General features: G+C 34.4%; 2 protein-coding genes and 1 long non-coding RNA gene across 3 annotated transcripts; 2 read left to right on the forward strand and 1 right to left on the reverse strand.

Annotated features, from left to right (window-relative positions):
• Window positions 1–6,901: 6,901 nt before the first annotated feature.
• Window positions 6,902–7,477, reverse strand: LOC131612633 (uncharacterized). The gene is made up of 3 exons (XR_009287444.1): window positions 7,429–7,477; window positions 7,250–7,351; window positions 6,902–7,010 (listed from the first exon to the last, which is right to left on the reverse strand). It is a non-coding gene; the product is annotated as an uncharacterized LOC131612633 (long non-coding RNA).
• Window positions 7,478–27,390: 19,913 nt separating this feature from the next.
• LOC131614894 (protein MAIN-LIKE 2-like) lies at window positions 27,391–28,447 on the forward strand. The gene is made up of 3 exons (XM_058886430.1): window positions 27,391–27,435; window positions 27,514–28,229; window positions 28,324–28,447. The coding sequence occupies exons 1-3, from the start codon at window positions 27,391–27,393 to the stop codon at window positions 28,445–28,447; spliced, it is 885 nt and encodes a 294-aa protein (XP_058742413.1).
• A 15,420-nt stretch (window positions 28,448–43,867) lies between these two features.
• LOC131612634 (ABC transporter G family member 12-like) lies at window positions 43,868–47,516 on the forward strand. The gene is made up of 9 exons (XM_058884395.1): window positions 43,868–44,131; window positions 44,348–44,427; window positions 44,616–45,077; window positions 45,164–45,277; window positions 45,751–45,876; window positions 45,966–46,259; window positions 46,335–46,607; window positions 46,800–46,907; window positions 47,036–47,516. The coding sequence occupies exons 1-9, from the start codon at window positions 43,975–43,977 to the stop codon at window positions 47,393–47,395; spliced, it is 1,974 nt and encodes a 657-aa protein (XP_058740378.1). The 5' UTR covers window positions 43,868–43,974; the 3' UTR covers window positions 47,396–47,516.
• The last annotated feature ends 24,573 nt before the right edge of the window (window positions 47,517–72,089 follow it).

Genomic DNA, 72,089 nt, shown 5'->3' on the forward strand with positions numbered 1-72,089 from the left:
TACCATAAAAACAAAAACTCAGGTTGGTATGTCCTTGATTAGTCTTTTTTTCTTTTATAATGGAAAATGTCTGTTTAATATAGCAAATCGATGAATATGGTGGACATCAGACGCAATGGTAAAAGTACAACCAGGACATTCTTTAATCAGATTTGGATTAGGTGCATTGTGACTGTATGAAGTCACAAGCATTTTGGTCGGATGATCTTGATCAAATGTTCCAAATTTTCAAGTAGATTTTGATTTTTTATCGGCTGGACCATATGACTTGCGTGTGACTCCATACAATTTAAATATCTTCAATCACTATGATTTATAGCATGTGTAAGAACATTTTGTATTAGCCTCTCCCTTAACCTCATTTACACTCAAAATAATGGAAATCTAAACTATTTGCAATCTTCACTAGGGGTGGACATATGTTGGATCCGGGCCGTAAACATCCATCCGATTGGAACCATGACCTCTGATTCTAAACCCATTCCCGACTGTTTAAGCTGTCGGTTTTTTCCGATGTTGGTTTCTTGCGGGTGTTGGTTTGCGTTGAGTTGTTTGTTTCAGGTCACTTGTAGATATCAACTAAATCCCCCAAAAAAAGAAAGAAAAGGGAGAAGTGAGGAGAAGAATATGGTCGTGAGCCGGTAACAAGTTTAAAGTCCCAATGAGAAGTTATTTACACAATGATGGTATTCTCATAATTTCACCCTTTTGTAATGTCTCGGAGTTTTTGTTAACTCTTGAAAATAAAACTTGTGAAAGAGAAATGAGTTAACTATGAGGATTTTTCTTGATTGACAATGGAAATGAGAAAAGGTTGTAAAAGAAAAGAGAAGAGGAAGATACAAAATAAAACATATGCTAAAGAGAAGAAATAAATTCTAACTATTTACTCGCGTGTCTTAAAAATATTTCTTGTTTTAGTTTTAATTAGGTAAATTACTTCTGCGTCGCACGAATTTTGTTAAAATATTTATAAAACAAAATTTGTATTTTAAAATACTAATTTTGATAAGTATAATTCAATAAGTAAATATATTTTCAATAGTTCCAGTTATGTAATTTTATTTAATATTAATTTATGTTAAAAATAAAATATTTTTTTAAATGACAGTATTTGATAAATTAAAACCATAAATTTTAAAAAAACAATTAATATAATTTTTTTTTATCGATTCCATAAAGTTCAATATAATTGAATAATATATATTTGTTTATAAAATATATTTAATTTACTTTACTTATTATTGTAATCTATTATATGTATTTATTAAAACCTTTAATAATTTTTAACTTTGTATAATACAATAGGTGTTACAATAATAAGTAAATTAAATAATAATTTTCTAATTTTGTAACCTATTTTTTTAGATCAAATAATACAATAGGTTAATTATTTTATATATATATATATATATATATATATATATATATATATATATATATATATATATATATATATATATATATATTAGAACTTTTTTTTGAAGTAAAATACTTTGATATATTTATTTCAAAATAATTATAAGCACAAACGATTCAAATTGGGATCCTGCAACCAGTTAGAGAAACCAAAAGACAAACAAAGACAAAAAAATTCTAAGTCCTGCTGTGCAAAAAAATCTAAACTTCCATCATAAGGATGGCTATGTATCTTCGAATCCCTTTATTGTTCCAGCCTCTATATGTAATAGTATCTATAATCCTGCGCCCCACTCCCGTGTTAGTAGTATCATTACCAAAGCTTTTATCATATCGTAGTCTCCAGATTTCGTAAATGGTTTCTGCCACTGCCATTTTTAAAACTCGAGCTCGACAACTTTTACCTTTAGTATGACGGATCAGCCATTGGATTTCTGTCTTCCAATCTTGTGGAGTATGTTGGATCTGCAACCATTGAAGAACCTCCATCCAGATTTTCTTGTAAGTATTACATTCGAAAAAGATATGGTTTAGTGTTTCTTGTTCCGGACAAAAGCAACTAGGGGTGCTCAAAACCAAACCAACCCAATAGAAAACCGCAAACCAAACCAAACCAAACCGAAACCGCAAAAAACCGCATTTGGTTCGGATTAGTTTGGGTCATTTTTTAACAAAACCGCACGGTTCGGTTCGGTTTGCGGTTTGTATTTTGTAAACCGAACCAAACCGAATCAAACCGCATTATGTTACAACCTAAATTTTACTTAACTCACATCCAACCCAAAATTAAACCTATTATACATTAGCCTTATGAATACGAACAATTTTCTCATCCTTACACATATAATTACAGTCCTGATCTTCTCAAATCTCTAATGACATTATTTCACCTTCTTTGCCACATACATCTTCCCTCTTCTTCTATAATCTTTACTCTCCTATATTATTTCTTTTTCACCTTCTCATTTTTATGTAAATGTTCCGTATTTCAGTTTCATTTTTATCGCACATCTTCTTCTCTAATCTCTCAACACTTTTTTCTTTTTCACCTTCACTAATCTTTCGTCTCTTCTATTTTTTTGTTTCATTATAATAATTTTATATTGTTATATGCTATTATTTTATGTTTAATATTCCACTTTTGTCTAATTTAATTTTTACATATTATATGGAAAATTGTTGTCAAAATATGACAAGTTTTGTTGCTATTTGTTAGTGTATGAATGTCTAAATATAAAATTATGTTGTCATATATATGTGTATGTATGGCTCCATAAAATATTTGTAAAAAACCGAACCAACCGAACCAAACCAATCCGCATTAGTTTGGTTTGGTTTGGTTCGGATTTTTTTTAAAAGTCAACCGAACCAAACCAAACCGCACTATTTTTTCTCTTGCGGTTCGGATGATTTTTTTCGTCAAAACCGCCCAAACCGCACCGCGAGCACCCCTAAAAGCAACAAGTCATATTATCCATCATCCCGAATTTCACCAGTCTGTCTTTTGTGGCCAATCTACCATGACAAGCGAGCCAAAGAATGAAACACGCCCTTGGCCTGGCGGTGTTTCCGTAAAGCAGCCCCCTCCAAACCATCTTTTGGCCATAATTTTGTAATTTGTGATACATACTGCTCATGTCGAATTTATCCTTGTTCATAATTTCTTGCCAATCATCAACCTTTCTCAAAACTTCCCGCTGATTTAGGATAGATTTTATGATCCAAGAATTGGTTGGTCTTGTGTCAATTTCCATCACTGTTCTGTTTTTGATGTAGTAAGCCTGTACCCATCTAATCCATAAAGAGTCCGCTTTGCCGCATAAATTCCATAACAGCCTGATTAGGCTAATTTTATTCCACAATTCAAGATCCACAATATTCAGCCCCCCATGACAAACTGGTCTACAAACCTGTTTCCAAGCCACAGGTGCTTTTCTGCTTCCTTCATAGCCCCCGGTCCATAGAAAATTACGACAAATCGATTCTATTTTCTGGAGAACACTCTTCGGGATTGGGAAAACCTGCAACCAGTAATTTGTTACAGCAAACGAGACACTATTGATGAGTTGTAATCTACTTGCATATGTTAAAAGGCGTGCGGTCCAATGCTTGATCTTGCCTACGATACGGTCTATCAAGGGCATATAGTAAATAGCTGCTAGCTTTTTGCCAGTTACAGGGACTCCTAGGTACTTAAACGGGAGCTGCCCCTCTTTGAAACCAGTAAGGTGGAAAAGATGATTCCTAGTCTCTTCACAAACCCCTGCGCAGTATAACCGACACTTTTGTGGATTTACAACCAGCCCGGTCACTTTAGAGAATTGGTTAAAAGCGTCCATCATCATCTTCACGGACCCTCTATCTCCTCGAGCAAACATCAACAAATCATCCGCAAAGCATAAATTAGTAATCTTCAATCTCTCGCATTTCGGGTGATAATTGAAATTATTGTTCTTTTGCATTTTGTAGAGGTACCTGTTAAGACACTCCATAACAATAACAAACAACATGGATGAGATGGGGTCGCCCTGTCTGAGCCCTCGCTTCGCTTCCATAATATCCGTGTACACACCGTTCACATTGAAACGATAAGAAACAGTAGTCACTGTAAGCATGATCCATTTAGTGAATTGCCGCGGGCAGCCAACCTCATTAAGAATAGCCTCCAACGCGTTCCAATCAACAGTATCGTAGGCCTTTTGAATATCCATCTGCATAAGGCATCTCGGAGAAATATGCTTCCTTTCATAGCCCTTAATTAATTCATAAGTGAGTAGAATATGATTTCGAATGTTCTGCCCCTTAACAAATGCAGCTTGATCATTGCCAAGTATCGAACCCAACACCTTACTCAATCTATTAGCCAGGATTTTAGAGATGATTTTATATAAAGTGCTACAACACGCAATCGGTCTATAATCTTTGATTCCCTTGATTCCATTATGCTTAGGAATTAAGGTGACTATAGAGCAATTCACAGCCTTATATATCCTATTATTAGTAAAGAAATCCTGTATTGCTTTCACTACATCACCTTTAATAATATGCCAAGCTTTCTTGAAGAAATATGCTCCAAACCCATCACTGCCAGGCGACTTGTCATTACCAATGCCTTTAAGGGCTTCAAAAATTTCAGTATCCGTAACCGGCATGATTAGCATGTCTCGTTGAGCAGAATTTAGTTGAGCACCTTCCCTCATAGCATGTGTATCAACCCCTTCAAGATCAGTGGCTGCAGTCCCCATGAGTTTTTTATAGAACCCCTTCAAGATCAGTGGCTGCAGTCCCCATTAGTTGAACACTTTTAATAGCCTTGAGCTGGTGTCGAGCTTTCATAGATGCGTGGAAATATTTGTTATTACCATCAGAATATCTCAACCAATCAATCTTCGCTTTTTGACTCACCATACTACCTTCAATTTCCTGCCAATGAATCAGGGCTGCAGTACAAGTTTGGACCTTCACGATTTTATCCCCATTCATTCTATCAGCTAGAAGTTCATCCCGAGCTGTAGCAAGATCATTTCTGGCTTGGGAAATCTCACGGGTTATATCAGATCGGGGTTTAGTCATTTTCTTAAGATCAGGTTGTAATCTTTGCAGCTTCTTCCACACTACGTACATTGGTCTACCATTTAACGGCAAGTTCCAGTTCAGCTTAACAGTCTCTGCAAAATCAATCAAGTCAGCAGTGTAATTTAAAAATTTAAACTTGCTGTGATTCTGTGGTATCGGATCAGGGGTGCTTAAGGCAAGCATAGAATGATCAGACACACTAGGGCTCATAACTGTTAATTCAGCATCCTCATTCTGTTGCATCCATTCTATGTTACCAAGCAACCGATCAATTCTAGAATAGATGGCATTTGCCTCTTGTTTATTTGTCCAAGTGAAATAATCACCTTGGCTTTCCTTCTCATACAGTCCCGTATGATTCATCATATCAATCAAATCCACATACTCTTTCCCAGTCACCATAGTACCCCCGATTCTATCATCCACTTTAGCCACATTATTAAAATCCCCAATCACCATCCACGGCCCCTGTTGGTTAGTGTGAATTTTCAGAATATCCAGCCAGAGTTTCTTTCTAAGTTGCAGTTGGTTGTGAGCATATACAACGATCATCCAGTGCTTGAACTCACCTTTGTCATCTCTGATTTTGCAATGGATAAGTTGATCAGTACTATCAATTAACTCAATATGCCTTCGATATATTAGAACCTTTAATAATAACACATTTGAATTATAACATTTTTTTAATAGACAATGAGATACAAGATAAGACGAGTCAACACTTAAAATATTTGTTTATTATGATATCTATAATTTAAAAAATTAAATTTATTCTACATGAATATCATTTACAATGTTAATAGAAAAAAATTTTATTCATTGTCTTTTTTATTTTTTATTTATTGTACTGTTTTTTTTATGATCTATGGTGGTTAAATACTTATTTGTATCACTACAAAAAATGTTCCCCGACGTCGCAACGTGCAAAATCACGTGGCAACCAAAAAGTAGCGACGTGAGCATGTATGTCGCAGGAGCAAGCGTGGCAACATTGTAGCGACGTGGAGACCACGTCAGAAAGTAGCGACGTGACTCCCACGTCGCAACAGGATGACATAGGAAACAACTCCCTGCACACACAGCAGGTGTGGCAGGTGTGGGAAAATGTGTTTGTTGACCAATGTAGCGACGTGTTTACCACATCGCTACATTAAATGCTTTTTTTAAAAAAAATTTATTCACGCTAGATTTGTTTTGTTTTATATATTTTATATAATTAATAAATATATAATAAAATATATATAATAAAATTTATATATAATAAAATTTATATAATAAAATATATAAAATAAAATTTATATAATAAAATATATATAATAAAATCTATAAAAACTAATTTATATAATAAATTTGTATAAAATAAATTCATATAATAAACATTATATAATAAATTCAATTAAATAAAACTAAAAATTTAAAACTAATATTTTAATGAATTAAAATGTATAATAAGTTACATAAAAATAAATTAAAAACAAATAAAATACAAAATATTTTTAAGAAGCACCATCATCCGGAAAATAATTATCCGGATTAAAATCATCAGTCACTCCGTCATCCTCCGGCTGATCTTGAGGAGAAACATTACTGTAATTCCCACCTCCTTGCATAAACCGTCTCATCTGCTCCTCCATCTCAGCTTGTTTCTTCATAATGCCCTCTATCTGCCGCGCATGCTGCTCCTCCATATCAGCCTGCCTCTTCCGCATCATCTCCAACTGGGCCTCACTATCGCGTCTCGCCATTTGCCTTATTAATTCAGTTTGTTCCTGTGTCAGATTTGGTTGACGCGATCCACCCTCTCCATCCTGAACTCTTTGGAACAGATTACGGTCACCAGATCTATAGCTGGACGCCAAATTTCCAGCCCCAAAAAAGCAACCATTAGGCCTTTTATCTTTAATAACCTCACACCAAATGTAGTGATCAACATCCGCGTTAAGCGGCTCCCCCTCTGCTGGCATGAATTGAGGATTATTTTCCAGAAAAATGGCAAGTCGTCTATCATATTCTTCCTGCACACATATTCAATAAAAAAATTAAGTTAAATATTTAAATGCATATTTAATGATACTAAATAAATATATACATATTATAAATTAAAATATATTAAAACGTTGCCACGTGATTTTCACGCCACAACTTATGATTTGCCACATGATTTTCACGTGGCAATTTATCAATTGCCACATGAAATTCACATCACAAACTTTGTATCAATATAAACAAAATAAACAACGTAAATTTCACTTACAAGATACATCCTCGTGCGCTCGTCGACAACACCTCCCGATCTCCTTGTCCGGGTCCTCGAAATCAGCTCAGGCATCAATGGTCTTCTCCCCAACTGCTTAGCCTAAATAATATAATTAAAAATAATTAGTAAATTATATTATGAATAAAGATGTAACTTAAAATTTTTAAAACTTTTACCAATCGTCGGGCATGCTCGGCGGTGCTAATACTTCCAACTGTGTTGACACAACCGCCCTTTTTAGATGCCCCCATCTTCTTAAAAGTTTCTGATTTAGCCCGGAATTCTGGAGTCCTCCAATATATTAGAAGCTCCTGAAAAACCTCCTCGCCTATCCAGCTAGGACGGATGCCGTGAAGCTCATAATTCTCTCTTACTCGCCGCAGCATATAAGACATTCTTTTAGAGCATCTGGTATTGAAAACTTTCTGAACGGCTTTTTCACTCAATGGATCCCACACGCATTTCTCCTGCAATAATGTTTTGTATGACATCAAAATAAAATGTTAAGTAATTATAATGAGAATTTCATTTAAATAACCATAACTAAAAAAATAAATTAAATGCACAACTTAAATAAATAACAATACCTTAAACATTCTAAACCATTCATCTTTATTATCGACGTCCCCATAGCTCTTAAAAGCTGATTTATACATCTGCTGAACTATATAGTTAACAATCCTTGCAGCAGTTGTTGGAGCGGTAAAGCGGCAAGCAACAAAAGTTTTGGAAATATTTATCCGGGAATTTATCGTGTCCACAGAGATCGGTGAGAAGAACTGCCGTTCGACTATCTCGTGTTCTAAGTTTCATGAATTGGGTGCGGAAAGTAAATGCGGGAAAAGTAAATAAAAGCAGATAAACAATCTCAATAGCCTAAGAGAAATAGTTATGGAATTGCATTTCGTTCTACCCGTCGAATACTTAAACCTGAAGATCTATCGCTCGACACTCACAATACGCATCAACATCACCGGGCATCACTCGAAATGCCACATCGGTGTCCATGTCTGCAACACCGACGAAAGCTCAACCATACTATTCACATCAGCGATTTCTCCACCGACACAAACAACACGGAGGCATTAGACTCGATACCCACTACGATTGTTAGTCCTGAATCCATGTCTGCAACCCAGAAACTAACAGTTATCATTCCTAATCAAGATCTATGGTGTCCATGTCTGCAACAACACAAATCCAGAGCATTTAAGCAAAAAGATCAAGAACAACAACAATGGTGATTTGTAAAGCGAATATATAAACGATCCCAAGATCCACAAATATACATACAATAAGAGTAGAAACATACATACAACACCCACCATTGGAATGAAACAAAGGGAAGAGAGAAGATGAACCGGAAAGATCTCACCGGTACAATGAAATCGAGTCAGATCCATGATCAATCCACATGACGTCGCACCCAATGGTGTTTCCTAAGCCTCTAAACTACCAAAAAAGGATCAGAGCTCAACTTGTCAAGAAGAGGTGATAAAAAACCTAAAAAATCTGTTATTAACTATTTATACAAAACTGAGTTTCGCAGTGGGCGCGATGCGCCCTACTTCAGTGCGACGCGCCCTGTATAAATTTACCAAACCGCCCTAGAGCGCGAAGCGCCCTAATCCGGCGCGACGCGCCCTAACTTCTGCCAGACTATGTTCTTCAAACTCAAAGAGGGCGCGACGCGCCCTACAGCGCGCGAAGCGCCCTGCACCAGAACAGCAGAATTATTTTCTCTTTGCTCTCGCAGCCGTGTCTTCGACACTTTATTCCTCAAGGCTCCGAAAACGCAAGAATACCTACAAAAATACAACAAAACTATCAAACGGTATAAAAGTATATGAAAATACAAGTATTCGTAAAGTAAACGTAATTACACAAAAACGGGGAATTATTCAAACGGTATTAACAAAAAGCATTGATAAGTGCCACTATTTACATACACAAAATAACTACAATTTGGCACTTAACAACTCTCCCCAACTAGAATCTGTTTGTCCTCAAACAGGGCCAAACACTCAAATCGCAAAAGTAAAAATCCAAAGAATCAAGAATCGACAAGATTTGGAAAAACAAAACAATTGTACGGTTCAAACAAAAACGCACAAACAAAGTAAATACTTACCACTATCCTACAACGACAACATGAAAACGAAACGAATCCTAAGTACAAAAATTCATACAAAACATCCTAAAACAAAACAAACTCAATAATGAATCACGCCTAGCAAAAACTCATCGGTAGATGAAAAACACCGAAAGGTGAGGACTTTGAACACTCATCCAACAATCTTGCAAACAATAGACAAAATTATGCATTCATCCAAAAATAGCATCGAAAATGCAACGGCACGAATCACAAGGGCTTTTAAGGTTGTAATGTGGCTCGGTTAACAAACAAGTGATAAGTCCTAAAGCTAATCGAAACAAAAACTTGCCTAAATCTAAGGGAGTAATTACTTCCACAAAGTTTCAAACAATATAATTTCAATCAAACTCTCTTCTTCATCACAAATTTCACACCAAACACAAAACTTATTAGCACACTCTTATTCAAAACTCTTTTTGTTCTTTTCTTTTTCAAACTTTTCTCTTTTTTCTTTCTTTTTCTTTTCTTTCTTTCTCACTTTTTTTTTTCTTTTTCTTTCTTTTCACTACCTCATATCAATCACATCATAAAGAGGAAAACACATTCTCCCCAACTTGAATTCAACCATAACATAAAGTGAATACTCCCTACTTTCTAAGGCAAGGTAAAAATCCATCTAAACATCATAGGTGCGGGTTCAAGAAAACAAAGAATCAAACATCCATACACATATGAAAACCAAACGCTCATAGACAAGCATTAAGCAAAAACAGTATGGAGATTGACAAAAAGGCTCAAAAGGGGTTACTAATGGTCACACACTCACAAGGTAAAATGACATTTGGCTTATGGTAGTTGTGCTCAAAATCAAACAAGTGCCTTGATCACTTTCGTGCATTCACAAAATCAATACAGACGAAAGATTAAACATAATAATATCCAGTTAAAACAAGAAATGTCGGTCTCTCGCATATATATACAATGGAAAGCCACCTCACATTTATGGTAAAAAGGGAAAAACTAATTGTGATTCAAGTCATGAGCAAGTTATGCAAAAAGAATGAGTAATATGAAATTTGTACAAATGAAAAGTCTCAAAAACATGCTATGCTATAGAAAGCGATAAACGAGTACCTTGCAACGTACAAATTCGATCAATCATTACCGCACAACCGGCTTGTTGAATCAATCAAAATCGAAGAATTACCAAATGCGACTCCAAGCGATCGGTAAAAAATTTGAGTCTAAACACAAACAAAAGAATTAAAAATAAATCGATAAAATACTATACTATAAAGCCTTGGTGTAAGTGGGAAAAAGGCGAGCCGAGTGACCCGTTAAAAAGAGGTCACTGGCCAAAAGCAACCCAGCGCGCGACGCACCCATGAGCGCGCGACGCGCGCTACACCAGAAAAACCAGACCAGTCTAAAAAGACAGATTTTCCAGTGAGCCACCACTTAACACCTACACAACTCAATTACAGAAAAACAGAAAAATAAAACCGTTGGGGTGCCTCCCAACAAGCGCTCGTTTAACGTCGTTAGCTCGACGCCTTTATTGTTTCGCGAATGGTAAGAAACTTCCTCGCGGTACGCCAATGCTTTCGCCTCAAACGCAACCTAAAGAAAACGTCCTGCCTAAACACTTAACAAACAAAACTTAAAACATAAAACCATCGCAATGCGATTAATCTCAACCAATCCCCGGCAACGGCGCCATTTTGTTGGAGCGGTAAAGCGGCAAGCAACAAAAGTTTTGGAAATATTTATCCGGGAATTTATCGTGTCCACAGAGATCGGTGAGAAGAACTGCCGTTCGACTATCTCGTGTTCTAAGTTTCATGAATTGGGTGCGGAAAGTAAATGCGGGAAAAGTAAATAAAAGCAGATAAACAATCTCAATAGCCTAAGAGAAATAGTTATGGAATTGCATTTCGTTCTACCCGTCGAATACTTAAACCTGAAGATCTATCGCTCGACACTCACAATACGCATCAACATCACCGGGCATCACTCGAAATGCCACATCGGTGTCCATGTCTGCAACACCGACGAAAGCTCAACCATACTATTCACATCAGCGATTTCTCCACCGACACAAACAACACGGAGGCATTAGACTCGATACCCACTACGATTGTTAGTCCTGAATCCATGTCTGCAACCCAGAAACTAACAGTTATCATTCCTAATCAAGATCTATGGTGTCCATGTCTGCAACAACACAAATCCAGAGCATTTAAGCAAAAAGATCAAGAACAACAACAATGGTGATTTGTAAAGCGAATATATAAACGATCCCAAGATCCACAAATATACATACAATAAGAGTAGAAACATACATACAACACCCACCATTGGAATGAAACAAAGGGAAGAGAGAAGATGAACCGGAAAGATCTCACCGGTACAATGAAATCGAGTCAGATCCATGATCAATCCACATGACGTCGCACCCAATGGTGTTTCCTAAGCCTCTAAACTACCAAAAAAGGATCAGAGCTCAACTTGTCAAGAAGAGGTGATAAAAAACCTAAAAAATCTGTTATTAACTATTTATACAAAACTGAGTTTCGCAGTGGGCGCGATGCGCCCTACTTCAGTGCGACGCGCCCTGTATAAATTTACCAAACCGCCCTAGAGCGCGACGCGCCCTAACTTCTGCCAGACTATGTTCTTCAAACTCAAAGAGGGCGCGACGCGCCCTACAGCGCGCGAAGCGCCCTGCACCAGAACAGCAGAATTATTTTCTCTTTGCTCTCGCAGCCGTGTCTTCGACACTTTATTCCTCAAGGCTCCGAAAACGCAAGAATACCTACAAAAATACAACAAAACTATCAAACGGTATAAAAGTATATGAAAATACAAGTATTCGTAAAGTAAACGTAATTACACAAAAACGGGGAATTATTCAAACGGTATTAACAAAAAGCATTGATAAGTGCCACTATTTACATACACAAAATAACTACAATTTGGCACTTAACAGCAGTCCGACTCGGAGTAAAACTGAAAGAAAAAATGAAAATGTTAGATATAAATTTATACAAAAAATGAAAATGTATACATACTATAAAAGTTTTTAAATAGGAAACTTACTTGCTTCCTTCGGGATGAATCCAAAATCTACCGTCAACGACATGAATCTCATCGGGATCATCCCTCCCACGAAGATCAGCTCCGTCTATCTCATCAACTGCCTCATCAACCTCACGGGCTGGTACATGTGTGGGATGTGGGGTGCGTGAGCCTCCAACCTGTGTGGGGCGTGGACTAGGAGATCGTCCAGCCTGTGTCGGACGTGGATGGGGAGATCGTCCAGCCTGTGTGGGGCGTGGACTAGGAGATCGTCCAGCCTGTGTCGGATGTGTACTGCTGGATCCTCCCGTCTGCTGAAAGGAGGAAGTCATCTGCATGGGATATGAAAAACCAGATCCTCCAATATGCTGGAAGGATGAAGGCATGCCAGTATGGGCGAATGGAAAGCTGGGCGGGGGCACACCAGTATGTGTGAATGGAAAGCTAGGTCCTCCCGCCTGCTGGAAGGACGAGGGCACACCAGGATGCTGGAAGGATGGCGGTACCGCTGAGTACTAGAAAGATGGCGGTACCGCTGAGTACTGGAAGGATGGCGGTACCCTAGACGGGAACGTGTGGGAGGAGAGTAATGGGGTAAAAGCCTGAGTACTGGCTAAAGACATAGGATCAACACTCCGAGGGCGGGAAGACACGGCCATGTGAGGCGCCTCACATACTACTCAGCGGTACCTATTTTATTATTCATCAACACATAAATATTCATTAACACATAAATAGATATTCATTAACACATAAATATATATTTAATAGATATCCATTAACACATAAATAGATATTCATTAACACATAAGTAAATATTCATTAACACATAAATAAATATTCATTAACATATAAATATACATTCAATGTTTAGTTATTCTTCATCTTCGCTATCCACATCATTCTCTTCATCATTCTCTTCGTCGTTCTCTTCGTCATTCTCTTCATTGTTGTCATTGGATTCAAACTCTTCATCATTCTCTTCATCCACATTATTTTCAACCAACAATATAGATGCATCAACTTGATGTCCCTCAACAATTGTATCAGACAAACTTGTAATGTCTTCAGCTGCAACCACTTCATTAATTTGATCAACATCATCAACTTGATAGGCAGCATCTTCTACTTGATCGCCATTTTCAATATGACCTTGCGGTTTTGTTTTTATTACAACACACCATCCTCTTTTACGTGTCACAAATGAAGGATAAGGTACATAATAAACTTGCCTAACAGTATTTGACATTATGAAAGGATCATACTCTTTGTATTTCCGGTTCATTTGAATCTCAACAGTACCGTATGACCTGTCTATTTTTGTGCCTCTACTTGGATCATACCATTCACAATAAAACAAGACAACTTTATTTTCTGAATCCATGTAATGGTATACCAACTCGTAGATATGTTTAATAACTCCATAAAAGTCATCTTCACCACCATCTGTAACTCCTTTTACAAATACACCACTGTTTATGGTTTTTTTCCCTTCGGTCCATGCCTCAGTGTGAAACTTATATCCGTTCACGAAGTATGTGTGCCATTCATGTGCGCTTTGGATAGGGCCTTCTGCCAAGTTTCTCAAATGGAGTATTTATGGAGTTGGTGGAAACACGGTAGACAATCTTTGCTTGAACCATAAGGGAAATTGAGCATGAATGACGCCGGATGTTGACTGTACACCGGTACTATGAAAATAGGCATTGTTAAATTCCCTACAAAATATACACCATAAGTTAAATAAGTTTGGTATACAGACATTGTCAACAAAGGTAAAAAAACTATTGGGTAAACTTACTCAAGGTATTGTTTAACTTCAACGCAGTTGATCAAGACATGGACATGTGCGGATTGCATTTCTTTATGGGTCAACCAATGCACACTCTTTCTGGGTCAACCAATGCACACTCTGTGCTGATTGAAATAATGACTGCAAAAATGTGATGTTTCTCGATGCAGGTAATGTGCACATATAGAACCTTCAACTCTTGCTTTATTCTTCACTGATCGCTTTGAATCACCCATGAACCTTTCAAACGGATACATCCACCTATATTGAACTGGTCCACCAAGAAAAGCTTCATATGCAAGATGCACAGATAAATGTTCCATGGAGTCGAAGAAACCAGGCGGAAATACTTGTTCCAACTTACAAAGAATGATTGCAATGTTTTGGTCCAACTTCATGATGTCTTCCACTTTTAAAACTGACGCACAAATATCTCTAAAAAATTGACTAATTTCAGTTAGTGGATCAAGAACATGTTTGGGTAGCGAGCCAAATGCAATTGGTAACAATTGTTCCATGAAAATGTGACAATCGTGACTTTTCATTCCATGCAACTTCCCAGTGTTAGGGTCAACACACCTTGATAAATTTGATGAATACCCATCGGGCATTCTCAAATCTTTTAGCCATCGACAAACAGCTTTAGCTTCTTGGGAAGTCAAAGTGAAACAAGCCTTGGGTTTTAATAACTTTCCATTCGGTAGAGGCTTCAACTCCAACTCTCTTCTGTTACACCATTTTTCCATGTCTTGTCTGGCCTTTTCATTATCTTTTGTTTTGATTAGTGTTAACGGCTCTACTGGGAACTTTATATCTTGGACTCTTACAAAACTTACATTCCTCCAACAACCCATCTTGAGTACCAAACTCATTGTCGTAGAACAACATACAGCCATTAATGCAACAATCAATCTTTCTTACTCTTAAGCCCAACTTCGACACCAACTTCTTTGCTTCATAAAATGTTGTAGGCAAGTTGTCTTTCATTGCAGTTGAGTCCAACATCATCTTTACGAAGAATTCCAAACACTGATCAGGAACATTCGAATTTGCCTTGGCGGCCAACAATCTCACACACATTGATAACTTTGAGTCAGACGATCCATCAAACAACGGTGTATTCATCTCATTCAACAACTGATAAAATTTCTGCACTTCCTCATTCGACAACTCTTCCCCACCAAAATCTTCAGGCTCATCATAGGTCACGTTCACACCAAAAGCATCTTCAACCATGTCACCAATCAGATTAAAGTTTTCCTCATATTCCACAGGCGGCCGACTACTTGAAGCATGAGAGTTGCTAGTCTCTGGTACGTTACTAGGCAGTTCTTCACCGTTAAACGTCCAAACCCAATAATTTGCAATGAAACCCCTTCTATGCAAATGAGCTGTTATTTCCTGTGGGTCACTAATTATTGGTCTACATTCACATTTAAGACAGGGACACCTAACTCCTCCTTCGCTTCGACATAATTCCTGAGCAAACGCCCAACTGATAAACCCTTCAACTCCTACTATAAAATTGGGTTTAAGTCCCATTCTTCCTGGAAATGTTCTATCGTATATCCAACTACGATAATACCGATAATATTCCATACTGCACATTTATACAATCATTGTCATTTTGAGTTAGAATACTAATCAACTTAATATTATTCTTAGACGTATACTAGTTAATATTTACTATTCTAAAAAAATATTATTTAGTAACAATACTACTAATATTTTTAACTACACATGTTATATTGAACCTATGTTAACCATAAAGTTACTATTTTATTAACTACACATTTTAAGCTACACATATTGAAAATATTCTTTAATAAAAATACTACTTTTAAATATTTACTATTACTAAAAATATTATTTTATTTTAAATTATAATATTTTATTTTTTATTTTTAAATATTAATAATATATTGTAAACATAACTTTTACACTCATTAAGATTAATATGTATATTATTTTTAATAATAATTTCTATTTTTAAAAACAATAATATATATTACATATAAAACATATTCTATTAGAATTTTTTTTTTAATAAAACTATTTTTATCAAATATATATAAAAATGATGTATTTTTAATTATAGTTTGTTTATCTTTCTACTCTTCAAAAAAATAACTTATTTTATATAAACATAAAAAATTCATAACTTATATGTATAAAATTATTTTCTTTTTAATATTTTATTTTCATAATCCATAATATAAAAATATTGTCTTTTTATTATAAACATAAAAATTAATTTCTATATATGTAAAAATTAAATTTATAATAAAAATTAAATTCTATATAAATATTTTAATAAATATTCTATTTTTTAAAAATAAAGTATAATATACCTAATAAACAAACATATATAATAAACATATCTAATAAACAAATATATATAAATATAGTATAATAAACATATCTAATATATATTCTGTTTTTTAAAATATAGTATAATATTACTCATTATAATAACTAATATATATAATAAAAATTAAAAATGAAAACTTTATAATATACCTAATAAATAATAAACATACCTATATATATATATATATATATATATATATATATATATATATATATATATATATATATATATATATATATATATATATATATATATATATATATATATATATATATATATATATATATATATATATATATATATATATATATATACTAGAACAAATACAAACACAATATATATACTATAAATTCTATAACAAATACAATATATTTTCAACAAACACAATATAACAAACACAATATATACAAACACAATATATACTACAATTTTATAAATTTTATAACAAACACAATATATTTTCAACAAATACAATACCTATTAAACAAATTTTATAAACAAATTAACATATATACCTATTAAATCTATTTAATATATACTATAATACACAAAAATAATTAACCTCTTCTTCAATCTACTCCTCCTTCTTCAATCTACAACCTTCTTCAATCTAATAATTAACCTATACAAAAAAAAATCAAAAATTAACAACAAAATATATAATAAAATTATAAGAAAATAAACAAAATATCAAAATAATCTTAACTACCTTTGAAATTGAATTGGGATTGAATTAATTTGGGAGAGAAAGGTTGGATTTTAGGAGTAGATGATTTTGGGAGAGAAATGGGTTTGGTTGCAGAGAAGAGAAGGGTTTTGATTTTGGAAGAGAAGGTCTGTTCGTGAATGGTGGTGGGGGGAAGTGAAATGGGTGGATTAATACATAATGTAGCGACGTGGAAGACACATCGCTACTTGCCACGTGATATCCACGTCGCAACAAATCAACAGTCACTTACACAACTGCAAAGCTGCCAATGTGTCAGATCATATTTCCCCCCATTTTGAATTATAAATGTAGCGACGTGACAATAACGTCACCACCAAATTTTTCAAAAATTTGAATATTCCCCCATTTGAACGTTATGGGGTGTGATGAATTAATTTATGTCATTAATGTAGCGACGTGCTACCCACGTCGCAACTGTTATTCACAGCCCCCCATGTCTGACTCCCAACCACTTTAATACTGCAAAGTTATTTAATAATAAAATACAGGTGGCGACGTTGGATTCACGTCGCAACTAACATTAATTAGCCACGTTGTTCACACGTCGCTAATTATGTCGCTGGATTAGAGTTTTTTTGTAGTGTATATTCAATATTTGCATTGTCCTTTTTATTTTCTACAATAGTAACATATTATGTATTTATTAATTTAAATTGAAAAGTAGAAATTAATTAGCTTTCTTCAACTAAAAAATAAAACTACTCACTAATTAAAAATGTTAATTAGGTTAGGATAGTCTATTTCTATTATCAATCTATTAAAAATGAAGTACCTGGAAATTTCAATTATAACCTTTTGATAAAATGTTATAACTTTTCTTATTACACTTTTTATATTCACACAATCACAACTTCCCATATCCATTTTTATTCTTCCAATGAAAAAATCTCATCTTTCTCTATCATATTATTTATTTAAATAAGATTCTCTTTCTCCATTCTCCACAATATATTGAATCATTCTCTTCCACTCCCTCAAACTTCATTCTCCAACGTGATTAAAGATTAACATATGTTTTGACCCTTCCCTGTGTCCAGTATAATAAAATTGACATCAACCATCAAAAATAGTTTTACTGTGCCAACAAACCTTACCAGTCCAACAACCGATGGGGGAAACGATGGAGTTGTGACAAGGTTGTCAAAGTCAAAAGGGTGTATCCGCACGGTAGTTTGGCTGCTGACCGGAGATAGTGGTAGCGTGCGTGGCTATTGGTATCAACACTGTCTTGTCTTGGCATATCACGATTTTTGGTCTGATTCAAGAAGGATCGTAAGCTTAAGTTTTTTTCATATTATTTTTTAGTGTTGTTTTTGGATTTTGATGTGGTGGGAGTTTCGATGAAGATGATATATTGAAGTAGCTTTTTTTTAATATATGCATTTGAAAGGTTTTATGGATGTTGCTGCAAAGTCGCCAAAAAGATCTCCTTCTAAGTGAAATGCAAAGTCGCCAAAGATGTTCTTCTAAGTGAAATGAAATTAATCTCCTTTGAGAAGATTATGTTTTGTACTTATTTTATTTATTTATTTATTTTTTTACAGAATTTTAGATTGTTTTTATTTTATGTTAATTGAGATCATTGTATATTTTTTTAATCTGATTTTACTCTGTTTATATCTTGAATGAAGATCCTAATTTGATGATTTGATTCTCTTTAGGTTGGTGTGATTTGCTCTAATTTTCTCATGAATGTTTGGATGAACCTCTTTGGACAATAACTGATTTTTTTCTTTGAAAATTATGTTACGTATACTTTGATAGTAAAAGAGAAATCAAAATTAGTGTTGATACCTATTAATTATGAGAAATGGTTAAGATATACAACTATTCTATTAATTATGAGAAATGATCATGATATTATTTGTCCGGGAAGCTGTTATAAATTTCGTTTCAAAAAATTGACTAATATAAAAAATCATATAAATTACACATGATTTATTCCAAAATAATAAAATAAATTTGTTGGAAAATAAATATTTCAAAATGACTAATGATTAACCCAAAATTAAATATACAAAGTGAACAATTTAAATTGATAAAATTTTGTTTCATTTTAAATAAATTTCATTTTTGAAAACATAAGAATAAAAATTTATTTTCTAATTATTTAGATCCTTATTTAAAACAAAATAAAATCAATTGAAATTTTATAAATTTTTAAACGTATGAAATAACTAAAACATATCGGAATGTTTTCAAATCAACTTTATAATTGTATTCATGATAACAAAATGTTGAATGGTAGTCATAAAAATTTAATGATAAATGGTAATCATAAAGAACTAATGATAAAAGATAAAAATTTATTGATACAATCATTTTTAAAGATAAAAATTTATTGATACAATCATTTTTATAAATTGAATAAGTTACGATTGTTTTTATAAACGGGAATAAGTTACAAATAATTTTATAAACGTAATAAATTCAACTATTTATACAATTATTTGTATAAATGAGAATAAGTTACATATATTTTTAATGGACACACGGGTTCAAGATGCTTCTAAACGGAAAAAAATTACAATAATTATATAAACGAGAATAAGTTACAATTATTTTTATAAAAGATAATAAGTTACTAATATTTTTATAAAGGGAAAAATTTGAAGTATTAAAACAATTATTTTTAATCTAAGAGTTCTTTGTATTTCTCTTTTTATTTCTCAATTTAACAGTTGTATATTGTTCATCGTAATGAAGGTCCTTTCAGACATAGATCCACAGGTAGATGTGAACGTAACTAAGAGATACCAGTTGTAGACTGTTCATTTTAATGTCCATCTTTTAAATCTTTCTTTTGCTGTTGTTTTATATTAATTCACTACAGGATTCATTTTTGACTAAATTATGGAATCTTATTAACAAAATATGAATAACAGACAAGACTTGATGCTCTCTTGGTCACATATATTAATAAATATATAAGAGTTCTTTTTATTTCTCAATTTAACAGTATTATAGTGTTTATCGTAATTAAGGTCATTGGAGGCATAGATCTATAGGTAGATGTGAACGTATCTATGAGATACTGGTCGTTGACTGTTCATTTTAATGTTCATCTTTTAAATATTTCTTTTGCTGCTTTTTTATATAATTGAAGTTAGACAATCGAGTGTACGATTTATAGCAAGTACGAATCAATGCTTAAAAGTTGGTGCATATTATTAGCCTATATTTAAAACTATGTGAATGTCTTGAGAAATTAATTTATATTTTATAAATGATGGTCTGATAAACGCGTAATGTGAATCCAGACGGGACCCGTGCGCTAGCACGGATTTCTTACTAGTTATTAAATGGAAATGAAAGATTATAAGTATAAGAATTGAAATAAATATTTTAAGATATTTTAAAATAATTAAGTATTATTATATTATTAATAAAATAAGACATAAAGTACATTATGACATTTATCATTCATAAGCCCCAATTGTTTTTTCTTTTGAAATATTTTTCTAAAATTTAACTAAATGGATTTATCATAAAAAATTATAAATTAATAATTTTTTAACTTTGTAGGTATTGTCCATATAATTTTCACTTTTATAAATAAAAGATGAAAACATTTAATTCATTGATTTTATTATGAAATAAAATAAATAAAAAATTTAATCTATTATTTTTCATCCTTATAGAAATTATCCAGAGAGAATTATATAGTCAGATTTATATATTATAAAAGTTAAAAGTATAAAATGTTTATTTCAATTTTGTTTTTCCAAAATAAAATTAGAATATATGTGTACAATCTCCATTTTCAGTAGCATATGATAATTATTTTTTTAAAAAAATTATATTAATAGTTCATCAAATAATACTTTTTAATGAATAATTGATACTATATAATTTTTTACAACATCATTAATAAGACGAACGTACAACAATAATTTGTGTAACAACACTCAATAAAAATTGTAACCGATTAATTTATTAATTATTATTTTTAAGGTTAAATATGTTGTTGGTCCCTATAAATATTTCAATTTTGACTTTTAGTTCCTATAAAAAAATATTGACTTTCTATAAAATTATTTTTGCACACAGTTTTAATCCTGTGATGGAATTAAAACTGCGTGCAAAAGTAATTTTATAAGGACTAAATGTCAATATTTTTTTTATAGGGACTAAAAGTCAAAAGTGATAATTTTATAAGGATTAAAAATATATTTAACCCTAATTTTTGTATAATTATTATTTATTTTCTTAAAAAATCAATAGTCTAACAACACTCAATAAAAATTGTAACTGATTAATTTACTAATTATAATTTTTATTGATACAATTAATAAGTTAATAATTATTGTTTATTTTCTTAAAAAATCAATAGTCGTTATTAAAAATAATATAAATAATATGAAAAAAATAATAACAATACATATATTTATATCACCAAATTAAACTTAAAAAAAATTGATTTTGTACAAATATATGAATATATTTATGAAAAAAATAACACAAATATAATGTTTTTTAACACTCGTGTCCAAATAATCAGTTATAAAATATAACATTATTAAATATGTAGCCCTTAACTATACATAAATGAGTATTTTAATGTAAAAACTAAATACACTTATAAGTTACTTCTTGACTTTGACATTTAAAAAAAAAAAATTAACATATTAAAGTTTTTTTTTTGTTGTGAAAATGTTGATACATGCATCTAAAAGGTTTTTGAAAAAATGGATAAGATTCATATATAATTTATTAACTAAACCAATAATTTGGTTAAATAGTAGTTCAAAATATCAATTTTAATTATACTTTTATAATTAATTTTTAAATTTACCCATAAAATGAATATTATACAATACATTTTTATTATATAAACTTGAATCAACAATATTATTTTTTAATATTATCCCGACAAAAGTGATAACATTTTATAATTAAAGAAAATATTATCGTAAACTATCATGATTATTCTATTTAGTACAATCCATAAAAAAGTTTTTATTTAAAATTATCTAATAACATCTTCTAAAAAATTCACTTTAGTATAATCTATTTTCAAATTGATTATAGATGCTACTTCCTATGATTTTACTTAGGATGATAAAATGGACTCGACATATTGGGCATCCTCGTTTTTTCCGCATTTTTTAAATTTATTTTTAATTAACTCATCTATTATCATAAGTTTTGGGAGATTATTTGTTTAAAACAATTTAGGGTTAATAGTCATTTACCCGAAAAAAAAATCCAAATAACCATGTTTAATAATTTATTTACACCAAAAACCATGTTTTCGGAAAAATTACCGGTATGACCAGGTTTCAGAGGTGGCGTCCACATAGGAGCCACCTCAGGTGGCGCCAATGGCCAAAAGTCCCTAACCTATGCGCCACCCAGGGTGGCATCAATGTACATTTTTTGATTTTTAGCCACCTAGGGTGGCGCCTATGTACATTTCCCTTTTTTTTTATTTTTTTTTTTGTTTTTTTTTTTAATTGTTTATATACTAATTTTTTTTTAATTTTTTTTATTTATTAATAAAATTGTTTTTAACATAAATAAATAAATTATTATTTTTTTATTTATTAATAAAATTGTTTTTAACAAAAATAAATAAATTATTATTATTTTTATTTATTAATAAAATTGTTTTTATTTTAAAGTATTAAAAAAATATATATTAATTTGCAACAGATAAAATCAGTGAATCAGCTAACTCGAGCGTCCACGTAAAAAAGTAGTTCATTCATTAATTAAAAGGTACATAGAAAATAACCAACAGAAAAAGATAAAGTAAAACATCTAAGAAATCACCACGGTTAAAACAATGTCATTAGGTCCATGCATCATTTGAATGGCATCAATGTCGTATTCCACGTTATCCCAGAAAGTTATCGTTGCTCCAGTCACATCATCAGCCCTTGTTTTAAGCCTCTTGATGCTTCTTATCTGTTCGCCGGCCTCGTACTCCCCCTCTAAAAATCTCAGGAGAGTCCTCTTGAGTTGCTCGACGGAAGAGATATTCCAAAACATAACCGGCATGGGAGGTTTGACGGGGGAGAATATGACATGTCCGTTCCTTCTGCGATACTCCGGTTCAGGTTCGCTACGCCATGTTGATCTCCGGGGCGGCAACTCTATTGTCCGGTGACATCCATCTGGCCTAATGGTTGTCCGGCGAGGCATGGTTGTGTTTGTGTGATTGTTTGGTATTTGGAGTTTGTGTATCTGTGTGTAAACTCAACCATAGGAGCCCCTAATTTATAATAGTAGTGGGTAGAAAAAATTAATGATGTTGCGTACTGTTTACAAGCACGCCTAACATGTATGATAAATGGAGACACACTGATCAATGACTGACTTGATGGAGCTGGACGAAAACATGCGTATTTGACTGTCCAAAATAAAGAGTGGCGGTATGGGCCATGAAGACAAACACACAACGAGACAAAGACATAACTAGTTGATTTAATAAAGGATAATACAAATACATAACCAATAGAAATAGAAATACAAATACAAATACAAATACAAATACAAATACAAATACAAATACTAATACAAATACAAAAATATTATCAATAAAAATACAGATACAAAATACAAATGACATGCAACTAATTGTTGGTGGAATTTGATCCACGGTTAGGACAGGTATTTCTATTGTGCCCGACTTCACGACATATGCTACACTTTCGTACCATTTTCTCATGATCCATCTCGGTTGTGATCCGGGTGCTGTTCGGACGACCTCTTTTCTTTCTCCGCATGTTATCATTATGCCAAACCACGTCCCCTTCATACACAGGCCAATAATCCTCCTTTGCCATCACTTGAAATGAGTTGTTGTACACCCCGAGCAAGGTATCCGCCTTGTAAATGGGAGATAAAAGTGCTAATGGATCTTGATGCGCATACGAACATGCTGCAATTACATGAGAGCATGGCATCCGAAAGGCTTGAAACTTTCCACAATCGCACCACCCTTCATCTATAAGAACCCTGTATTGTTGTCTCGGAAGGCCCTCGTTATGGTCAATCGTTTCCTTAACACTGAAGGTCCGGTTGAATCGATCGAAAGATGTCACAATGTGGCTGTTGGCTTTGGCAGATTGCTCTTTCATGAATTTGACGCATGTTTCGCTCCATAATTGTCCGGATTGTATAACTGCATTCCAACGCTCACCTCTTTTTGCGAAAAGAGAAGCCATCCTATAGTATGTTGCTTCCACCAAGGCAGTAATCGGAAGGTGTCTGATGCCCTTAAACACCCCGTTCATAGACTCCACAAGATTCGTAGTCATGTGCCCCCATCGCTTCCCGTTGTCGTATGATCTGGTCCATTTCTCTCTAGCAAGACTGTCAACCCATCTGCCTGCATCTGGATTTGCCGCTACAATTTCTTGGCGATAATAATGGAACGTCGGTTGAGTCAACGCATATCCGGCATTGACAAGAGTCTTCCGAAGAGCCCTGTCCTTTATCTCCCGCATGAAATTTTGTGCAATGTGTCGAATACAGTAAACATGCGTTGATGTAGGGTTTTGCCACCCGTTTGCTGGATTGTTGTACGCACTCTCGATGGCAGCATGTCTGTCTGAAATCAAGCAAAGTCCAGGTTGGGGGGCAACGTGTGTCCGAAGATTTCTGAGAAAGAAACCCCAGCCTCCAGCAGTTTCTCCTTCCACAAGAGCGAAAGCAACAGGAAAGATGTTACTATTTCCGTCTTGAGCCACAGCCATCAACATGGTGCCTTTATATTTTCCGTACAACCAAGTACCATCTATTTGAAGAATTGGTTTGCAATATGAAAATCCTTGTACACATGGGCGGAAAGCCCAGAAGAGCCTGTGGAATATCACATTTCCTTGAAGTGATGTTCCGTCTGGAGATTGCGCCGGAAGGGTCTCTAAAATAGTAACAGTCCCAGGAGCATACATTTGAAGCGCATATAAGAAATGTGGGAGTCGTTTATACGAATCCTCCCAATTTCCATACACAACTTCGATCGCCTTGGTCTTCGCCAGCCACGCCTTTCTATAAGACGGAGTGTAGTTGTACGTTGCAACGATATGAGAGATTATTGTTTTCACCTTTAACGATGGATCTTTTTCAACTAGAGGCAGGATTTCTTGACAAATGATGTCATAACTGAGCTTACGGTGATCTTGTGAAACGTTTGTGTTAACACATGTGTGATCTTGGGAAATATATCCTATAACCCATGAGTCACTTCTCTTCCTGTATGATGCATGCAACCTGAATCCACAATCAGTGTTACTACAGTAAATTTTGTACCTTTCGACATTGGCGCGATCAACTCTAAAATCAACATTGTTTGCCATATGAAATCTTTTTATCGCCATGATACATGCCTCCTTAGAACGAAATCTGTCTCCTACTTTTAACCGTTGATCTGTTTGGGTGTATGGGTCATAGAAAATATCAGTCGATGGTTCGTCATCCCCATCAAAATTCAGGTTCCTCATGTGCACTGGAGGCATATGCACTTGATCTCGTGGTACAACAACCTCCGGTTCATCCTCACTTTCCTCGTTTACCAGGTCATCAACTTCTATTTCCGGTGCTTCTTCTTCTTCATCCACAACGTCGACCTCTGCTTGCTCGTCTCCAAGTGCATCAATGACCTGTGACTCAACCATCTGTGTGGGTTGAACTTCGGGTAGAGTAACATACAGTTCTATGCATTCGTAACCAGAATACTCATGATTGGCAAACATATTCTGCATGTCTTCATCGTCTTTGATCTCAACTTGGATAAACTTGACCGGGTTGTCCCCACGAAGAAATCGATATTGGTAAAAAATCTGGGATACACCACCCATTGCAAGCTTCGTCTCTAATCTCCCTTTGAAGTAACTGAAATTTGCTTTTCTGCTTAAACAAAATCGTTTAACCTCAGTGTTTCTAAACAGAAAACCAACTTCTTCGTTGTCATAGGTCTCGCCAAAAATATGAGCGTTGATAATGTATTGTGGAGGGGCCATTGTTGAGTGGGTAGAGAGTTTTATTTCAAATATGTAATCAGATGTGTAATGTGTTGTGTTAGTTTACACGTTATATGTTTCCTTTATGTAGACGAACATTGAGTGATGACAATTATGAAGGCGAAAACTATACAATCACATGCGTACTGAGTTGATTTGATGAATAAATGACACTGCTGCACACCAGACTGTTTAACAATTGATTTGAGGTGTGCATGACAGTGCTGAACTGTTGCACAGTCGACTTGACCAGACACAACCATACTGTACAATCACATGCGAATAAAGTTGACGGAAAATGAATGCCTGAGTTGATTTGAGGTGTGCTTGACACTGGTGAACTACAGTCGACTTGACCAGACACAACCATACTGAACAGTGTACACTGTACAATCACATGCGAAGACTGTATGCTAATTATTTTCGGTGACACAGAAAACCCTAACCAAACCCTAACCCTAAATTTTCAAAAAAAAACATAGAAAACCCTAACAAAACCCTAACCAAACCCTAACCCTAAATTTTCAAAAAAAAAAATAATAGTAGCATGTAGGCGCCACCTGGGGTGGCGCATTAGACCAATTTTTCCCAGCATGGCGCCACCCCAGGTGGCGCATTAGTGTTCTTTCTTTTTTTTTTTTGTTTTTTTTTGCCCTAATTTTGTCTAGTGGTCCCCACTGCCAAAACCCTAATCTGATCCGCCAGCATGTGATTTACCTGCATCGAAATACTGTATGCATGCATGCCTAGACAATTCAGCACCGAACACGGGATGCAGGCCTAGTCTATTCTGCCAGAAACAATTAATGCATGCATGCTTAGACAAAGTCAGCACAAAACACGGGAATGCATGGTCATTTCAATTCAACACAGAATGCATGTGAACCCATCTTTATCACTTTGATATCTGTATCACATGCATGCTCACCACTTGGCCCTCATGCACTTAACATCAGCAACCACCAACCCTCTATAAATACTCTTATAGACTTGCTTTCTTTTCACCAACATATATTCTTCTTCTTCAAAAAAACACTTTGCATTTTCAAATCCGCAGAAAACTTAAAGAGTTCTTGAAAATGGCTCAACAACAACTTCTTACCATGGGTGAAACACACAGAGGAACTAGAGCGAATTTGGCGACCTATGTAAGTTTATACTTATTTATTTCTAAACATCTATGCGTATGTGATATCCAGTTTAATCGATTTATTTGTTGTTCTTAGGCTGTTGATCGATTCCGTACACGTTCTCACGCTTATGTTGAACCCGACGAGAGGATTATTCCGAATCTCCAAGCATGTGGCTTCGGACATATCATAAAAGTTAACAACAACACCATAGACAGAAAATTCATCCTTGCCTTGCAAGAGCGATGGAGGCCTGAAACCCACACGTTTCATCTTCCAATAGGTGAGTGTACTATTACTCTAGAGGATGTTTATATGTTACTTGGTCTGCCCATTGATGGCAAGGCTGTTAATGGATCTGTTCAACATGCTAATTCAATGTGTGAGAGAGTGTTGGGAAGAGATCTAGTTGTGCCTACTCAAGGTTCAAGAGGCCAGGGTATCAGTCTGGTCTCCCTTAGAGATTACTATGATGAACTCGTCATGATGGACAACTTTACTGAGGAGCATGTTTGGTTAATGACTAAGGTTTATATAATGTTGATGTTTGGTAAACTTTTATTCCCGGAGTCGACAGGTAACACTGTCAACTTTTTCTATTTAAGTAAATTTGACAGTATTAGCAAGATTAGGAAATATAGTTGGGGGTCCGCCGTTTTGGCGATGTTATACCAGTCTCTTTGTAAGAACGCGGTTGCCGAGAAGTGCACCTTCTATGGATGTGCGTTCCTCCTACAAGTATGGGGTTGGTGGAGAATGCCGACGCTGTCCCCGGTAGGCAGGAACAACTACACGTTCCCTTATGCAACAAGGTACGTCTTTTTCTCTTTTTCAACGCTATTCCTTGAATGCTAACTATATTTTTCATAAAAATCTGAAATAACATTTTTGCTCTTTTTTTTTTAGGTTCTGTGGTCCTAAATTGGATTACAGTAAGAATCCGAGGGGGAGTGTTGTTTTATATCGGGACCTAATTGATCACCTCCGAGCTGAAGATGTATTATCCCTAAACTTTTATATGATCATATAGATGTATTACAATTCATCATGCTTTTTAATAATATGTTATTTTTTCTCCCACGCAGTTTAATTGGAGACCATACTTGTTGCTGGACCATGAGCCAAACGAGAGTGACCGGGAAGTTTGGACTGCAGTAGTACCGATAATAAGGTTCAACATCATTGAGATGCACCAATCTGACCGTGTGAGACTGCAGTTTGGCATGCATCAACCAATCCCGGACCCCCCCACTGATTTGGGTCGCTGGCATATTAAAAGAGTTAACAATCAATGGGACCACGCAGATTATCGTACATTCGCACCTGAATTTTGTGAGATGTGGAGGCAGCGTCGCAGCCGTCTGTTACAATTCCCTGTAGCCCAACTCCCCATGTTTCCAACCGCGAGATACCTTGCTTGGTATAGAACAGTCACAACCCCCGATATGTATGTGTCAGACCCCTACTACCTACACGACCCCCGCCAACAACAACACGCACAACAACCACCCCAACAATACGCACAACAACCACCCCAACAATACGCACAACAACCACCCCAACAACCACCCCAAGAACCACCCCAACAACGACAACAACGCCAACAACGCCGACAACGCCAAACATCCGAGCAACCTGACCATGAGGAATTTCAAACAACACCAACAACGCCCTACCAAAGTCAACCCTTCCAACAACAATCATGGGGCTTCACCCAACAACTCCGTGACGCCGAACAATCCACTAGGCTACCCGTCCAACAACAATCGTGGGGCTTCACCCAACAACACTATGACGCCGGCCCCTCCTCCTCCACTAGGCAACCCATCCAGCAACAATCATGGGCCTTCACCCAACAACACGGCGACGCCGGCCCCTCCAGCTACAATAGGCAACCCAGCCCCGACATGGGTCTAGATGACAATTACGACCCAAACGAGCAAATGACCACTCAATCGTCACAGTACCAACAACATGGATACCCCACACCCCAATTTCCACAACACCAACAATATGGGTACACCACACCCCAGCAAACAATGCCATTTTTTCAAGGTCAATCAAGCGCTGGGTTTTACCGACCATGTGACGCAACTCCACCGCCAAGACAAATCTTTGAGGGCATGGGGACCCGACTATTTGACAGCAACATACAAGAATACATGTCCAATGAGCGCATGGAGGGGCTAATCCGAGGACCGCCTACCCAGACACAACAAGAACAACCAAGGAATAGGGGGGGTCGTGGAGAAGTGGCTCGTCGAGATCCTTCCAACCGGATTCGAACAGTTCCAGATTGCGGAACTGGCGGTGAGAGGGGTCATGGTCCGGCGCCGGGTCGGAGGGGTCATGGTCGGAGGGGTCGTGAATAGCATAATATCCATGTTTTATTATTTATCTTATTTGTACCGTATTTGTAATGTTTGAACTGTATGGCCGTATTTCTAAGTTTGTTTCTGCATTTCTTGTACTTGTAATGTTTGGAATAAATGACATGTGGTGTTTCATTATTTATTTAATTGTTAAAACAATTTTATTAATAAATAAAAAACTAAAATATAACTTATTTATTTATGTTAAAAACCATTTTATTAATAAATAAAAAAAATTAAAAAAATAGTATATAAACAACAAAAAAAAAACAAAAAAAAATTAAAAAAACATTAGTATATAAACAATTAAAAAAAAACAAAAAAAAAATAAAAAAAAAAAGGGAAATGTACATAGGCGCCACCCTAGGTGGCTAAAAATCAAAAAATGTACATTGATGCCACCCTGGGTGGCGCATAGGTTAGGAGAAATTGGGGGTTGGCGCCACCTGAGGTGGCTCCTATGTGGACGCCACCTCTGAAACCTGGTCATACCGGTAATTTTTCCGAAAAGATGGTTTTTGGTGTAAATAAATTATTAAACATGGTTATTTGGATTTTTTTTTCCATTTACCCCTTGCAATATAGGCCTATTTTGATTTACCCCTTTAAAAAAAAGTTTTTAAAAACTTCCTTGAAATATTAAAATTCCAACTCTTTTGCCCCCAGATAAAAAATTACCTTCGATAAAAGTTTCTTTTTTATTTACCATTTTAAATTTTACACGCTTAGAGGGTACTCCAAAATTGCAGGGATACTTAAATTTTTTTCTTAAAGGGGATAAATCAAAACACGCTTATATTGTAGGAGTAAATCACTATTAACTCAAAAATATATGAAAACAACACATAATATTGTTCATAAGATTTTTTTTCCACAAGTTTTCCGAAACAACCAAATTTTATTTATGTATTTTAATTCAAAGTTAAGAACATAAAATAGTGGCATATAATTTTTTTTTCATATTTATTTAAATAGACCGGTTTAATAAAATTAATTTTTTTATATGACTTGAAATCTAACATTTTTAACTAAATAGACTTATTACAAATATAGGTCTTTTCTATTAAAAAAAATCTGATATAACTTGAACTTGTGTAGATTAAATTGTAGCCTCCTGTTAACTAATATGAACTATTTCCACTTCTATTTTCTTGTAAATGAGTACTCCCTCCGTTTTTTATTATAAGTCGTTTTGGAAGAAAAAAAATTGTATTTAAATAAATGTCGCTTTACAATTCCAATGAATAATTAATGTTATTTTTCCTATTATATCCTTAAATATTTATTAGTCTCTCTCCTTTCAATTATATAAATTTATCTTCCACATATCATTAATAAAGGATAATTTTGTAAAAACCTTCATAATTTCTCATTTTCATACAACAATTATTATTTTTCTTAATCTGTGTGAAAAGTATAAAACGACTTATAATAAAAAAACGGAGAGAGTATTCAATATTCACGAAATATCTGGTTTTAAAATTATTATAGTATCGGCAAAACTACAAGTGGAAGAATGGGTAAATGGTCAATGCATCAATGATGTGTTTATTATTTGTTAGTTGGGCGTTACCTACGTCCCATCCATTACAAGTTTACAACTAAAACATTAATTGATGGAGATTCAGATCTCATACATCAATCATTCAACAATTTTGTTTTGATTGATGTTTAGTTTAGCTAGAACAAGTGAACATATGGTAGGTGACAGATGAAAGAGAGAAATCACATAATGAGATTCAGATCTCATACATCAATCATTCAACACTTTTGTTTTGATTGATGTTTAGTTTAGCTAGAACAAGTGAACATATGGTAGGTGACATGAAAGAGAGAAATCACATGACATATGAAATTGAAGTTAATGTGAAAAATGTCAGGAAAAAAATAAAGATAATATTCCGTTAGTAAGACCATTTACAATAGATATGTTGAATAATTTATTAAGTAGTTGAATAAGTGTAATGGGGTGTTGAAAATGAGGTGAATTAAATTGTGTTGAATAAATTTAACATGTTGAATAAGAGAAAATGGGGGTCACAAAAAACACTTGACAAAATATTATTGATTGTGTAAGTTATTATATTTTTATTTTATCATAATTATTTGGGGTCAATTATTTTATCGTAAATTATTCTTTTTAATTTTTTTATTTTTATCAAAATTCATTATTTTTTTCTCTATAAATAGAGACTAGTTTTATTAGATTTGGACACAGAAAAAAATCAACTTTCTTCTCTCTAAATTTCCTATATTTCGTATTTATTACTTGCAAGGAAAAAAACTAATTAAAAATATAAAATTAGAAAAATAAAAATAAAATAAATTATTAAATTAGAAAAAAATTAAAATAAATTATTTAACTCTTAATTATTTTAATTTAATTTCAATTGATAATTGTTATTAATATATAATCACAAAAATAAAAACATAAAAGAAAATAATAATATGAAATAAAAGTGGTGGGGTAGGGTGTTGAACTTTATTAAACAAAATCATTGTAGTAAGTAAAAATTGAATGAACGTTTAATTATTAGGTGGAAGAGAGAGATGATGATGTAGAGTGTAAAAAGTGAAAAAATAGGGTGTTGAATTTAGAAACCATTGTTGATAGCCTAAGGGTAGAAATAGGTTAGGCCAGACTTTAGAAAGCCTGAGTCTGACATATGATAAACTTAAAATTTTTAATTCTGGCTTATGGCATATCATAGACTCAATTTTTTGACCTAACCTGACAATTTTAAAAGTCTGATCTGACCTGAAAGGCAACATATTTAGTCTTTGTTCTACTATATATGCATACATAGGCTAGGCTAGCCTTTTTAACTTTTTTTCTTCTAATATATATATATATATATATATATATATAATCACTGCCCTCAAGACAATGATTAAAACATTAAAATAGTAAATTTATCTCGGTAATCTACGTATTTAATGCCTTGAAAATTAAAATATTAAATTTTCTATAATATATTTTCTTTTTTTAGAATACTTAACCATTGCCCTGAGGGCACTGGTTAGCAAGACATATATATATATAGGGTTAATAGTAGTTTACCCCCCTGTAATATGAGCGTGTTTTGGTTTAACCCCCTACTGTTGCCAAAGGCAGGTTTTGGCAACGGTTTTTTTGAAAAAACCGTTGCCAAAAGGTAGGGAGGGGGGAAAAGCAAAATTCGCTAACATTACAGGGGGGTGAACTACTATTAACCCATATATATATATATATATATATATATATATATATATATATATATATATATATATATATATATATATGATCGAACCTATTTAGCATATTTCTAATATATATGTAAATATAGGCCGACTTATAAGCTTTCATAGATTTTTTTAATAGTCTAAATATGAATTATTTAATAAAATAAACTTTTAAAAAAACTTAAACCTAACCCTTTTATTAAATAAGTATGGTCTAATTTGACCTTAAATAGTCTAGACTATAGGTTCTTATCCTATTCCCACCCCTATTCGCTAGTTCTTACTTCTTATATAAGAGAATTTTTTTTAATTTATAAAATAATTAATTAATTTAATAAATATATAGTATCGCAATTTTATTAAAAAAAGAAAATAACCCAAAGGATAAATAAAACCGAATCCAACTTGTTGTTGATTGGAAAAATTTGATTATGTAATAGTGTTTTTTAATTTATATCCAATTCATAACATTTAACTTTTTTAAAATTTTTTTTAAAGTTGATTGTATATATACCATTGAATGTACACAGCCTATCAATTAAATTTAAAATGGAATTAAACCACAGAAGACAACACTTGACTTTTTTTTTCTTCTGTCAGAAAAAGTTATTTCCTAGTAATTGCTAGGTGGGATTTGGTAGTCGATAGGTAAGAAAATGTTTCATTTCATTTCATGGCTAATAATAAACGTGTAGGTAGGTACCACCAATGTAACCCATAAAATGTTATTATAGCTATTTGAGTTGTGGATTTTTCTTTTGTTCTAATTGTTTAATAGTGTGAATTTAATCTCTTATGTTTTGTTTTGATTAAAAAAGAAAATTGAAAAAAGAAAGTAAGATGACTGATTGTTGAAGGAATAAAACTAGTGAAAAAGTGAATGGAACGTGAGGTGATTTTTTTAGTTGTTTGGTATGAGTGAAAATAAAAGCAAAGTGGAGGGAAAAAGGTATATACTCCCTCCGTCTCATAATAAATGTCGTTTAAGGTTGTTACACACAGATTAAGAAAGGTAATGATTGAGTCAATAAAGATAACATTTTTACAAAATTACCCTTAATTACTATTGGTTGTTATATATTGTCATGTCTTGAAAAGAGTGTAGATAAGGGATAAAGTTGATAAAAGTTAGTTAATGTTACATTGGGAAAGTAAAGAGACTATTATTTTGAGACAACTTTTTAGGCCTAAAAAGACATTTATTTTGGGACAGAGGGAGTATTTGTTAAATGTCATATATATATATATATATATATATATATATATATATATATATATATATATATATATATATATATATATATATATATATATATATATATATATAATTTAATTTTTTATTCTAATTTCATTCAATTTTTTCCTTCTATCACTTATTTACACTATCTTTTATATATATCACTTATTTACACTATTTTTGAAAAGAATTTTAAAAAATTGCATGTGAATTATCTAAAACCTATAGGGCGACAAAAATGGCGATTTCCACTGTTCATGTTTGAACCTTAAAATCAACCGTCTGTTTCTTCAATCCTCATAGTCAAGTCAAGGAGTGTTTGCGGTACGATTTGGATGGTTTTGACATAAAAATTCATCCGAACCGCAAGAGAAAAATGTGTGCGGTTTGGTTCGGTTCGGTTGATTTTTATAAAAATAATTAACCAAACCAAATCAATGTGGTTTGGGTTGGATCGGTTTTTTATAAAAGAAATTATTGAGCCATACATACACATATAGATGTGATAAGTGCCAAAATGTTGTTATTGTGAGTATATAATTGTGGCACTTATCGATTCTATTCATTTTGTTTTTGTAATAAAATCCCCACTTTTGTGTATATATTCACATTATTTAGTTTTTATATGTTTTATATACCGTTTAATAGTTTTTCCTTTGTTTTTATAGGTATTCATGCTTATTGGAGCCTCGAGGAATAAAGTGTCGAAGGCACAGCTCCGATTGCGCGATTTTGGATCAAATAAGCAAGTTTTGTGCAGAGAGCGCCGCTGAGCGGCGTGTAAGCGCGCTTTCCAGGGGCGAACCAAATTTTTCTGGCCGCTAAGCGGTGACTCTGGCCGCTAAGCGGAGGCCTGTTTACTGTTCTTGATATTTTTGTAATACGTGTAGTCCGCTAAGCGAGATTTGGCCGCTAAGCGGCCGTAGCAGAAATTGTCTTTATATTTCTTCATTTGTAACATTTCTAGGTTATGGTTTTGGGAAAGTTTTAGTTCCAACTCCATCATTTTCATTCTTAGAGTAGGATTAGCTTAGAAAACAACACTGGGTCATGCACTTGGAAGATCAGAGGTGGATTTCTCATCAACCGGAGCTGACAACCCGCGAGATGTTTGGTTTATCTTCTCTATTCTTTGTGTATTGCTTTTGTGTTGGGTTTGTTTGTATATTTACTCGAATCTTATGTATATTTACCGATTATAATGTTATATTTAACTTGCTTTATAAATCTGTGTTGATGTTATCCTGGATTTTTGCTCTATGTTGGGGATTTAGGTTGCTTTAGAGATGAACTTATTGAATCCTTATCTAGGATGATAATCTGTTGGTTCTGAACTCTAGAGATAGATTTAGAGCTAGCATTCACTGTTTGTATCTGTTCTTAATGCTTTCGTGTTTAAGCGGCGCGCGAGAGATCGCCGATGCGAGAATACGGATGTTCTCGTGACTTTGCGTTAGAGATAACCTTAGTTGTGAGATGATCTCGTTTGTGCTCCAGAGATGGACGCTTATGTGAGAGATACGTGATAACATAGATGAGTATCGTAGGTTGAGTATAATAGGTTGGTAAGTGTATGTTTGTGAAGAGTGAATATATTTACATTCCTGATAAGTTATTTCTCTTCTAAGAATGTGTTTATTCTTTTCTTGTCTATATCTTTGTTTACTTTTTGCTCATTCAAACCCAAGCTCAAAATCATAGAAACTGTTGAATGGCATTCCACCATCTCTGTGGACGATAATTCCCGGATCAATATTTCCAAATCTTTTTTCGTTGCTTTCCCTATACTGCATTCAACAAAATGGCGCCGTTGCCGGGGATGGTTATGATTGCATTGCAATAGTTTCCGTGGTCTTGAGCTTTGTATATATCGTATATATTGTATAGTTTCACTTGTATATATATTTACTTGTACATGTTTACTTGTTTATGTTCACCATATAGTTACTTGTATATGTTTGCATACAAGTATACTTTGTTGGTGAATGTTGGTGAAACACGTTGAGATCGGACCAGTTCGTTATTCAAAATCTTCACTTTTCAACTTGTGAATCCAATATTCACCAAATTTTCTCTTTTTGTATGATAATAGTTGTTTGTGTTCCATACTTGTGCATATGTGGTGGTTTGTGTACATAATTGTATATTTGTGTTTTCTTTTATGTTCGTATAATTGTTGTATATATTGTACTCGTAACGTTTTTTGAGTGCTTTGGTTAGGACACTTTCTATAGGCTTGTGCGGTGAGATGTCACCATGGCATGACGAGAGGAAGCTACTTTCCGAACACCGAAACAATAAAGGCGTCGAGCTAATGACGTAAAACAAGCGCTTGTTGGGAGGCACCCCAACGGTTGTAAATTTTGTTTATTTTTATGTTTAAGAGGAATTTAGGTGAAGTGGAAGAAAATTTGAACAGCTGGTGCAGTTCTGATTTTTCTGGTTTTTCTGTCATCCGCTAAGCGAGCCTAGCTCCGCTAAGCGATGACAGCAAAATTCTGTTTTCTTGCTTTGTACAAGTGGGGTTCCCATTCCACTCGGTTCACTCCTTTTTCCCACTTTCACCAAGGCTATTTAGTAGTAGATACTAGTGTTATTTTTCTAATTCTTTTATTGGTTGTTTGTACTTGAATTTTGTCGGTGATTTAAAGATTTTTGAGGTGATTTTCCAAAGCTTGAGTGTTTCGACTTGCGAATGTATGGTAGGATATTGTTTTTGAAGTTGTATCATTCAAGGTACTCATTTATCACTTTCTATAGCATAACATGTTTAGGAAATTTTTCATTTGTACAATTACCATACCATTCATTCTTTTGCATTACTTGCTTATTGATTGAATCACTTTAGTTCCCAAACCATAAATGTGAGGAAGCTTTCCATTGTTCATATATGCTGGAGGCCACAATCTTTGTTTTAACTAGATTTTATTATGCTTAATCTTTTGTTTATGTTGATTTTATGAAAGCATGAAAAGGATCAAGGCATTTTGTTTCATTTTGAGCACAACCACCATAACCAAATAGTAAATTCACCTTGTGAGCGTGTGATCATTTGTTAACCCTTTTGAGCCTTTTTGTCAATGTCCATGTTGTTTTTGCTAAAAGCTTATCTTTGAGTGTTTAGTTCTCAATTTTGCATGGATGATTGATTCTTTGTTTTCTTGAACCCTCAACCATGATTTTTGGTATGAATTTTTACCTTGCCTTAGAAAGTAGGGAGTATTCACATGATGATGTGGTTGAATTCAAGTTGGGGAGAGAAATGGTTGCACTTATTTGGTTGTTGCTATGAGGTTGGAAAGAAAAAGAAAAGAAAAAAATGTGAAAAAGAAAGAAAAGAAAAAGAAGAAAAAAAAGAGAAAAAGTTTTGAAAAATAAAAAGAAAAAAGAAGCGAATAATTATAAGTATGGTGTTTTGGTTGTGACAACTTGGAATAAGGAAGAAGTTTAATCGAGATTTTGTTGTTTGAATCTTTGGTGGATTGATCACTCCCTTAGGTTTAGGCAAGTTTTTGTTTCGATTAGCCTTAGGATATATCCCTTGTTTGTTAACCAAGCCACATTACAACCTTGAAAAGTCCTTGTGATTCTTGCTTTTGTATCTTCAATGTGATTTTTAGATGAGTGCATAATTTAATCTTTTGTTTGCAAGATTGTTGGATGAGTGTTAAAAGTCCTTCACCTTTGTGTGTTCTTCATCCATTGATGAAATTTTGCTAGGTGTGATTCATGAGATAGCATGTATTGTGTTAGAATGTTTTGTATGCTTTTTGTACTTAGGATTAGTTTCATTTACATGTTGTCGTTGTAGGATAGTGGTAAGTACTTACTTTGTTTATACGTTTTTGTATTGAACCATACATTTGTTTTTGGTTTTCAAAACTTGTTGATTCACAATTCTTTGGTTTATTACTTTTGATTCTTTGATTTATTTGACATTGTTTGAGGAAAAACAAAGTTTTAAGTTGGGGAGAGTTTGATAAGTGCCAAAATGTTGTTATTGTGAGTATATAATTGTGGCACTTATCGATTCTATTCATTCTGTTTTTGTAATAAAATCCCCACTTTTGTGTATATATTCACATTATTTAGTTTTTATATGTTTTATATACCGTTTAATAGTTTTTCCTTTGTTTTTATAGGTATTCATGCTTATTGGAGCCTCGAGGAATAAAGTGTCGAAGGCACGGCTCCGATTGCGCGATTTTGGATCAAATAAGCAAGTTTTGTGCAGAGAGCGCCGCTGAGCGGCGTGTAAGCGCGCTTTCCAGGGGCGAACCAAATTTTTCTGGCCGCTAAGCGGTGACTCTGGCCGCTAAGCGGAGGCCTGTTTACTGTTCTTGATATTTTTGTAATACGTGTAGTCCGCTAAGCGAGATTTGGCCGCTAAGCGGCCGTAGCAGAAATTGTCTTTATATTTCTTCATTTGTAACATTTCTAGGTTATGGTTTTGGGAAAGTTTTAGTTCCAACTCCATCATTTTCATTCTTAGAGTAGGATTAGCTTAGAAAACAACACTGGGTCATGCACTTGGAAGATCGGAGGTGGATTTCTCATCAACCGGAGCTGACGACCCGCGAGATGTTTGGTTTATCTTCTCTATTCTTTGTGTATTGCTTTTGTGTTGGGTTTGTTTGTATATTTACCCGAATCTTATGTATATTTACCGATTATAATGTTATATTTAACTTGCTTTATAAATCTGTGTTGATGTTATCCTGGATTTTTGCTCTATGTTGGGGATTTAGGTTGCTTTAGAGATGAACTTCTTGAATCCTTATCTAGGATGATAATCTGTTGGTTCTGAACTCTAGAGATAGATTTAGAGCTAGCATTCACTGTTTGTATCTGTTCTTAATGCTTTCGTTTTTGAGCGGCGCGCGAGAGATCGCCGACGCGAGAATACGGATGTTCTCGTGACTTTGCGTTAGAGATAACCTTAGTTGTGAGATGATCTCGTTTGTGCTCCAGAGATGGACGCTTATGTGAGAGATACGTGATAACATAGATGAGTATCGTAGGTTGAGTATAATAGGTTGGTAAGTGTATGTTTGTGAAGAGTGAATATATTTACATTCCTGATAAGTTATTTCTCTTCTAAGAATGTGTTTATTCTTTTCTTGTCTATATCTTTGTTTACTTTTTGCTCATTCAAACCCAAGCTCAAAATTATAGAAACTGTTGAATGGCATTCCACCATCTCTGTGGACGATAATTCCCGGATCAATATTTCCAAATCTTTTTTCGTTGCTTGCCCTATACTGCATTCAACAAGATGATAGCATAATTTTGTATTTAGTCATTTATGCGTTATCAAATAACAATAAAACTCATCACATTTGGACAACAACTTTCCATTTAATATACATAAATAAGACTAGATAAACGTGGAATAAAAAGAGAAACTCTTAATCCACCCCTTGGGCTTCTAAGCCATCATGCACATTGCCAAAAATGTCCCTTGCTTTCGGAGGTGTATCTCCGAACGCACCTTTTTTTCTTCTTAAATTTGATTTGTTTCGTAGGTGCATCTACGAAGTATTTTTAGTTATGCACCTCCGGAAGCATTTGATGTTAAACTCGCATCAGACTCTTCTCCTCTCTCATTCTCACACTTTTCCATTTTCTCTACTCTCTCTCATTCTCACACTTTTCCATTTTCTCTACTCTCTCTCAAACTCTCTCAACCTCAAAAATCAATCTTCCACCAAACTTCATTGTTTTCTCCCGAGTTCGGCAGGGAATATCATCATCAACACACTCATACTTGTTCAAAGCTCAATAATATCGGTAAGTTTTCGAGTTTTCGAGTTATTTTCGAGTATTTCCCGTAATAGTGTTAGAATACAATTTTAGGTGTAGAAATCATTATATAGTGTTAAAAACATAATTTAGAGACAATGCAGGTATTTTTGATGTGTAAGACGAACGATCAAGCCACAAAAAATTAGCTCATGAATGGCTGGAACAGTAACTGATGCCATTGTTGCGTTTTGAAGTTTAGAACATTCTGTTGGTGCATCTACAAAACAAATGAAACGTTAGGTAATTCCGTAGATGCAACTCCGGAACAAACCCAATTTTTTAAATTCTTGGGTGATTCTATTGCTGTATCTGCGAATGCTTTCCATATTTGCATCTACGGAGTTATAATTGTTTTTTTTTTGTTTTTCCTTTTGTTGTTATAAGTTATTTGTATCCGATTCAACTTTATTTGTAATACCTTGCAGACATTATGGCTGATGAGCCAAACCGACTTATAGTTGAGAGGGTTGCACAACATGCCTCCGTGCGACGTTTACGAAGCTAGATTGTCTCATCCACAGCTGACACTTATGTTCCAGTAGAGGTTCTGGTTAAGCCCATGGCACAAAATACTCCTCAACATAGTGGACACGTGCCTTCCACTTCTACTTCTTTGTTCCGGAGGCATCGGGATGATGGTGAGGGTACTTCACAGATTCCCTCAACCCGCAGACGTCGTCGGGATATTTTTGCTCCTCATGTACCACCTCCAGCCGATGCTGGATCTCTTAGTCCACCTCCTGATGGTGCAGGTTCTCCTATGTCACCTCATGATGGTGTTGACCCATTGCACGTGGAGGCTGGTGCGCCTGAGGCGCCTGAGGGTTACCCATGGGGTCCTTCAAATTTATTCCTGTTGATAGGGTACGCTGATCATACAGCTAGACATGTATGGAATAGAGAGGTAACATTGCTTAGACTTATTACTTTTTTCTCCTCAGTGGAAATTTATTATTTCTAACTTTTCTTGTTATTGATAGTGTTTTCTTTGGAAATTTTCAGGATAGGGCTTTATAGAAGTTCTATAATCCTGGGGGAAGATTTTATCTCTGTAGCAGCCTGGAGAGCTGTGGTTTCAGGATGTCCTCACAATTTCTGGACTGAAGGACCTATGTGAGATCGGGTACTCCACTATACACAACGGGACGCTGATGGCATTTGCGGAGAGATGTCACCCAGAGACGTCCTCATTCCATCATCCTCATGGTGAGGTTACTATTACTTTGGACGATATCTCTTGCCTCCTGCATATACCTATCTTGGGTACACTCCTTTGTCACGGTAGAATGACGAAGGAGGAAGCGAAAGAGGTTTCTAATTGAGGAGCTCGGGGCTGATCCAAAGGATGCGCTTGAGGAGGTAGAGAAGACCCGTGACGCGCATGTGAGGTTTTCCTTCTTGACGCGGAGATATGATGCCGAGCTCCTTGCGACACAACAGGTTGTTGGTGACCTAGTTGAGGTGGAGATACACAGACAGCGTGTGCTTAGGTGTTACTTCTTATTTTTGGTTGGCACTCACTTGTTTGTGGGCACGAGCTTCACGTATACAGATGTCGCTTATCTGAGGTACTTTTTGGATCCCGCACGGATCCATGAGTAAAATTGGGGAGCGACAATACTAGCATACAGCTACTCGAGACTCGGAGAGGGATGCATGTGGGAGGCAAGGACTATGGCAGGAAGTTGTTCACTCTTAGTGGTAACAATCTTATATCCTTTTACTTTTTCTCAAAGTTGTTCATTCTATATTCGTGATAATGTTTGATCCCCGTGTTTTTTATTTTCATTTTAGGGTTGAATATTACAACACTTCCCGATGATCATTGGTTGGGGAAAGGTGGATAGTATACACTGAGGCCATGCCACGTGCTCGTGCCTTCATCCCTCTTAGAGGGAGCCAGGTGTCGGATCCTTACAGATATTATCTGGATCCCATGGCTGACATGCAGTATACTATAAGACGCGCGGGTGGAATGACGTTGCACTATATTATGGATGGCTGACACGTAGTTCGAGGTAGAAGAGAGGATGAGGATGTTATCCGGCACATACAATAGTGATCGTGCTGATTATTTTGATGTGTCTTTTTATTACGTTGATGTACTTTATTTTGATTATGTATATGACATTATTTGGATGATTTATATGATATATTATTTTGGTGTACTATATACCATTGAGTTTACATTATACTACTTTGATGTACTATATTTTGATGTATCATTCTGTTGTTGCCCGAAAAAAATTGGAGTTTTGGAGTGAAATGTAGTTGATTTAAAATATAACAGAATGTTTCGTAAGCACATCTATGGAACATTCTTTTATTTAAGACGTTCCGTAGATATATCTACAGAAGATTCCCTTAACCGATTTAATTTGAAATTTCCCAACGTTCACTAGTTTATGCGTAGATAAAGCTAAAAAAACAAATTTTGGCATAAAAAGGGTGCTTCCTGATCCATATCTCTAGAATCGGAGGACATAAATGGAATTTCGGCAGGTGCCTAAGAGTATCGAGGTGTGGATTGAGATATTCTCAATAAAAAATATAAAACTGTAATATAAAACAATATAAAAAGTATTATAATGAAATAGAAAAAAATAGGAGTGACAGATTAGAGAAGATGAAAAAGAAAGAGTAAAAAAGAGGAGAGATTAAAGAATAAGAGAGCATTAAAAACATAATTTGAAGAAAAACAGTAAAATAAAAATAAGATGAAAAAAGAAAGAACTTAAGAGATGAGAGACTAGAGAAGAAGAGATGATATGTACTTGGAGAAGAAGATGAGAAGAAGCCACGATTCCGCTAGGCAAAATTTGAGAAGATTTAAACTGAAACCTTAAATGTGAGGAAGGAAAAATCTTTCCAACAAAAAGATAAATATTTGAAAAAGGATCAAGATATCACTAGGCACAACAATACACCACCCCAACCATCTAAATTTTTTATATTAAACAGAGGAATCTCACCGATCACAAAGAGATAGAAAACGACTCAATGTAGAACAAGTAAAAAGGACATAAAATAATCCTAGATGTATGAGGAACATGTGTTATCTTCTACAATATAATTAAATATACAATATTACACAAAGAAACCACACTTATTTCATGTGTTAGATGGAATTTCCCTTGCAACAAATACCTAGTAAAGTATTCATGGCTAATAAACAGGAAATTATCAAAGACTGAAAAATTGATGGAAAACAAATCCAACAAATCTAATACTGATTGAACCTTTGACTGCGATGATTGCACCAATTTTTCAACTACAATAGATTACTTTCCAAACCCACCAACTTAAATTTAACCAATACAATGGTATTATAGAATATGAGACATGTACCTCTCTCTACTATATAGCATATCCACATCAGCTCTGACTTTAACATAAGTTTTTTTTTGGGAGTCAAGCAGTTGGATGCAAAACCGCACATGATCATCCCTCTTCATTCCCGATAAGTAATTAGCCACTATATAATTTATTATTTTTATTATTCAATTAATGAAAAATAAGTGTTACCCATGCAGATGGATAAGGGGGTCGATGTGAAGTTGTGACAAGTCATTTGATAAAGAAAGAAGGAAAATTAATTACACAGCATGGTCCAACTCCAACTCAAATGTATGATTTTCTTTCGCGATCAAAGAATTAAAGAGAGGTACCACTGTAAATGTGAACATAAAAAAATTGGTAAGAAGAATACAAAACTCACGTGGAATATTAATTACATGTTAGTTGTTACATGCATGATACTATAAAATGCTGCTGCTTGTGAGAGTCCGACATAATGATAAATATATACATCATGAGAGAGCAGAGCACAGCTAATTGTATCAGAGTTTTATGTGACCACTGATAAAGGAGAAAGCAACAACAATATTGATATTTTTTAGTCCATATATACAAACCAAGATCATGGTGATGATATGGGAAGATCTAACAGTAACGATTGGTGTAGGCAAGAAAAAGAAGTTGCTTGATGGTGTCACTGCTTTTGCTCAACCTGGTAGGATCATGGCTGTTATGGGTCCTTCTGGCAGTGGCAAAACCACCTTACTCACTTCTTTGGCAGGTCTCTCTCTCATCAAATAATTTCACTTAAAATATATTTAATAAAATTAATTTATGAAAAATATATTTAAGATTTATGTTTATTTTTTATGGTGTTTCTCGATCAAAATTCACGCTGCAACAATCACAATGCGTATTGAAGCAACCACAATCACAACTGCAACCGTTTAAAACCATGGTTACTAGGGCATCTAATAAATGTTCTCTCTTTTTTCAGGAACACTTGCCGCTAATGTTGCAATGTCTGGGAAGATTGAAATCAATGGGATGAAAAGAAGTTTGTACTCCAAAGAAGTGGTAAGAATGCAATCATATATATAGTAATAATTTTATCATTTATATATGATGTCATATATATATTTTTGTTCATGATTTGTTATTTCAGTACTAAGATTTTGACTTTAACTTCAAATGATATATATATTTTTTAAAAATAATTATTTATGTCACCTTGATAAAAATAATGTGATCTCTTCAATTTTCAGTCTTATGTTGGTCAAGAGGAACTTCTTTTGGGAACATTGAGTGTGAGAGAAACCCTCACATACTCAGCAAACATGAGACTTCCTTCTATAATGACCAAACAAGAGATAAACAAATTGGTGGAAGAAACAATAATAGAAATGGGACTTGAAGACTGTGCTAATACTAAGATTGGAAATTGGCATCTAAGAGGAATAAGTAATGGTGAAAAGAAAAGACTTAGCATTGGTCTTGAGATTTTGACACAACCTTATGTGTTACTTCTTGATGAACCAACTAGTGGACTTGATAGTGCCTCAGCTTTCTATGTCATTCAAGCACTAAGCAACATAGCTTTTAAAGGAAAGATAGTTATTTGTTCCATTCATCAACCAGGGTGTGAAATTTTTAATATTTTTGATGATTTGCTTTTGCTATCAAATGGAGAAACTGTTTATTTTGGAGAAGCAAACATGGCTCTAAAGGTATTAAGCATTTTAGTTTTACAATTCATTAATGTTAATTAGTACTTGAAAATTGTGTCTCTAAATAAAGTATGTTTTGGGATTAGTTTTTTGGTGATGCAGGTTTTCCTTGTCCCACCAAAAGAAATCCTTCTGATCATTTCATTATGAGCATTAATTTGGATTTTGACTTGATTAATGAAGCTCTTGCAAGATGCCATGTAAGTTTAGACATTAATTTAAAACTTATCATAACTTACTACACAGTAAATAATTGACATTATATCATACAAATTCACAAATTAAAAAGAATCATTCAAAATATGTAAGAAACCAATAAAAAAAAGGGATAATTGACATTTACCCCCGTTATTAGGACGAATTTTGGTTTTTCCCCCTATTAATTTTTTTTTTGGATTATCCCCTGTATTTTTAGGGTACCCCTAAGCGTGTAAAAAACAGTGAAAATCCAGGGGGTAAATCAAAAAAACAAGTTTACATGGGATCCTAGGGGGGTAAATCATAGAACTTTTCATATTTCAAGGGGGTAATTCAAAAAAAATAATTAATAGCGAGAAAAACCAAAATTCGCCCTAATGGCAGGGGGAAACAGTTATTTATCCCTAAAAAAATTATGTTTATAAGGAGAAAAACATATGTAAATATTTTTAATATGATATTTTCTCCTTGACAGACAGCATCAAATTCCAAAGTGGGAATTATAAGAACCGCAGACATTAGAAGAAAACTCATAGAGAGTTACAAAAGTTCAGAGCTAACCATCAATACAAGAACAACCATTCAACAACTAAAAGCCAATGTAACCAAACTGTTCCTAATCAATATTTATCTTTCATTAATTATTTTAAGCATGAAAATTCCACTCATTAATTTCAAATGCAAATTAAGGTGAAGAAAGAGGAAGCAATAAATTCCAATAATGTAACAAGCAGTGCCAACTGGATGAAGCAACTCTCCACACTCACCAAACGTTCTTTCCTCAACATGAGTAGAGACTTAGGCTACTATTGGCTCAGGATATTATTCTACATACTTATTGGAATTACTATTGGCACCCTCTTTTTTCATATTGGGACAGGCAATTCCTCCATCTTAGCTAGAGGAAAATGTGTATCATTCATTTACGGTTTCATGATATGTTTGTCATGTGGAGGATTACCATTTTTCATTGAAGAATTAAAGGTAATTAATTTTTAATTTTTTTTTTATATATATGATAAAGTATCTATAGCTAATGAATATTGTTGCAATAATCAGGTTTTCTATGGTGAAAGATCGAAAGGACATTGTGGAGAGGCTGCATTTGTGATATCAAATATTATATCATCGTTTCCTTTCATCTTTCTAATATCAATCTCTTCTGGAATAATAATATACTTCATGGTGCAATTTCATCCTGGTTTAAGTAATTGTGCATTTTTCTGCATCAACTTGTTCTGCTGCCTATCTGTTGTTGAGAGCTGCATCATGGTTGTAGCAGCAGTGGTCCCTAATGTCATGATGGGTCTAGCCACAGGAACCGGTTTTATAGTAAGAAAATAACTCCTTTTTCATTTTCATTGACACGTGACAGACATAAACATATTCGTTGGTCTCTGACATTGGCACGACGTTAACTATTTAATCATTTATTTTTAAAATTATTATTACGATCGACATGTTATAGCGCCTTGCGTTAGAGTAAGGACGGTAGATGGTTAACTTATTTGATGGTTTGTGTAGATTTTCATGATGATGCCCTCTGAAATATTTAGACCACTAAATGACCTACCAAAGTTCTTTTGGCGCTATCCTATGTCCTACCTGAGTTTCGCTGCTTGGGCAGTTCAGGTACATTAGAAATTTGCATTATTTTGGGAAACAGTTATTGCAATCAACCCTAGTAAATATGGACCATCTAAATTTTTGTATGATATGATATAATAACTAATTCATCTCCATTTATTTTTCAACTATAGGGACAGTACAAGAATGACATGTTAGGGGTTGAGTTTGATCCTCTACTACCTGGAGACCCAAAAGTTACTGGAGAACAAGTATTGCCAATACTATTTGGGGTTCCACTAAACCATGGAAAATGGTTGGACCTAGCAATGTTGATTATCTTATTATTTGTACATAGATTTCTTCTTTTCTTGGTGATTCGGTTTAACAAAAGAGGTGTATCACATGTGCTATGGTTTTATGTGATGGAAAATCTACTACTTGCAAAACAAGGTTTATTGAAGAATAAGGCACCTAAGAAACAAGAACTGCCACGTCCATTATCATCTCTAGAGAATGCTATGTCACCAGAATATGCTATAGTAAGACTTTGATATATTTTTGTAAACTATGTGTCATTGTTGTAATTTTTATGCATACTTATATTTTTGTATTCTTGATTATTTGATATATGGATGGATCAATCTATCAGAATAAGGATAAAATTATTTTTTTGCTGGTACAAAAAGGCATTGGTTTGTTCTTCCTAATCAAATTACACATTCAAAATCTAAAGTTATAAAAAAGAGTTATGAATATACAACTCATATATGATAAAAGATTATATAGAGATATTTGACATGTTGGAACATAAAACTGACAATTTTCAATTTCTTTATTAAATGTATGTATCATGGGATTAAACCTGAATATGTTAGTTCAATGCATTTGTTTCCAGATTGCATATGATCAAAACTAGATATAGTCTCATATGCTGCAATGCATATTAAAATCAAATTGTTTCCTAAGATCGATTCTCCCTTTCAAATGGAGGATTTTAGATCAATCTCTCTTGTGGGGCCTCTTTATAAGCTCCTAGTTAATTAAAGTTTCGGTGGGAAGACTTTATGGTATTATAGATAAGCTATCTCTCCTAATCAGTCAACTTTTCTTAAAAGAAGATTTTTAGTCGATAGGGTGGTAGCTAGCAATTAGTTCACGGATATGGCTAAGAATAGTAAAAAAAATTGTCTCATCTTTAAATTGAATTTTGAAAAAGCCTATGATTTAGTGGGTTGGTCTTTCTTGGAGTATATGCGAGAAAGCTTTGGTTTAAATGACAAGTGGAGAGGTTGGATTCATTCGTGTGTTTTTTCTAGTAATCTCGTGGTCTTTGTAAACAGTAGCCCGACTCAAAAAATTAGTATCTGAAGAAACGGGCTGAAGCAAAGTGATCACATGACCCCCTTCTTTTTTACTCTTGGTGTAACTAAAGGCTTTAGCGGACTTTTTGCTAGAGCGGTGGAGCTGCAGGTGTTCTCAGGGCTTAGAGTGGGACCATCTGATTTGGTGGTCTCCTATATGCAGTATGCGATGATATGATCATTATTACTGAGGCATCTATTGATAACCTTTGGGCAATCAAAGAGTTTCTCCGAGGTTTTGAGCTTGCCTTAGGCCTTCGAGTGGATTTTGCTAAGATTACTCTCATTGGACTAAATTGTGTTCTGACCTTCTTAGATCCCTTCAAGTACCTTTTCCTACCAGTTGGAGCTAATCCTCGATTGTCCTCTACTTGGTAACCCTTTGTAAATCTCATTACTAGGCGGCTCCTATCTTGGAGGCATATGTATGTATCCTTAAGGGGGAGAATGATCCTCCTTAACTCGGTTCTCAACATCCATTCCTATCTTCTTTTTGTATTTCTTGAAGATGCCTATCAATGTGTGGAAGAATATTATGAAAATTTAGAGGAGTCACTACAACACGGAAGGGCTTTAAAAGCGCTTTTTATGGGCTTTAAAAGCGCTTAAAAGCGCTGTGAAAGGCAGCGCTGGCAAAGGTAACAAAAGCGCTTCAAAAAGCGCTCTGGTAGGCCCCCCCTATAAGAGCGCTTTTCTGGAAAAAGGGCTCTGGTAGGCCCCCCTATAAGAGCGCTTTCCTGGAAAAAGCGCTCTGGTAGGCCACCCTTTAAGAGCGCTTTTTCCAGAAAAGCGCTCTGATAGCCCCCCCTTGAGAGTAAAAAAAAAAAACGCAACATACGAAAGCGCTTTTGGAAAAGCGCTCTTATAGGGTGGGCTTTAAGAGCGCTTTTTCTGGAAAAAGCGCTCTGATAGCCCCCCCTATAAGAGCGCTTTTCCAAAAGCGCTTTCGTATGTTGCGTTTTTTTTTATTTTTTACGCTTTTTTATTAATCTTTGGCAGCGCTTTTACTAAGAAGCGCTTTAGTAGGTGGACCTTTAAGAGCGCTTTTTAAAAGCGCTGTCGTTGCTAAATGAGGTATTTTAATGTGCAGCCTGTAATTTAATCCTCCCAGTCGACCTGTAATATTTTTGACCTGTAATATGTTTTCAACCTGTAATATTTTCGACCTGTAATTTATTTTCGACGATATTATTTCAGCCATCAGTAAGACAATATATATACTAATATAATACCATTATAATATCCAAAATTATATATATACATCATTACAACATCAATAATATTATAGTTCAAATCGACACAAATCCTACATGAAAAAGCGCTTAATATAAAATTGACACAAATCCTCTTTTATTTCTTCCAACTTAAGTCTCGGGTACCCAGCAGCACGGAATTCGTCAAGGTACTACAAAACAAAAACATAATATGAATGATACATTTAGTTAAATGTAATAAATTATATGAAATTATCTTAAGTTATAAATTCATACCGTGAGCGGAATCTCTAATTGATTTGCCTGAAGGATTTCTTTCATAAACCTCAATACAAAGTATCCGCAATCGTAACTGTTTCGCTGTTGCGGACACTACATAGAAAAACAAATAAGATTCTATAGTTGTCTTGTTTTATCAAGTAGCATAAATATATTATAAGCAAAATTGTGAAAAATAATGTACCTGCACTTGGATCCAAGTAATGTTGTTAGATTTAGTTCGGGATACCTGTGCGTCCCGTTGACTTCGGAACACTTGTATTGATCTAATTAACAAATATATAAAAGCATATGTTTAGATCAATCCCACAAATAAGTAAATATATAAATATACACGAATATATATTTAGAACGATCCCACTTACAAATCAACGATGTCCTTCATAGCCGGATAATTGGTCCATTCACCATTTACCGAATTCAGATAATACACGACTTCCCTTATAGGGTTGATAGCAAGCACCAACCAGTGTGCTCTATAAATTAAAACAATAGGTTATATGAAAATTTTTCTATACACAAAAGAAACAGAGATTAGATGAACAAAGAATGAGAAACTAACCCTACTGGTCGGGTATTATACGCCCAAAGATGCAGACTTTCTGTATTGCCGGTGGACATGAATCTATCGACTAAGCGATGTCTAACTGATTCCGGTTCCGAAGCAATTGCCATTCCGCTGCAATGGGCGGAAGACACGAAACGGAATCTGTTAGACAATGGATTCCCGCGCAACACTCTGTCATACAACAACCTTAAATAAAAACATAATAAACATTAGATTATTTTCATTGAAATGTGTAAATAAATTATATTGTGGGACTAATTAAATAATATATCGGATGAGTGAATATTACCGGATGTATGAGTGCATGTTAGTGACGCCTAGTTGATCATGCCTAAAAATCTCCTCCAAGTCATCAATTGTAATAAGTGACTTGAATTCAATACCGAAGACACTTTCATCCATATCAATTTCACGTAAAGCACCATCCTTCATATCGGACATATCAACCATTGTTGCGAGCGTCGACCGGTATCGAGGCACAAAAGCACCGCCTTTTTTTCCCGCTGGCTTCGGAGGACCAGTGGGTGGTACGGTACGAACTTGCTGCGTCACTTGTTGTGACTCCCGAGCGGATGCCTAAAAATCATATAAGTTAGGTAAAATATAAAATCATGCAGATTTAGATTCAGATTAATTATTAACACTTTAAATGTACCTCTTTTAGTGATGCAACGGACTCTTCCTCCTGTAAAATCCCTTTACCCTTAATTGTGGGTTTTATAGGAGCAGTCTAAAATTAAAATGTAAAAAATAATTAATAAACGGTTTAGAATTGACATTCGAAAACTAAATGATTCATAATCGTTTTCAATATACCTCATCACTAATGGTAATGAGCTCCGAGGGCCATGCAACAAATGATCCTATTGCATCTCGCAGCAATGTCGTCTCTGAGACCATGTCAGGTACCGGTAGCATCGCATCATGATCTACTACAACATCCACCGATACTTTCAGGTGTCCATCCGGGAGCGGTCTATGGTGAAGTAAATCTCCCAAAGTGTTGTGCACTTTTCCCTTGCCAACTAGTCAATAATTCGGTTCCGATAAGTATAGTTGGCAAGATGAAATGCCCTAAACCAATAGTAAATATAAAGTCATTATCATTAATAAAATAGAACAATTTAAAAGGAAAAAAATTATAATTACCTCGGGAAATTTCCTTTGATAGTTGATACTAGCCTTATCACTAGTTTCTTTCACCGATGAAGTGTTGCACTTTTCTCTCATATACATCTCTTTATCTCTTTGCAATTCAGAGACTTGTGCTTGCAATTCCTGCAACTTTTGCAACACTTCTTCATTGATAGGATTTCTTCTCCTAGGACTCTTGTAAAAAGAGGTTGGAGTCACACCATGACCCTTACCCCTCACCCGACCGGGATACTCAGGAGCATCTAGTGCTCTACTAAGTACGCTCCCCTCACCGGTGGATGCCGATTGCGACAAGGTCTCCTGTAATTCATTTACATTAAAAAATCATTTATATATTAAAAAACATTTGATTTAATTAAAGACACAGTATTATACTTACACATTCAGTAAAAACTCTCTGAACTTCGGGATCGACAGCTTGATTCTTGCTCACACGAGCTTCCCTCCACAACACATGTACAGGAAGTGAGGTTTCCTCACTTTTAGTCTCCTCTCACTTTTGCAATGTTGGTAAGATCGCGGGATCGACCACCTTACTACAAATTGACCCGAAGAAGAAACACAGCTTAGTTATTGCGCTTCTTACTTTTTCTGGCAGAATAGAACGTATACCTATTGGTAAAAAATGTTCCATTATAACATGACAATCATGCGTAGACATGGCAATAAAACCCAGACCCACGGGTACCCACCCGAACCCGCCCCGAAGTTGACGGGAAAAACCCGCTTTGACTGGGTTTGGATTCGGGTTTGGGTTTTCCCCGATTAGAAAACATGGGGATGGGTCGGGTAATGGGGACACTAGTACCCACCCCGAACCCGTCCCCGAACCCGCCCCGTTTATTTTAATATGTACATTATTATTTATATTTCATAATTTATATTATTAAATATGTGGCTAATGTTTTAATAATTTGATTTGTATTTATTATTTTAAATATTTGAAATATATATATGAAATTTTTTTAGATTGTTTTATTTTGTTATTTATAATGTAGTTTGATTTTTGAAAAAGTAAATATTTTTATTAAAAAAATTGACTTTACGAAATACATGGTGGCGGAGCGGGGATACCCGAATCCAACCCGAAACCATTAAGGATGGGTTTGGGTTTTAATTCCCCATCCCCGTTTGGGTTTGGGGCGGGTAACGGAGATTGATTGAGAATTCGGGTTTGGGTTTGGGGGAGGTAAAAACCGTCCCCGACCCGCCCCGTTGCCATGCCTAATCATGCGTCTTCAAACTCTTTAACTTGAGGTCTTTCATGGACACAAGTCTTCTAATATCTGAAGAGTAGCCTTCTGGAACTTTAACTTCACTGAGGAACTTACACAATGTTTTCTTCTCCTTTCTAGATAGAGTGTAAACAGCAGGTGGCAGATATGTTCGTCTTCCTTTCGTCACGGGTCCCAATTCAGTTCTCATTCCCATGTTTACCATGTCCTTCCTTATGTTAAGGCCATCCTTAGACTTTCCTTGTATATTGAGTAACGTACCTATGACGCTGTCAAATACATTTTTTTCAATATGCATAACATCCAGGAAATGTCTTACGTACAACGACTTCCAATATGGAAGTTCAAAAAAAATGGACTTCTTCTTCCACCCACCCTTGACAAGTGAATGTGCAAAAGGCTTGCCAAACTGAGTGCTCACATCTTTCACCTTTTCAAAAATTTGATCACCTGACAAAAAAGGCGGGGCTGTACCATGTTCGGCCTTTCCGTTGAATGCTTTTCTCCACCCACGGTAGTGATGATTAGAATTTAAGAATCTACGATGGCCGAGAAAGACATTCTTCTGACAAAGCTCCAATCGTGTCGTATCGGTTTCATCTTCACAAACGGGACACGCCTTTTGACCTTTATTGCTGTACCCGGATAGATTTCCGTATGCTGGAAAATCATTAATTGTTCCAAACAACATCGCCCTCAAGTTGAAACTTTCCTTCCTATACCCATCGTAAACCTCCACACCGTTGTCCCACAAAAACTTTAAATCTTCGATTAACGGTGCCAAGTATACGTCTATGTCATTCCCTGGTTGTTTAGGCCCAGAAATTAGCATAGATAACATCATGTACTTACGCTTCATACATAGCCACGGAGGTAGGTTATAGATCATAAGAATCACAGGCCATGTGCTATGCGAGATACTTTGAATACCATGCGGGTTCATTCCATCAGTAGACAATGACAACCGAAGGTTTCTTGCTTCTTTTCCAAATTCAGGATAATCAGTATCAACTTTCATCCATTGTGGTGAGTCTGCCGGATGTCGCAACTTTCCATCAATAATTCTTTCATCTGCATGCCAAGTCAAGTGTCTTGAATCGGTCTCACTACGATACATGCGTCTAAATCTCGGAATTATAGGAAAAAACCATAAGACTTTAGCAGGAGACAACTTTTTCTTATATCGAGGGGCACCACATTTAGGACACTCATTCAACGCTGCATACTCGTTTCGAAACAAAACGCAATCGTTTGGACATGCATGTATCTTATCATAGCTCATGCCAATAGAGGACAACATCTTTTTGGCTTCATACGTTCGATTGGGAAGAACATTATCCTCTGGTAGCATATCTTTCATAAGGGCTAATAACTCTGTGAAACTTTTATCCGACCATCCATTGTCCGCCTTTAAGTTGTACAACTTTAACACCGCAGACAATCTTGTGAATTTTGAACAACCATCATACAACGGTTTCTCTGCATCGCTTACCAACCTCTCAAACATTTTGGGACAATCCGCAAGATCTTCTTCAAGCGCTTCTGCAATCTCTTCGACTCGATCGCAATCGTATGTGTCTGTGCAATCGTCGTTTGAAGCATACTTCCTATTACAACTCGACTCAGCATTCCCGTTACTTTTCTCACCATGCATTGTCCAACATGTATAACTTCTATCAATTCCAAACCGTAGTAAATGGGATCCCAACTGTTTCCCGTCAACCTTACCCCCATAACAGCAACCCAAGCAAGGACACGGCATTCGAAGCGGGTCTTCGGAGTGCGCAACCGCAAACTCAATGAATTCCCATACCCCTTTCTCGTACTCTTTCGACAATCGGTTTGATTTCATCCATGTCTTATCCATGTCTTAATTACGCTAAACAAATGCTTCTTGGTTTCTCTATCAGGTACTAAGGAATTCTGTCAAGATAATAAATAGCTATCATCATTATGTTTTGATCAGAATACCTAATGAGATCCTATAAAGTGTGAATAATAGAATACCTAATCAGAATACCTAATCAGAATACCCGATTTCTTAAAGAAGACATTACCTTATTTCAAGGTAATATAAGTCCACAAACCAAAAAATGGATTGAGAGACACTAAATTGAAATTAAATAGAACCATAAACAATAAACTACAAGCAGAAAACAACAAACTATAAGCAAGAAGAAAGGGATAGTAACCTGAGTTAGACTTGATGTGGGATATGGGTAGGTTTGAATCGGCGTTGTACAAGTAGAAACTAGAGACTTCAAAGTAACTGTAAAATTAAACACACACACGATGCAGTTAAATACACCACTACTAACAAATATCAAAATAAACCCAATCTAGAACTCAATTATTTAAAATGATATGAAATCAATTATCAATTAGCTAGTAACTACAAACAAGAGAAAGAACAGATGCATACATGTGTACCACGGCTTGTTGAACATACATTGGTTCGTAAATGAGAGGCTAGTTCATTAGTCCTAACAATTAACCTCAACTAACAGTCTAACTTTATAACTAACTTACAACATAACCACTAGTAGGATTAAGTGACTTAGACTTTTAAAAGTAAAACATGAAAATTGTATTATAAAAAGAATAGACAGGTGGATTCTATTGTAAGGTAACTCTATTAAAGTGAACACAGTTTCTCTTAATAATCATTTGGTGTAGACAAGTTAACCCTCAATTGAACTACCCATTACAATTCAAATAACTCAATGATATATCTATAGAGAAAATAAGAAAAAGTTTATGCTATTTTTTACCACCACTTTCCTCCTATTGTTAGGGAATAGGGACCATCTCCCCACTAGACAATAAAGTTACAAAGGTTAGTAGCTTCACACCATTTCTCCAACTATATATTAGACCCACCCATTTCACTCCTCATTCATCTCCATTCCTCTTTTCTCTAACCTCTTCTTTTTCTCTCTCACCTAACAAACTTAATCTTAGGATAAAGATAATTTAAAAAAAAACAGTGCAAATGTAAGTTCTCTAAATGGAATCCTTACTTTTAGTATTTCCTTATATTTCTCTTCAATTGGATTTACAACAAGAGAAACCTATCATCAACAACAATGAATGTGACAAAAATGACACAAACTCAAGCTGGAGTTGTACAACAGAATCTCACTAAAACTGAAAATGGTAACAACAAAGTTTATGTTCACCCAACTGTGAAACGTTCTGCTTCAATGCTAAGTGAAAAAAGCTTAGAAATTATGCAGTAAGTAGTTCATATCATAACATAGCCAGTCGAACAAAAACAATTACAAATAAAGCAAAAGAAAACAAGCTGACATACATGAAGATGACGGCGGCGGCGAGATGGTACGCGGCGGCGGCGGCGGTGAAGAGACGAAGTGGGGGCGAATGGCTTTTGTAAGCAGATTCGAAGTTGGGGGCGAATGGCTTTTGTTTCTGGGTGAATGGCTTTTGCAGATTTTCTGGGCAAATCTGGGTTTTCAGAAAATGCAAAAAAGATTATTCCTTTGGTTGTTGTTGCTGGTGGGTTGAATTTGTGGAAGAATGGCTTTTCTGGGTTTTCTGGGCAAATCGCGCGCGTCAATGGGAGAAAAGAGATGAATTAGGGATTCTGAAATGCGTAATATAAAATTTTGTTTTTAAAACTTTTAATTTAAAAAGGCTATGACAGCGCTTTTGATAAGCGCCTTGGTAGACATAGCTATATCAGCGCTTTTTGCAGGAAAAGCGCTCTTGTACCCTACCCCCTATAGCAGCGCTTTTGAAAGCGCTTTCATAAAGACACCTATAAGAGCGCTTTTGAGAAGCGCTTTCGTACTCCCCCATATAAGAGCGCTTTCGTACCCCCCTTATAAGAGCGCTTTAATGAAAGCGCTTTCGTAACCCCCCTCTTCCAGAGCGCTTTTTTTGCGTGTTTTTTTAGCGAAACCTATACCAGCGCTTTTTCCTAAAAGCGCTTTAGTAGGGGTGCTGCTAAAAGACAAATTTGGCATAGTGAGTTTCCTTTGGAGTGGGGTCAAGAAGGGCTCTAAGACCGCCTGGGTAAAATTTGGTGTTGTGTGTAAGCCTAAGAAGTTGGACGGTCTAGGTGTCTGTGAGCTAAGGTTGGTTAACCTAGCCTTTTTGGGTAAGGGGAGACAAATGTTGTTGTCGGGGGGGGTGTAACACCCTAAACCTCGACTCTTAATTTAAAAGAATAATTAATCATTTAGGATGCTATTCAACAAACATGCATACTTTTCATCAATTAAATCAATAACTTGCAATAGAAAAATCAAATAAACAATTATCCTCAATAATCTCATCAAAAGAAGTACATAATTAACAACATAATTCAAAATATATCTCAAACAAATAACGTCATGTTTCCAATGTTAGAGATCGGAGCATTTAAACCAATTAAAGTACGAAAAGCAAAAATATAAATGAAGAGAGCTTCAAAAGTCCTCTTCTAACTCACACCAGCAAATCACTCCTCTTGAATATCAATAAAATAAAGTACAAACAACACAAAGACAACAAGAAAAGGGTGAGAATACACTTTAATATAATGGTGTAAAGAATCACACAATCAACAACATACATTCATTTACATAAACCACACTCAAGTATGATCAATTTCACATAGCCTTTATGTATGTAATGTGAGTCACAACTCGACTATATGCATGTGGTAACAACTAGACATCAGAGGTTTGTTACTGATATTTCCCATTCAATTATGGTTCTGCATTCGAACTAGGTGCCCACCATCACCTAGCCCGTCACGTAATCCATCACCATTTAGAGACCGTGACGGTCTCCTCGTTGACACACTGAAAAGCGTAAGCTCATTATAATGTGTGACGACCAACTTGTCACACCCGTGATGACCGTCATGTTGTCACAGAATATGCATTTTGCGCATCCGATCCCATTCGGAGCTCTAATTTCGGCTCCCAACACCCCAAATGGATTAGAAACACATAGATACATGTTATACATCAATTATCACAACATGTATGCATCAATTAGAAATCAAAATCATTACTTTTCATGGGTTTAAGGTTTTGTTTCAAAACTCCAAAAACTCACCAAATGGTAGCACCAAAGCTTCAAAATTCATATCACAATTCACACATAAAAATCAGTGTAACATAGAGAACGAAAATCATACGTTAACATTATTGCAATCTTTTTCCATGAGACACCAACCCATGGCCCTATATCCTTTTTCAGGGTCTTTCTTAAGGTTTTAAATATCAATTTTAAATATCGGGCTCAGTTGTGTAAAGGTTTTCACGATCTCGATCAATACAGTGATTGCGGTTGTCACACTGTAAATTAATTTTCATTTGTTCTGTATCATAAAAAATAGTGAATAACAGTATATCAATAACAACACTTTCCAATACCATTTTTTGCAGTCATTTTACAATAACAAATTGTTCTCTGAAACCTTGTTTCTTCTCCAATGTTTTAGGCCTTGTTTTTTATAAGAAAATCAAATGTACTAATCAAGAACACAAGGGATTCTCATCCCAAATACAAAAGTCATACACCAGATAACACAACAGTGAAACAAAACAAATAAAGAAAAAGACATTGAGAAAATAGTATTTCAAGTGGTCATGTGGTTATTGATAATTCAACATGTGGTTACTGATAGTTCAGTAAGTGGTTGTTGATAGTTCAACATGTGGTTACTGATAGTTCAATAAGTGGTTATTGATAGTTCATCATGTGGTTACTAATAGTTCAATAAGTGGTTATTGGTTTAGCATATGGTTAGTGATAGTTCAACATGTGGTTAATGCTAACTATGTATGTGGTTACTAACTAGAAGTTAGTTAGATAAAAGTATGATCCTATATAAAGGATGTAACACATGTTTGTAAAATTTGAATCCATCAATAAACCTGTTTACCCTAAAATCTGGTAAACAACCGCTAGTCTTCCAAATTAAATAATTTGATAACTTACAGGATCGACTAGATTGAACCTAGGGCATGTGTCTAAGTTTTTATAATTACGCTTACAATGAAAATCATGTTTCGAAAAAATACTTCTTTAATGAAGATATTAAAGCTCTTCTTGAAGACAATAACTTGAAGACAATAAATAACAAAAATGAAAAGGTAGAGTAATTCGACTAAAGAAAGTAAATGATTGGAATATCAAAGACTTCGACTGGGATGTACAAGAAATATAAGGGATATGTAAAGGATTTTGTATTACTAAAATAAATGACTTTGAAATAAAAGACTTGGTGTTTCTATGCATACATTTTATGCAACTCCTTTCTCTAACACTGTTACTTTGACTATTTTGAGTAATTTTTACAAAATGAACACCCCGAATCCTAATGCTAAGACTCTAATTTATACTAATCCGGCCCTAACAGTCTTTCTTCAGGAACATGCCACGTTCGACATTTGCATGACTCCTTCGAATATCAGACTTCCACGCGTTCTTATGGATAAGGCCATTCATTTCGAATTCAAATCCTTCCTTATTCGCAGGTGCCAAGTCTTCGATGTGTCTTAATTAAAACGACTTCGAATTTTAAACATGTTAATGAATATAGCTCTATTTAAATCTTCTGGTTTTAAAACGTATGGGCCTTTTCTAACATTATTCAGTCGAAGCCCAAAGCACTAAAACACACCGCTTACTTTGAACCAACTCATTTCAAAATTATCAGTCAACATTACCAACCTAATTCTCTATAATTCTCTCATTCTCTCCATTATTCACCATTGTTCTTGTGATTGCGTTTTTTACCTAACATTTGGTATCAAAGCCTGGTTCTTTGATTGAAAACTTAGTGTTTTAAAATGATTTCCATCTCCAATGAACCTATCCTTGTAAATCTCATAAATCTTGATTTGAAAAGTTATGTTAAATAGTGCAAACAGATGAAGGTGATCTTTCGTTATTAAGATGTTTTTTAAGTGACCAAGAATATTGTTGATCCACTTATAGAAAATGCAACAGTTGCTTAGAAGACTACGCACAAGAAAGAGAATATGAAAGATTTTAAAGCTTTATATTTTATTCATCAATGCGTTGATGTTGATAATTTGAGAAGGTTGGTGACTGCACAACTTCAAAGGAAGTTTGGGAAATCTTGGAGAAAAGTTATGTAGGAGCTTATAAGGAAAAGGTAGTGTGATTACTGTCGTGGCAGAAAAATAGAGATTAAGCTATTGATTAACTTAACTCGCAAAGAAAGAGTAGCCATCGAACTTTATTATTTCCAAATGAAAGGGAAAATATCAATAAATTCCAACAAAAGAGAAATATGGATACGGGGGTTGGTTATGCAAGGGGAAGGTATTAACACCCCTCACATCTGTGGCACTCCACAATAACCTTTTGACAATATGTGTTTTAGGCTAAAGGGTTTGTTTTCTAAAAAAGAATGGAGTGATGAGAAAATAAGTTGTTTTTATTTTCTTTTTGTGCTCGGCAAGACGTCGCATCTTGTGCCTACATACCTCTTTTGTGTAATAGGGAAGTCAGAGCATTTGTAGTTTTGCTAAAAAAACACAGAAGTTTGTTTTTGTTTGATTTTAATGGAAAAGACACTTCGTCGCCTTCGAGTAGAAAATACCATTTTCCATCCACAAGTTTGAGAGAGTGTGTATTTGCATCGTCTTGAGTTGGAGAGCTTTACTTGGATTTAATTAACAAGCATGTCTCAGATTCAAGTGGAAAATATCATCAACAACAACCTCAACTCTTAGGGGATTAGGGTTTGCATCACTATAAGAATTGGACTAATGTTCTTCCTTTATGAAAAGATTTTAAAAGAAAAGTGCACAAAGGGCACAAAAAGAAAGTTTGATGATGTTTGTCTTTTTTATGTTTTTGAAAGAGTTTGAATATGCTTAAATGTTTTAGCATTTATTAAAGAAAAAGATTTGCTAATCACTTGGCAGATTCAAGGTTTATTATGAAAGGTTTGAAGTTTGAAAATAATAAGGTTTTGAAAAAGAGAGAAGTTTTGAAAATTGAAGAATGAGGAGAAGATGAAGAGACTATCCTAAAGCATAAAAGTAAATGACATAAAATAAAATGTCTCGTTGTAAGGTATCCGAAGAGAAAGCCTTTGTATGTGCAAGTGAACTAACCACAAGATGGAGCAAGCATTTGAATTTGGTCAAAATAAGCATTCATTTACCTTTGGAGTTTAGCAACAAGCAAGCAAACAAAGCAATATGATCAGATGAATTGATGGTTTTTAAAGGAGATAAGCTATGATAAATGTAACACCCCAAATCTACCCCTCAATTAATAAGAGCAAACAGAGTATAAAACATCGAAACAAGCAACCAATTTGAGGCATCACATATTCGACTTAAACAAAACTACAATTCATACTCAAAGTACATGGATACATAACACTTATATCAGAGGAAACTCATAATTCATCGAACATATAAATCCAAACAACTTCATCATATTGCAGCGGAATCCAAATAACAACATAATATCCAAGTCTTATATTCTTGTCAACATGGCACAATAGGTCCAAAACGTCTCCACAAGACTTAACATCAAAGTTCAAGAAAAGATAATCGACATAAAACAAGAAACAAGCAAGTATCACAAACATTCCCCCCGAGTGCTACGTATCAGAGCATTGACACACCGACTCAACCTATAAGGTACACGGCTACTCCACGTTGTTACCTGCACGTTACCAACGGAGGGTAACATTCAAACATAAGGGGTGAGATATCATTCATTATAAAGAAACATATGATAATATTCTAAGCAAGAGAAAAGACCATACATTGGTCACCACTTCTCATCCCCATACTCAATACAATGATTTCACAACACATAATCAACTTAAGGAACGGTAACAATGTCATCAATTCAACTATGACAATATATACAATTCGTAAGTAAGATTCCACACAATTGCAACAAACATCTCATCATCAAGTCACCACATCATAATCAAATAAGACTCGAATGCAATTCACATGTGACTCGACTTATGAAAATGCATGTGGTACCATTTGGAGTAAAACTCCCACGTCTCAAGATTTGCCATTGGGCACACCGTCGCTAATTGCTATTAAGGCCACCGTCACTTTTTACCATTAAGGCCACCGTCTCTTTATGCAATGGATGTGACTCACTAAATGCAACATCCATACAAACACGTCATTCACAAATACATCACAAATACTGACTAACATCATTACTTTTATAGTAATTCACCACTTCCAATCACGTCGCTACGTTGCATCATCATACAACAACACACCACTTCACCACACAAATCATAACATCAAACAAATACATTTAAAGAAGGATTTAAAAAGGTTTATAAGCATTCCTAAATCATATTCATTATAAAGGTCTCAATTATAGCTTCGCATAGGTTCAAACGGCACTTAAAAAGGAGTTACGGTTCAAAAGTTACATCATTTCAAAGTTTAGGAAAAGTTCTGCAAAACAGGGTTCGCGGCGCCAACAAGGTTCGCGGCGCGAACTGAGCGAATCCAAAAATCCCTAACTTTCTGCCAAGCAGTTCGCGGCGCCAACAAGGGGTCGCGGCGCGAACTGAACAGATCCAGTTTTTCCCAAGTTTCTGCCAAGAGGTTCGCAGCGCCAACAGTGGTTCGCGGCGCGAACTGGCGATTTTCAGAAAACCCCAAACACAGAAAACAGCATACGAAACCCATTCAAAAACCCCTAAACTCAACTCAATCAAGTTGGAAAACACCAAACATCACAAATATCAGTAGAATACATGTTATAGACTTAATTATAACACCTATTATGGGTCTTCTAACGTCATAACATCTTCAATCATGCTTAGATTCACAATTTCATAGAAGTCAATTATAAACTCTAACAATCTCTATTCAATTTCTACACAATCATGGATAACAACATATAATCAAAACCCCACCCAAAACATCATCATACATCCCTTTAGCATGAAAGAATCCCACCCTTACCTTAGGTTTTGGATTGAAGCCAACTCTATCTTCAACCTTGAGATTCTCCTCTTTCTCTTCACTCTACTCTTTTCTTCTTTCACCAAAAACCCCAAAATGAACTTCTAATTTCTATTTCCTCTAAAACCCTTGTTTTAGTTAAACCCTTACTATCTTAAATTACTAATGGGCTCCAACTAACACCCCTCACTTACTAATATCGACTTAGGTCCAATTATCAACAACACTTACTATCTTATATTATTACTAATAATTCCCAATCAAAACAACATAAAATCAATCAAGCATATAATTAACACATAGTTCACAATTAATTCACATAAAATAAGGAATTAAAGAAAAACGGTCGTTACAATAAATGTGTATCCAAACATGGTGTGTATATGAAGAAGGAAACAAGTGAAGGAGTGATCATCCTATATCTCTACGTTGATGATTTACTAATTACGGGCAACAATGAATGTTACATTACCGAGTTCAAGGGTGATTTAATGAAGAAGTTTGAAATGACCGACCTTGGTCTAATGGCATATTTTCTTGGAATTGAGTTTCACAAGTTCGAAAAGGAAATATTCATGCATCAAATGAGGTATGCTCTTGAGATTTTGAAGAAGTTCAAAATGGAGCATTGTAATGTTGAAATTACATGCAGAGCCAAGGTTGTAGCTGTCAAAGAATGAAGACGGGCAAGATATTAATCCAAGACCGAACTTAAGATTATGGGGAAGTGAGCATATTTAGTGTGGTACTTGTGCAATACAAGACCGAACATTGGCATTTAGCGTGGGCATAATGAACATATTTATGGGGAAGCCAAAGGCACCACACTTGGCAGGAGTCAAGAGAATTCTCAAATACGTTAAAGGTTTGATTGACTATGGAATTCTATTTTCCGCATCAGATAGAGGTAGAAACTACAAATTGCTCGATTATACCGACTCAAATTGGTGTGGAGATGAAGATGACAAAATATCTGTTGTTGGATACATCTTTATGTATGGAGAAACACCAATCTCTTGGTATTCTAAGAAGCAACTAGCTGTGGCGCTCTCTTCTTGCAAGGTCGGGTATATTGCATCGTCTATGTGTGCGTGTGAAGCTGTATGGTTGATGAATTTGATGAAGTTGTGCAACGAAGAGTATGAATTTGTGACTTTGATGATAGACAAAGTTTCCGCTGTAAACCTTGCTAAGAATCCCATTGCACATGGGAGAAGAAAACATATAGAGATGAGATTCCAATGCTTGAGAGATTTTGTAAGTAAAGGAAAATTGAAGTTGGGGCATTGCAAAAGTGAATACCTAGTGGCCGATTTGCTAATCAAAGGTGTAACTATTGATATGTTCAAGAGGTTGAAGAAACACATGAGTATGGAAGACTTGAAAGACTTGAAAGACTTGAATTAAGGTGGTGTGGTGAGAAAATAATAATTCAAGTGGTCATGTGGTTATTGATATTCAATAAGTGATTATTGATAGTTCGGTATGTGGTTATTGATAGTTTAATAAATGGCTACTTATAGTTCAATATGTAGTTACTATAGTTCTGTATATAGTTATTGATAGTTTAACATGTGGTTAATGCTAACTATGTATGTGGTTACTTATTAAAAATTAATTAGTTAGTAGTATGATTATATATAAAAGATGTAACACATGTTTGTAAAATTTGTATCCATTAATATATCATATTTTTCAACTTAATTCTCTCTAATTCTCTCCTTCTCTCCATTATTCACTATTATTTTTGTAATTAGGGCCTGCAACTAAAAGCAGAAGCTGCCTGCATCAAATCAGGAGCGGCCAGGACATTACCTCTTCCATATGTGTAAGAAGCTATGCGTAAATAGTGGAAAAGTTTAACGTTGAATAACGAAAATGAAAATTTCCCTTTTTATTTATTTGTATTTTTTTTCAAAACAATAGTTGAATTATTAACTCAAATAAAGAAGTGCAATAGTGCAACAATGAAAATTCACGATATTAAGAACTTTCAAGAGTGACTCAGCATTTAATTTCTTAAGATAATTTGTACAAATGTGTACCTATCAGTATCAATAACATGATAATAAGTCATTTATGGAGAAGTTGAAAGCAACGGCTTAATAGTCTTTATTCTTTAGGCTCACAATTCATGCTCATTGATGTCAGCAACAATGTCTTGCGGTTATTAGCCATTGAAACAAATTATATTCAACAGCTAGCTAGAATGCTACTTATCTGTACGAAATAACATGTCAAACAGAGAAAAATATTTTTGACTTTATAGATCGCTCAATTCATATGGAATTTGTATGGTTTGTGGGATCCGAATGTATAAAAATCCTTTAAGAAATTAAAAAATGCATTTCACACTTTTGATTGTAAGAAGATGTATAAATAATCTCAAATTTTGACATTTTTAGATTTTATTAGTTTTTTTTGAAAATTTTTTTATGGACCTTCCAACCTTCTTAGAAATCCGCGGTAAAATTTTAATCATTTTTTTTTAAAAAAGTTTATTTCGGAAGTACACTTCCGAAAACACCTTATTTTTAGGAAAAAAAATGTGTTTTCGAAAATGCACTTTCAAAAACACTTTTTTTTTTCTGAAAAAAGTGATTTCGGAGATACATTTCCAAAAACTTATTTCAGTATCCCCTTTACGCATAAACAACCCACTTCCTTTTCCAATCGTCTAGATTTTCCAGCAGCAGTTGGTCATCTTAAAAAATATACAACGCATTGGACAAGCTATAATGCTCAGTAGGATCTTGTATGCATGAAAAGGAGAACACTTTAGTCCAAGAGTCTTAGTAGACTAGGAGTTCTCTGAATAATAATAAAAAGTGATTCTATTTATATTTTGAGATGAAGAAATAAGTTTTGTTGAAATAGACTTGTTTTGTTTGTTTTGAAAGGTAGAGAGATTGTTGAGGAAGGCGATTTGATTTTCTGGAAAGGAAGCTTTTGTGGAAGCCATGGCCACGGAGGTTTTTGTTTCATGCGAGTGTGAAGAGGAAAATGCAGAGAGTATGGTGAGAGAGAGGAAGACGAGTTGAGTGCAAGAGAGGAGAGGTTTGTGTTTTGTTGTTGAGAAATAAAACTAGAGGGAGTACAGAGGTTGAAGACGTTTTGAGGGAGGAGATGCATATAGGTGATTTCGGAGATGCATCTTTGAAAACACATATTTGTGGTGTTTTCAGAGATGCATCTCCAAAATCTAGAAAAATCTAAAAAAAATAAAAATTCGAAGATGCATCTCCGAAGCAGGGTAATTTAAGGTTTTCAGCGCGGGTTATCCCACAGGGGTCTACAAAGAAGTTCAGGTACAAATTTTATTAGTATTTATTTAAATGTGGAAAGCACCTTCAAAAAATTGAAGTGGACAATTTATAACAGATTTTAGGATCTAAATGTGTAAAATCCAACAAATTTTAGTTCAGCGTTTTACAAAGGTAGATTATGAGATCTATGATATTTTAAAGGCTATTTTAAAAATTGAAAAACATTGTATACAGTTGAAATTTAAAATTCAAATTTGGACCAAAATTTAAAGAGTATATTACATTTTCAAATTGTAGGATGCACTTGTATAAATAACTTGAAAGTTTTTAATTAAAAAGATATTTTGAAAGTTTTTAATTAAAAAGATATTTTGAAAATTTTATCGCAAGGCACCCCATCTAAAATGTAGCATCTGTGGGTGGAAATAAGTTTGGCTGGCCTACAGAGGCCTATAGCCTAACCTATTTAAGATTAAGCCATATTAGTCTTATTTAACAAAAAGATCAGGCTTAGACTTTTTTAAAAGTCTATTTAATTAAATAAGTCAAACTTAGGTTATTAAAAATGTCTATGAAACCTTATAAGCCGACATATATATATATATATATATATATATATATATATATATATATATATATATATATATATATATATATATATATATATATATATATATATATATATATATATATATAGGCTAAATAGGTTGTCTTACATATAAATATATATTAGAAAATAGACTAAATAGACTGACTTATATATGCATAAATATTAAAATAAAGGCTAAAAGATCAGTCTATTAATGCATATATAGGTCAACCTTTAAGACTTCTTAAGTAATATAAATTAATTGAAAACTTTAATAAAAAAACAAGTTTTTAAATAGGTCAGACCAAAAAGAGCCTATAATAGGCCATAGATCAGGCTCAAGCCTTTCAAATTTATCGCAGGCCAGACTCATGTCTTCTAAAGTCTAGCCCAGACTAATATTTACATCCCTAGTAGTGTCCAAAGAGGAATAAAACGGTAAAAAATGGTTTTTATTTTTTGGGAACTTTTAAAAAGTTGAGCGAGTTTTTTTTTTCTTTTTTTCTTTTTTTGAATAAAAAATTCCCGTTAGGGATGGCAACGGGTGCCCGCGGGTGCGGGTTTTATACTACCCAAACCCGCACCCGAAATTACCACCCGAACCCGAACCCAAACCCAAAAGCTATTCGGGTGACAAAATAACATCCACGCCCACATCCGTTGGGTTCGGGTTTTTTCACCCAAACCCAAACCCGCAACAAAATACATAAAATATATTTTTCCTACAATTTTCTTACAAATTTCCACACAAAAAATTAATATTATATATATATATATATATAATATATATATATATATATATATATTATATTTTATATAATATATTTTTTAATATATATATATATATTATATTTTATATAATATATTTTTTAATATATATATATATTATATTTTATATAATATATTTTTTAATATATATATATATATATATATATATATATATATATATATTCGGGTGTGATTTTGGGTTTCGGGCGCGGGTTTTACACTACCCAAACCCGCACCCAAAATATCGGGTGGCACCCGAACCCAAACCCAAACCCAGTCAATTCGGGTTTTCACCCGTTGACTCGGGTTCGGGTGCGGGTGGACCCCGTGGGTTTGGGTCTGTTTGCCATCCCTAATTCCCGTTATTACAAACAAAAAACACTTATGGGCTTTTAAGTCCACGTTGATTATGAACAGGTTTTTGTCCTTTATGACTTTGTTTTGCTAGATAATGGGCTTGAGTATTTTGGGTCCTTCTAATGAGGGTAATGACCCATTGATCTATCCTTCTAGGGTTTTCTTATTATTAGTGATAATTTGGCCTAAATGTGTACGGTCTTCCTACTACGTTGTTTTCATCTCTTCCTCATACCCTATTCGTTTCACTATGTCGTTATCCATTTTTATCCTCCATTATGTCATTTTGCTAATGTGGTTCTTGCAGTCGGGGTAAATAAGGATGTTTTGAGCGTTCATAGTTTTTGCTAACGTGGCGACATTAAGAACCGCTTGAGCCGCTGCTATAGAATTGTCGTAACCTTTTTTATGCCAAGTAGTGTACCTAACGTTGTACCATCTTCATTTCCAAACCAAGCCCCAGTATTCCATTCCAATTCTTAGCTAGATTTGCATTGGTGTATATGTTAACCTTCCATTTCCCCCGGGTATTTTCTTCCTCTTGATTCTTGTTTGTGATGTTTTCTTTACTGATATGCTTCATATAGTTGTGGTTTTTATCCTTGCATATCTTGAAATTTTAGGCATTCAGAGCCATATCGTCGCTAAGGGTAGTCAGGGTTTTCTTCACAACGTTCTTTCTACCTTCTTCTTTTCCCCACATAATATCCTTTCTCCAATTCTTGATAATTATTATTCCTTTGCTTTTATTCCTTTGTTGACTTTGGGTTTTCTCCTTGCAGGCCTTAGTTATTTTAGCATGCAGCTCGTTGCCTTTGCTACTAGTAACTTCTTTCTCATTACCTTGCTTTTGGTACATGGGGTCCCTTATAACAATCTCTTTGGTATTGTGCATTTGTATGTGCAGATCTTACTATGACTTAAATCCAACTTTAATAATGTGAATGTCAAGAAATTTGATTTCAATAACAATGAAATATATGTTTGTAGTAATACTTTTAATTGGGTAACTTTATTTTATCCATGACTTTCATAACTTTAGTCAATATGATGAATGAAAGAAAAATTGAAGAGTATTATATTGAGTTGAGAAAATAATTTGTGAATTAAAGTTATTAAAATTATCAAAGTTATGTTTATGCAAATTTACTGAAACCTTATCCATGTTCCTTTTAATGAGCATATGAAAGAAGCGTTTTAAATATCAGTTTGGATTGACCACTATTATAAAATAGGGTTAATACTACTTTACCCCCCTGCCATATAAGCGAGATTCGGTTTGCCCCCCTCTAAAAAAAAACTTATTGGACAAACCTTGCAAAATAAAGATTCCATCAAATTTGACCCTGATCAGTTTTTTTGGCCAAGATTCTTAGAATCTGGCCTACGTGGCATTTTTGGTAGTGTTGACTGTACAGCACATTGCTTATGTGGCACAGTCAGCACTGCCACGTGGAATTTATTATTTTTTTAATTTTTTTTTTGAAAAATTTTTTATTAATTTTTTTTAATAAAAATTTAATATTTTTTTTATTAATTTTGTTGATTTTTTTTAATTTTTTTTTTTAAAAAAATAATTTTTTTTTACGTTTTTATTATATATAAATTATAAAAAATTGAAAAATTAAAAAAAATTTACGTTTTTACGTTTTTATTAATTTTTTTTTCCAAAATTGTTTTACTGTTTTTTTTATTATTTTTATTATATATAAATTCGCAGGTATTTTCAAATCCGTAGGTAAATCCACAGGTATTGTCAAATTCGCAGGTAAATCCGCATGTATTTTTAAAGGTAAATCCGCAGGTAATTTTAAATTCGTAGTTAAATCTGCAGGTATTGTCAAATCCGTAGGTATTTTTAAATTCGTAGGTAAATCCGCAGGTATTGTCAAATTCGTAGGTAAATCCGCAGGTATTGTCAAATTCGCAAGTAAATTCGCAGGTATTGTCAAATTCGTAGGTAAATCCGCAGGTAAATTCGCAGGTATTTTTAAAGGTAAATCCCCAGGTATTGTCAAATTCGTAGGTAAATCCGCATGTATTGTCAAATCCGTTAGTGAATCCGCAGGTATTTTTAAATCCGTACGTAAATCCGCAGGTACTGTCAAATATTTTTTAAAAACGTAAAAAAATATTAATTTTTTTTAAAAAAAAATATTAATATTTAAAAAAAATATATTAATTTTTAAAAAAAAATTAATTTAAAAAAAAAATAGTTTTTTTAAAAAAAAAAATTAAAAAAAATAAATAAATTCCACGTGGCAGTGCTGACTGTGCCACATTGCTTATGTGTTGTACAGTCAGCACTACCAAAAATGCCACGTAGGCAAGATTCTAAGAATCTTGGCCAATAAAACTTATCAGGGTCAATATTGATGGAATCTTTATTTTGCAAGGTTTGTCCAATAAGTTTTTTTTAGAGGGGGGTAAACCGAATCTCGCTTATATGGCAGGGGGGTAAAGTAGTATTAACCCTATAAAATATATCTATCATAGCATGTTATTACCTCGGCTATTCAATCAATTGAAGTAATAGTAGTTTTTAGGCGCCTGCATTTTTTATTTTATTAAAAGACATACCACTATGATTCATAATAATAACTGTGGTGATATGTTAAGACTTACTAGCTTCGAATCTCAGCACCAACACAAAAGAGTGTGTCTCTTAATTTCTATAGTTATATAGAAACTAAAAAACTTTTCACCATGGTTATATTTTTCAATCGTGATTATATATTCCCTAAAATTAATATGTTTCACTATGGTTTGTCTTTTTAATTGTGGTTAAATGTGTTTCTTTAAAATTAAAACATATCAGTTTTAGTTTATTTCCTTCATAACACAAGTGCCCTAGAAAAGAACAGGCGAAAGCGATAGCAAAACAAACGAAATCGAGTCCAAATTTCATCACCTTTATCATTTCTTGGAACGTCCAAACTTCAAGAATCATACGAAAAATCATTTCTTGGTCTCTTCCTCTTCTTTAATTTACACTTCATTCTCTATTTCATCACCCTTATCATTATTCATGACGCATTTTATTTTTTGGTGTTGTTAAATGTTTTATTTTTGTGAATGAAAATCGGTAATAAAACCATATTAGTATGTGGTGTGTGTATGAACCTCTAGTATGTTGATGAACATAGGTAGCTGCAAGCATAGATGGGTCATCATGAGGGGGAAACATTCACATTGGGTCAAACACTCACCTAAAGTTTAAATACTTGCCCAAACAAGTGAGAGAGACACCACATATTCACCAAAACCTTAAGGTGATATGTGTATGGGTCCTCTCACTTATAAAGTGTTTAAACTTCACTTTTCAAGAAATGTGAGACTTAGAACTCACACTTGTTTCTCATCACAAATCACACTTATTTCTCAATAATATCTCCCTAAAGTGTAAGTTCATCCACTATACTTCCCCTCAAGCAAAAATTCTTTCATACATGTGCTTGTACTACCGTTAACAGACACCTTTGCTCATCATAAGCACTTCAACGTGACACGTCGCCTGACCATCATGCCAGGGAAACTTTTGATACAAGGAGTCGGTCCCTTACTCGAACCATGCTCTGATACCATTAATGAGTCATCATGAGGGGAAATCATTCACATTTGTTCAAACACTCACCTAAAGGTCAAAGACTCACCCAAACAAGTGAAACAGACACCACATATTTATCCAAAATCTTAAGGTGATAGGTGTATGGGTCCTCTCACTTATAAATTTCTCAACCTTCACTTTTCCAGACAATGTGAGACTTATAACTCACACTTGTTCCTCATCACAACTCACAGTTATTTCTCAATAATATGGAAACCGAAAACCTTAATTGTCTATTTTGATGTAAATCATGAGTTATAATAATTAATGCCAAGATTTTGATTTTTGAAATTAGTATTGATTGAGAGTGCCAAATTAGTTTGGTTGCTAGCATATAACCAAATTAGTATGTATTTGGTGTAGCATTAGAGTGTCGTTCACATTAGGGTTGTTGTGAATGTTTGATATTGAGATTGTTTTTATGTTGTTGAGAACGTTATTATAAATTGTTGAAATTGATTAATATCGAGATTATTTTATTCTTATTATGTTGTTTTTTTTTCTTTCGCACCGGTTCCGACTTACATAGTAGATCGACTAATCAGGCTCGTGCTACGGAGACACGTGCACTGGCCAAGCATTGTTTCTGCTAGGAATCGAACTCGGTATTCCCCGAATGTCGTCCTTTGTAGAGACTCGTTTGCCACTCGAGACCAAGTGCTTGGTTTATTCTTATTATGTTGTTGTATTATCAAGCTTTTGATATAAACTTTAGAAGTTATTATGTATCATAATTGGATGAAAGTTGGTAGATTATGTCAAGTGTATGAGAAAGGAATTGTTGAGTTCCTTGAATACGCAAAATTAATCTTTCCAACAATAATGGTCTCTTCTATTTTCCTTGTGTTAATTGCGGGAATATCAAAAAAATTCAAAGAAAGAAATATTTC

This window comes from Vicia villosa, linkage group LG6 (assembly GCF_029867415.1).
Source record: "Vicia villosa cultivar HV-30 ecotype Madison, WI linkage group LG6, Vvil1.0, whole genome shotgun sequence".
In the NCBI taxonomy this organism is placed as follows: Eukaryota; Viridiplantae; Streptophyta; class Magnoliopsida; order Fabales; family Fabaceae; genus Vicia; species Vicia villosa.

Coding starts and splice junctions, on each gene's coding strand:
- LOC131614894 (XM_058886430.1), top strand. CDS start 27,391: ATGGGTGAAACACACAGAGGAACTAGAGCGAATTTGGCGACCTAT. Junction 27,436..27,513: donor GAGCGAATTTGGCGACCTAT/GTAAGTTTATAC, acceptor TGTTGTTCTTAG/GCTGTTGATCGATTCCGTAC. Junction 28,230..28,323: donor ACGTTCCCTTATGCAACAAG/GTACGTCTTTTT, acceptor TTTTTTTTTTAG/GTTCTGTGGTCCTAAATTGG.
- LOC131612634 (XM_058884395.1), top strand. CDS start 43,975: ATGGTGATGATATGGGAAGATCTAACAGTAACGATTGGTGTAGGCAAG. Junction 45,078..45,163: donor AAGCAAACATGGCTCTAAAG/GTATTAAGCATT, acceptor TTTTGGGATTAG/TTTTTTGGTGATGCAGGTTT. Junction 46,608..46,799: donor CCACAGGAACCGGTTTTATA/GTAAGAAAATAA, acceptor TGGTTTGTGTAG/ATTTTCATGATGATGCCCTC.